At 43.5% G+C, this 72,089-nt stretch overlaps 2 protein-coding genes across 2 annotated transcripts; one reads left to right on the top strand and one right to left on the bottom strand.

Moving 5' to 3' along the window:
- Positions 1–10,231: 10,231 nt before the first annotated feature.
- Positions 10,232–22,766, top strand: STMN2 (stathmin 2; the record flags this gene model as incomplete). Its single annotated transcript, XM_084281682.1, has 5 exons — positions 10,232–10,352; positions 10,486–10,581; positions 11,228–11,400; positions 18,877–19,068; positions 22,707–22,766. 5 exons carry the CDS (start codon positions 10,232–10,234, stop codon positions 22,764–22,766), a joined length of 642 nt encoding a protein of 213 aa, XP_084137808.1.
- A 22,668-nt stretch (positions 22,767–45,434) lies between these two features.
- On the bottom strand, positions 45,435–48,909 carry HEY1 (hes related family bHLH transcription factor with YRPW motif 1). Its single transcript, XM_084281522.1, has 5 exons — positions 48,666–48,909; positions 48,477–48,552; positions 48,282–48,365; positions 48,089–48,170; positions 45,435–47,328 (listed from the first exon to the last, which is right to left on the bottom strand). Exons 1-5 carry the CDS (start codon positions 48,875–48,877, stop codon positions 46,745–46,747), a joined length of 1,038 nt encoding a protein of 345 aa, XP_084137648.1. The 5' UTR covers positions 48,878–48,909; the 3' UTR covers positions 45,435–46,744.
- Positions 48,910–72,089: the final 23,180 nt, after the last annotated feature.

Consider the following 72,089-nt stretch of genomic DNA (forward strand, 5'->3'; position numbering starts at 1 on the left):
CTGGGGGTCATCTCATCTGATACCTTTCAAGGAGTGGTGGAAGAAATAGAAAAAAATCTCTTTCATGTGAGACTTTTAATACTGAAATAATTTCTCTGAATAAATAATAATAATAATATTTAAAAAAAAAAAAAAAGTCACTCCCCCGGTATCCATTCATATATTGTGCTTAGGCTTCATCTTTCAACATTGACAGTTAGAGGTTTATATAGCCACACACTAAAACACCATCTGAAATCTCACTTGGGCATTTGTAGGATTTCTTAGGACTGTGTAGAAGACTAGCAGACAATTACCGATGCTCTTCAATGCTGTGAAAATAAATTTTCACTGTGAATATACTGATAGTTGAAATGTCTATGAGCTGCCCCAATTTCTAGACTTGGGAATCTTCCAAAAGATACTTTTCTAGTCAATCTGCTTCCCACTCATTGTAAGATAATGCCAAATGAAAAGATGAGTTTTACAGAAACTGTTTTGTATCAACAAGGTTGATCAGGGAGTTGCTGTCATCTAACTTACTCTGCACAGTATTTTCAAAGACCTTTAAAACCTCAAGACATTATTTTTGGACCAAAACATTTCTCCAGAGATTAACATACCTTAGTTATGCTTCCTATATGGAGAGACTTTCTTAACTCAGGTTTTAAATTTGTCTAAACTCAGAAATTTGTCTCTTTGGAATACCTGTAATGAAAATACAGTCCCTTGCTCCCATATATACCCAATCAAGGGAACTCTTACATTGTTATAAATACATTTAAAAGAAAAGGATTTAAGCCATATGACATAAAGCATCCATAAAACAGAGCATCAGGGTATCTGCAGCAGAGTTGTCATTATCACACCTGCATGGTTTTAAAGCAAAAATCTTCAGAATTACTTGTTTTTCACATATACAAACTCTAATGTTAAAGAATTTTATATAAAGACTTAAAACTCATTTGCTTAGAGCTCATGTTGTTCTGGTACTCAAATTTAAAATGTTATGTTAATTAACACAATTATAATATGTATGTCATCGTATTATTGCAAAGATAAGAGCCCTTCATTTTTACATAATCTACTTATAGATGCTGTATGTAATTGTGTACAGGAATAACTAATGCCTTTATTCACACAGATGAGACATCCTTATTTTAAAATGTACCACAACATTAAAATTCTATTCAAAATCCAGAAGAAAAATGGATTTTTCAGGCTGTCTCCTTTCATTGTCTTTTGCATTTTGATATTTAGCCGGTAGTCATGGCAGCTCATAAGAGTGACTGTGTAGCACAAAGATGCAGTTACATGTGTTTGGCTTTGGGTTAAGTAGATTAAACACATGCAGATTGCTCAAAATCAACCACTAAACTTATGTAAAAAAGCTTTATATAAATATGTGTAATGTATATGTATACTCATATTTGTAACCTAATGAATGCTCCTATTTGTTTCTTCCAGACTCTATAAAATAGGCTTTCTAGCCTATGGGACCAGGTTTGTTTGAGGGGTACCTTATACATCCCTCACAGCAGCATACTGTTTCTAAAATGGATTCTTCCAGTAATTATAGTGTAAAAATAATTGCAATACGTTCTGCATTCACTGAAATGACTCAGCAAGCAAGGAATACATTTAATTACTGGAATATAAAGATCAAGAGTCCATCCTAACTGCAAATTATAATTGTATTTATCCCATATAATATAAACACTAATTTCTACTTAGCTGACTTGCCTACAGTATTGTCTTTGCCTAAAACAAACAAATGCACCTTGCAATTTAATTTGCAAACCATTTTCTGGGCCTTAAGTTATCACTAATTAATATTTTCACTTTTTTTAGTTCTAAGAACAGTTTTTAAAACACTGGAAGACATCAAGGATGTCTTTGGAGTGGTACAAGATGTGTGTTAATGAGGATTGTGCTTAGAAACTCTGTATGAGTTATAAAAAAAAAAAAATGTATCTGACTTACATTTCTGAAAAAAACGCATGTATAACAGATTCCAGATAAACAGCAAGGACCATACTCTTTGTTAATGGAAAATGGCACAGAGCAATGTGGCTCTGTTCACTTGATGGAGATATTCTACTTCACAACAGCTGAATTATGAAAACAGAAAAAGATGGACTCCTTAGCCATTTTTCCTTAATTGTCTGCTTTGCAGAAGTATCTTGAGCCATCCCTTTGCTTGATGCTGTATCAATAGCTTTCTTCCAGAACCTGGGGGTAATTCTGCTAAAAGTTGCTCTACCCAGAAGCCCACTGTGACTCAGAACAATTTGATTGCAATCTGAGTCCAGAGATGTGGAGAAAGGGGGGAATATGTCATAATGTAACTGAAATAATATCAGCACATGTCCAGAAAGAATCTACTGTGTCAAGATGACAGGAAGCAGTAGCAAAACATTTATTTCAGTTGTGAGATGAAAAATACGCCAGGATTCTGTCATGATTCTCTAGCTATAATATTCACAGCCAACACAGAATAAAATGTCAGCCAAAGTTAGTGGATGATGCAAGGCCAGGTGATGAAAGACCAGGAAGAGTTTGTTGAGCCTACATAGAGGGATCACAGTGATACAAAATCCAGTCAGTGGAAGTTGCTGTAGGGATCATTATGAAAAACTGAATACATGCAGCTGTTCCAAACACACATACATGGCTGAGTCTGAGATTCAGAAAAAATCTGGTGCTGGAATCCAGCTCTACTAACCCAGTCTTATTGCTAAAATAGAACCTGCAGCACACTTCATACCTTGGGAGACGTTGTTTGATCATAGCAGGCTGATCATAACTAACTGGTTACAGCTCTGTTTCATCAATTTTGATTTACATCCTCACTCGAGAGGCTGTTTCACCAGCTGGCACCGGTACTGCTTGCACCATTCTCAGAGAGACAACCTGGGCCAACAGAGGTGTCACTCACCCAGAAATCAGACATGGGTTCTCCATGAAGCTTTCCTACAGACTAAGTCTGTGACCTGAGGCAATTTTTGTCACCTCTGGGTCATTTCATCCCTGGTGTTCTCTGCCTGGCTTTCTCACTTGCACTGTAAGGTCTTTGGCACCGGGTGTTCACATCTGACGTGTTCATACAGAAAGTAGCGCAGATCCCAGCTGGACTCCGGCATGCTCTTGCAATACAATAATGAGATGACCTTAAGAGCGTGCTGGGAGACAGCAGTCATCTCCAATAGTCTGATCCCTGACCACCGGGTGCTCCAGGGGAAAGTAATGTGTTCAAAAGGACTCAAAATTGTACATCCCACCCAGTACCTGGGTCACCAGCAAGCAGCATAACTGCTGTTATGGTGACTGGTACCTGCATGCTAGGCCTGTCAGGAAAAATAGGCTGGCTGCAGGTTCTGGGACTTGTGTCCTTCCAAGCTCTAACTCTGTCCACCCCACACCTCACTTGTTTGTTATCTAGTAGAAAGTCCCATCTCCTTTCCAAGTGGTTATCATTTTTACCTTGTGCTGTGGCCACCATTTGGACCCAGGAGTGAGTCAAGCACCACAGCTTTCACCCACGAAGCAGCACAGTTTGAGGGAAATCACTTCTGAGGGAAGGATCATAAATGTGGCGGGGTCTCCTGCTACAGGGAACTCCTGAGGCAACTCTGCTAAGCTGTTATGGCAGGTTAGTACAGGTGGCAGGCTCAGTCTCAGAAATGATGAGACAAGATAACCTGTGTACAACAGCACTGAGATAGGTATGTTGAGGCCTTCTGCTTCTCTGGCTTTTATCCTTGAACATTAGCATTCCTTAAACCATGGCTTTTAGCCTATGTGGAGACTGAGATTCTGGTTCAGTGCTACTTAGCAGGGATGATCTTCAAAGCTGTCAGTAGAAAGTTTGGGGTGAAATATCTGACTTTTTAAACCACTTTATATGTAATCTGTCAGAGAAGTGAAGGAATCTAATGTCTCTAATGTGCTGGCAAAAGTGTGTGACAACACTTCAGGCATACAAGGTGAAGGAAATACTTTAAACAGTGAGCATTAAATCATGCAAAGCAAATCCATGCATTCAAAAATTCCAGGGCTTAAGGTTTTGATCCTTAAATCATTCATGTAAGTCTCTGAGTGAGAAGTTGGTCAATAGGGATTTTCCTTGAGAACAGGAATATTAATGATAGGATCAGACTCAGGCTGATACCTGTAGTACTGTAGTACTGCTCTTACCAGTAGCCTTGAATGGAAAGTAAAATTGAAGACTTTTCTGTAAGACATGAGATAGCAAAAATTTCTACAGTACCATCAGATCTGTGGAATTTATTTATTTATTTTTATTTGCATCCTGGGAGAAGTTCTCTGCAGTGCAGTCAGGGTTCAGTAAGTGGATTTTCTTATAGTGTCACCAGTGAAAATTACATATATTGAAATAATACAAAATAGTTACTTCACTTCTTAACATTCTGACATCAGAAAATAAAGTGAACAGACATTTGAATCCAATCACACTCATTAAGTAAAAAACATAGATATGGCATCTGGAGTAGTCCACTTCAATCTGAAAATGTATAGTCATGATTGGCAATTAAGTTGTAAATTTAGGGGCAGTTTTCAACTTGACTTGTGCCACCCTGCAATCTGCATGTTGACAAGACACCTGTGTTTGCATCTATGCACCAGCATGTTCAAGAAAATCAGTACTGGGCTTTGCATAAGCAAACAGTTGCTTGTGTATTCCTTTGTGTGGGTTTTCCAGTCAGATACAGTGCTGTCAGCTGAGCTGTGCTGTAGAAAGGACATATAAATGCTTGCATTTGATGGTTGCATTCATGGTAAATTTGACACAATCATAATAAGCAGCTGAAGGGTCAGATCTGTCACTTGCATCATTTTTTGTCTTTTGAAGAACTCATGATACAACATTTTCAGTCATCGCAATGTAGATTAGATCTGTCCAAGTTCTTTCTTTCTGGACTTATGGTAGGAAAAATTAAAGTTAGTGTTCACAGAGGAATCTCAGTAATTCACAACTTGTTTTCCTTGTTCTGTTTCTTGTTTCCTTTTCATAGTACCCACTTCCTCTGTGGTATACATGTAGATACTGACATATCACAAAATTCAGGGGCAGGGGGCATGACCAAAACTTTATACTTGTCTCAATATTAAGCTGCTTCACAGTACATGAAGAATGTAACTTTAAAGACTAGTTACAAAAGAATAGACACATTTATGATCAGAAGTGATAATAACATCAATTAAATGTGGTTTTTTGTGTGTGTGTGTGTTTTTTGTTTGCTTGTTTTTAATCAATAGAGATTAATCAAAATTATAGCCTAAAAGACTAAGAAAACAACAAAGAGTGAATGAAATGCAGGCCAGATATACAAGGTTGTCTTGGCTTACTTCTGTTAAATATCAGTTACAGTTATGATCATACAACACTGTCTTATTTAACAGAAAATAACATAGTACATTAATAAAGTGGATTACCAACATAAAGTAAAATTACTGGCCAACAGTGTGCCTTCTGGCGTTAATGAATTAAAGTGTTGCTTTGACAAACCAAAAACTCTATCACCTCAAAGGGAGCATTAACAAAGTAAAATTTGTAGCAAACTGCTGTGTCAGTAACACCCTTAAGAAATCAGCACAGAAGATGGCTGTGGTAGGTCTTCTGTACCTTGCATTCCATGCTTCATCAAATCATGTTTCTTACTCTTACAGTCTCTTCCAAATCAAAAAGACAAAGGAGGACTTCAGTGACTGTAATTCATCACAGCAAGCTGACTGTCTCCCAGGCAAGGGAACAGGGCTGAGTCATGTTCTGGCTTGCACATTTTGACTATGGGCATTGTGCCAGTTCCTGCTTCCTTCCAGGTGTGCAGAACCTCAGGAATTAGTTGGCTGGTGGTACTTCAAGTTTCAAAAAGCTATAACATTTTCTTATATACAGACTGGATTCAGTAAAGTAAAATGAATCAACAGATTTGCATTCATCAGATGTTAATTATAAGTAACATTTACACTATCTCTCTGCTTTCATGTGTTAAAAATAGTCTTGATTATGAATAATGGACTCTGCTGTGACACAGCAATCTGTCCTAACTGTGCTTTGCCAAGGAACAAAATGTGACAAAAATTGCCCATGGCCCATCAGTCAGGACAGATTTTCATGTTACAGTGTAAACTGTAAAAAATTCCTTATAGCTATTTGATAACAGATAAGAGCAGACAAGGTAGTTTCACCAGCATTTTCCCTGCTTCTCTCACCAGCAGGTAACTGGTTGCTGACTTTCAATGGCAGCCATAGCACTCTCCCCTGTTAGCTTCAACAAATGGGCAAGTGAGCTGAAGGACTGGTAGTGGACAAATTTTCTGCCATTAGTGAAGGACTATGGAATGCATCTGAGTAAATGCATTGTTTGAGATCTGGAGAGCAATTTTGAAGTGAATCATTAAATATCCCAGCTGACCATGCTTTGGTCTATACCGCAGAGCAATCTCAAAGCCCACAAACTAGTTTAGTTGAGAGGTGAAGAAAACTAGAAGGTATCCTTTAGTAGTACTACTATGCTCCAGGAGCTAATGGTTGGTCAGAACATGGGATATATTCTAAAGAAAATACACACAGCATGGGGATGGTGTACTTAGAAGTATGTCCTTTCACAGATCCTATCCTGCCATATGCTTTGCTACTTGCTCATGTAGATGTAGTAGTACTTGAAAGCCACTGAGAGATCTAACTTGGATTGCAAGTAGAGAGCCCATCAAAAAAAAAAAAAAAAAAAAAAAAAAAGCATAAAGAGCATCAAAATGTTCTAAAACCAGCTGTTATATATTATGCCAGAAGTTTCAGGAGGTGGTGATATTAGCTTAAAATTGTGATATTAAGATGCACTGGGGATTCATTCAGGGGAAAAAAACATGTAATCTTGAGTTTCAAGCCAATCTGAGATTCTTCTTCTCTGAAGTTGTCAAAGGTTTTATGGGTATTTGATAATATTTTATTTCCAAGCCTTTTCAGCAGCTATGGATGTGAGGAATTCACTTCTTAAAATAATAATAATAATAATAATAATAATAATAATAATAATAATAATAATCTGAAATAATACACAACTTAGAATTTAAGAAGATCTGTAAATAATAGGATATTCATTGCAAAACCACAAGAATTGCTAATACCAAAATACCTTCTGATTTTTAGCAAAAAATAGTGTTCTGGGATCTTGCCCAACTTTAAAGCATTTAATGCATCTAAACATTTAAATCTTGCTGCCTGTAACTGAGAAGATGATGTTGCTGTCTTTTGTCAACATTGTTCTTCCCTAGTAATTTCCCTATCAAAGCTTTTGTATTATTACGATTACCATCATTTACTTTCCTTCATTTAACTTGCACAGTTAATGCTATGATATGTACCCTACATGACTGCACAAGGAGCTATATAATTAGCAAGCCAGTTGAAACACATTTGGAAAATGAGTTAGGAAAAGTTTATTTGAAAAATAAATTTTGTTGCAATCACTGATTCTCTTTAGGGGTTTTTAAATGCTCCACTATAAAACGGAGCATTTTTGTGACTACTTCATTTAACACAATAAATCCTGTGCAGAATACATAAATGTTGTGATGTTGGCTTTTTGATTTTTTAACATTAAAAAAAAAAAAAAAAGGTTTATTTTAGGGAAAATATGCTTTTATGGCTAAAACACTAGCTTTACAGGGTTTGGGAAACCAGGGTTGTCTCCCTGTTCAGCCACGAACTCCCTGTGGGACACTGGCCAATCACTCTAGTTAGATCACCATCTACAGGCACCTACGTAGTTGTCAATGGGCTAATAATACAGCTTTTTCTTTAATGCGTGGCATTTTAAGGAAAGGACAGCTGAGTAATGCATGGCTCCTGATATTTAAAGCTGCTAAGTAAAGCTGTTTTTGTCTGGTCATGGGGGAGTAATTTTCACACCGCTGATGCTGGACACCTGAAGAGGTGTGTAGGTCTTCAATTCCTTTGAGGCCCTCAGACCTCAATTCTTCAACAGGCAACACTACATGTCAGCACTGACAGTACAGGACAGGAGTGCAGTATATTACACACTCTCCCCGTAGCTGCCTGAGACAGAACAGGTCTCCTTTTCCATGCTTTCCCCATGTAACTTGTGTGTTGCTTGGTTTCCAGAGTTGCAGCAGCCTCCAGAACTTGCTGTGAGTGTTCAAGCCAGGTTCTAAGTGTGGCTGAAGGACTTTCTAGGACAAATAGAGACTGAATCAATACAATGAGGAAAAGAAATTTAATGTTTGCAAAGCATGGAAAATCATCCTAATTCTGTCAGTAGCCAGAATGAAATAAGACAGTCATTTCACCAGTGTGCTTTCAGTGCAGCTATTATGTTGAAAGGAAGGAGAGCTGAGCATTTTCTTATCTTTCTCCAGCCATGTTTTGCAGATGATAAGCTGGCAGAACAGACATCATTTTCTGATCATTTTAAATGCTGCTAGAAAACAACACATCTTCAATGTTAAACAAAGATAAAAAATAATGACAAGGACCCCCAAAAGACAAGGTTCCTAGGACACCTCTTTCCATGCCTCTATCTATAAAGATGTTTCAAGCTATGTGTTGTAGCAGTGATTCATCATACCTTTTACAAGAATGTTTAGCTGTCAGCTTGTGCCATCAATGGCCACGTCTTTGATAGGCAACTTGAAGTCTGTTTCCTGTATGTTTACTAGCCCTTTATGCAGGGCCTCATGTGCTCCCACTCCACAAACTCTCTGCTGAAAAGGATGCAGTTTTGGTGGTGTGAGCAGCTGGCTGGACAAGCCCTCCTCCAAGGACAGTCTGGACAACCACACCTGTGTGCTTAGAATTACATATGCAGTTAAAAGTTTTGTTGAACTAAGGCTTAAATGGTTAAGCATTTCATTATGTTTGACTACCAACAGATATCAGTTTGATGTCTTTGACTCTTCAGAGGATTTTTGAGTTATATCTTGTAATTTAGTACTTATGTTTCAAAAACAAACAGACAAAAAAAAAAAAAAAAAAAAAAGTCCAAGCTTCCTTGGCAACCTTAATTCAGAGAAAGCAAAGCCTTCAGTATACTCTTGGTCTGAGGTGCTGTCTTTCTCTTGTGGTATCTATAAAGCTGTATGTCCTTTGGATGGGTTATTTAGTGTCCATGATTGCCCATGCGAAGCTACATTAGCTACATTAATCATGCTCTGGCAGTTAGAAATCCATTCGTAAACTGATGTATCATTCAAATATCACCATTCTGAGCAGTACCCTAGGGTTCTTGAGCCCTCATCAACCTCAGGGGCCTTTCTGAGGAAAATAAATAAACAAATAAATAAATAAATAAAAGACTCTAAAGCAGCCACAAGAAAGACTGAATGACAATTTCATATGTATCCACTATTTGAAGATCAAAGGGCTCTCTGATTTTCCTTTTGTAACAAGGATTAATTTGGTCTATTCTGTTAAGTACAATACTTTCAGCCCAAGTTATATTTTAAGCCATATTTTCACATGCTGGCAGAAAACATGTGTCTGCCTCTGTAGATATGATTTTGATAGCAGCAGCAATATGTGTGTGTCAAGGTCAGTTTTGAAGCAGCCCCCAACATATATACTTTATGCTGTGTGTGCAATGGCTTGCGTGTTGACTAAGGAGGACTTGGGAGAGCTGGCTTTAGTCTGGGCTCTGTCATTGACCTGCCAAGCAACCAGATACAAGACTAATTTCCAATTAATAAGCTGAAATGTTAGGAAGGGCAAATGTAATGGCTAGGTATTGATATCACCATTTCTAGAACAACTCATCCTCAGTATATCACTGGGGCCTATAGTAATTACTGGGCTACAAACTAACAGTAAAGATGCACAAGCATCTTTATTGCATCAGCTGATATGCACTATACCTGAGTATGGAAGCAAAGTATTTTGGCCAGCAAGTGAGGAAGGAAAAGCTTCTTTGTCTCAAGGACTTACACATATTAAGGATATTATCCTAAGGATTTTATAAATGTATCCTCATTTCTGGATTTAATTTTAATTATCTGGATGACATTTTCATTTGTAACGGATAATGTCTTTAGCATCTGCCTATGGCAATACATGGGCAGTGTTTCAGAGCTGTTCTCAATTGCATTTGGATACATCATAGAATTTTATAAAAGCTTCATTTCTCTCCACCTGCCAGGAGATAGTGGGGTCATGGCACTCTTCCAATACTAAATACATTGCCTAGTAGCTAGACTCACCTTCTATAAACCAAAGATGACTGTATTCATTTTAGCTGAGGCTGAGGTCATGCAGGAGATCAGAAGCAGTCTCTGCAGTACTGAGCATCTCATATTTGATGTGGTAAAGGCTCCATGTCCAGAAGAAATAGCTGAAAGTAAATATTTTAGATAAATCTGCCAGGTGCATGATCAATCAGATTTGCTGGTCACTAGTCTGTCATCCCAGGTAGAGGGTCACTAAGGAGAAGTTGGGGAAATTAATTATTCTAATAAGGTCTCTCCTTTCAGCTTACAAGGAAAAGATGAAGGAGCTGTCCATGCTCTCTCTGATCTGCTCCTGTTTTTATCCTGAACCTCGCAACATGAACATCTATAAATATGATGGTGAGTAACTTTCATTGGAAATCATCCTGCAGGTCAGATAATGTGCTAATGCTAGGAAATGACTCAGATAACCATCCTGGTACCTAATGTTAGGCAGTCGATACTTTGCTGATTTAACAATTCATTTGCTGGTCTTGGCTGTTGTCTACTATTGATTGTATATTACCTGCGATGCTCGATATTGGTCCTAATAGCAACTAACTAAACTTTTAAAGCCCTTTCACAGTGAACTGTATTTTTTCCCAGTACCCTGAGAAATACTTACTATTTGAGAATTACAGATCTTCACAGCTGACATAATTTCCAAGGAAATGAAGAAAAGATGAAAGCATGCTTAAAAAATTAATCAGCTTGGGCACTGCTCGCATGGGGCGTGAAATGACACAGAACGCCAATAAGCTTCCAAAACTGCTGTAAATTTTTATTTTTATAAGATTAGGGTATAATTAAACTATTGTAGATAAAATGGGATGTGCTTCTGAGAACAGTTTTTAGCCCATAATCTGCTATTTCATTTTAAATGTCCAATGCAAAGATGCTAAATCTTTTGTCTGTACTTCTGATCCTACATTAATGTCAGTGCTGCTTCTCTCCTTGATACCACCAAAGTATTGAAAGACTTAACGTTTCTCACTTTATCGTGCAGACATGGAAGTTAAACAGATCAACAAACGTGCCTCAGGCCAGGCTTTTGAACTGATCCTAAAGCCACCATCCCCGGTCTCAGAAGCACCACGAACTTTAGCTTCTCCAAAGAAGAAAGAACTCTCTCTTGAGGAGATCCAGAAGAAGCTGGAGGCTGCAGAGGAGAGGAGAAAGGTATTTTGCCTTAATAAAATACTAGTAATTACACCAGACATTGTACAGGATAACAGCCATGTTCCCTATCCATTGCCATCATTGTTTTGCATTACCATCACTGACCCACAGTATGTTTGCATGGACAAAATCTATTAATGTTTTTAAAGGAAAAAATTAGTTTATTTTCTTTCAGCAGCTTGCAGACAAACCTGACTGATTTGGATGCTTGGGAAACACGTGTCATTAAAATACTGATAGCTTTGGACAAGAGGCCTGAGATGCAGATAGCACATGGGACAGCCTCAACAGCAAAAAGCTCTCTGCTCTCCTTTTGCTTCTGTCAGACCAGATCAGGGGTCCCTGGGAGAGTCAGTGTATCCATTACAGTGGTGTGTGGTGAAAAGTGAATCCCCTGAAGTTAGTAAATCTGGTTTGCTGACATTTGCTTAAAACCTGGCCCTTATTTTTGACTTGCAATGAAACCAGACTATTCTGAATCTCACTAATTTGAACAATTCAGTCATTTGAATGTTGCACATTAACACTATTGCTTCTGTCTTTACTTGTGTCAAAGCAGAAGGACATGTCTAAATGTGAAAGGCATACACATAAGCAGTAGCACCTGCCCAGAAGTATGAGTTTTCACACACCCAAATGATGACATGCTTCAAAGACTCAATCTGTGAAGTACCTCTGTACTGAGTACAAATGCTCAAGTAAAGATTTGGACACAGAATGAAATGGCAGCAATTAAGAAGCCTGATATTATGCATATACTTAGTAGGAAATATAGATTGAATGTCCCAGACATTTCATTTCATTGATTTCATTACTGTTCATTTCTTCCTAAAAGAGAGCTCATTATGCCATAAACTAGTAATCAGTGATGGCAGTACAGACACCTGCAGTTTCTTCCCCTTAATACTATATTCATTCTGAATGAACATATAACTAACTGAGTTATTTTAATAGATTAAATCTTCCATATTGGCAATGCAGCAGAAATTGCAAGGAAAAGAACCAAGCCTCATTACAAGTCCTTGGTGCTCACACATCCCAAGTATCACCTGCAGTTTTGGTCTAAAAAAAAAGTGTATAGTGCAGAGAAAGGTAAAAAGCAACCAGAGTATAAGAAGATAAATTAAACAGTCCACTTCTCAGCTTGGAGACAGACAACAGATGGAAGATAAAATTCTATAAAGTCATGAATAGTAATGAGAAGATGAATAGGAACAATTATGTTCTGTTTCATGCAATCCAAAGGGGAAGAAACACTCAATGAAACTAGATAACAATTTCAAAACAGAGAGAGAGAATTACCTTTGCATGTATTGCTTAATCAAGTTTTTGTGTTTGTTAACACAGGTTATTTAGATGTTATTAAAATATTAATTATTTCAAAAAGCAAATTAAAAAAAATGGTAGAGCGGTACCTTGCGGAACATGATTATATGGATGCAACATCTGGCTCAGAAAATACCTAACCTGATGGAAACTAGGAAGACAGATGTATGTAGGAAAGAATTAGGCAGATTTGCCTAGCTTTGTATACACTACCCCTAAGAATCTTCCTTCCACTCTCTGCTGCTAGACAAATCAGGCAGACATTTTCTGAGATCCAACATGGCAGTTGTTATCATACTTTTCTGTCTATGTATGGCAGCTATCTGGCATAACCGTTCCAGATCCTGTCCTTCCAGCACAGTTCTAATTAAAATCAAGTATAACTAATTGATGAGAATAGCCTTTTTTGAAACACTACTAACTGATTTCACACTTTTTAGGAATTACGCCCTGCTCTGTCAATTAGGCAGTGTTTTCTTTAATAAATTTTAAAAGTTGTGAGAATATCTACAGCAATACATGCAATCCAGCAGCCTCCTGTGTATGCTTTTTCATGTTCATCGTTCATGCTTATTTCCTTATATGTTTTTATAGGGCTCCTTCCTTTTCTCCTCCTTTTTCCTACCTCAATTGACAGTCACTGTGACCTCATACTCTCAGACCAAATTGAGATTTTCACCTGAGATATTTTTCCTTTTTACATCATACAGCAAGACCATTTGAGCTAGTGACAGACTTGTCCTTTCTGTTTATAGAACCCTCTTTGTTGTGTGTCATTATTATCCCATTACTTCTTTGGCATGTGTGCACTATATTTTCCCATCTTGGTAGATAATCAGAAAGATCTCGTCATCATTTCCTCTTAAGAAATTAGTGCACAGTGACGTTGGAAGCAGCAGAATTTAATTTCTTAAGGAACTTTTGGCATTTATCAAATTTTACCTATTGGTTTTGAATATTCAGCCACAATTGCACTGGATGTACAGACTTCAGAAGCTGTATGTTGAATCATATATCTTTATTGCCTATATTCAACTTGCATGAAAATGAAACTCTAAAGGGAGGTACATTTTTAGTAGACTTTGGAATGAGGGAGAGAAACCATATGCAATGAAAACCTCTTAATTGCTTTGTATTGGGATGAAATTAAATCATGTCAGTCCTTAGTAGTTAGCACCACAACGAATGCTAGAGAACAATCATCTTTTTTAGCTTTCATGCTGCTGATTGTAGAGTTAAAGCTATATGAGTTGTTAACACTGTTAATATAAAATCATATAATCAAAGAGTCATAGAATCATCTAGACTGGAAAAGACCATAAAGATCATCATCTAACCATCAATCTGACCTACTGAGTCCGATCATTAAACCATGTCCCTCAGTGCCACATCCACACATCTCTTACATACTTCCAGGGATGGGGACTCCGCCACTTCTCTGGGCAGCATGTTTCAATGCTTGAGCACCCTTTCCATGAAAAAATTCTTCCTATCTTCCTATTCTTCCTATCTAAATCTATCTAATCTTCCTATCTAAATGGCACGACTTGAGGCTGTTGCATCATATCCTATTACTTACACCTGAGAAAAGAAACCAACACCCTCCTGGCTGCAGCCTCACTTTGGGTAGTTGTAGGCAGTGATGAGGAATATGATGTAACAACAAAGAGATGGAGGAAGCCAGTGCTATGAGTAACGTCTAACTTGGGCTCATTCCCTTGCTTTATATGGAAGGAAAAATCCCAGTTCCAGCCCTGAAAACATCACTTCTTCAACATATGACTTCCTTCTGATTAATAACTGGGCATTTATATGCTGGCAATTGCATGGCAGTTGGAGCTTTTAATCCTGCCCTGTAGTATCTCTTAAGTACACAATACACTGAAGAATACCAAAGTTATCTCAGCTTCTGCAGAACAATTTAATTTAAAATAAAGCCATAGAGTGAATAAATGTATTAGGAAAGTGGAACTCTCATGACTGGTAGTGTGTCTCACACACTCTAATAACCAAGATTGTCAGGGAAATGCACTCAAGCTGAGTTTCCCAGTTTAAAAGTTTTCTGAGGCCATTCCTTGCTTTAAGAGTAATCCTTTATCTCTGCATAAATGATTTCAATATTTGGAGCTATGCATCAAAGAAAAATAGATAAATGAGAGAAAACAAGAGCACCTGTTATTCAGGTAAGTGGAATTTTCTTCCTGTGAGTAATAATAATAATAATAATTGGGGAGGACTTGGTAGTGTTAGGTCAGAGGTTGGACTAGGTGATCTTGGAGGTCTCTTCCAACCTAGATGATTCTGTGATTCGGTAATAATAATAATAATTAGTAATTAATAATAATAACAATTTTTAAAGCATCTCTAAATAGAATTTCTGTAAATAATTTTTCTATTAAAGTGAGCTCTAAGTTGTCTGCATCTATCTCTGGCCAGATAAGCATGAGATAAAGATTTCTTTGTGAAGCACTCATCTCTGGAAACTGAGGTTGCACATGATCCTTTAGAAAAATGGCATGAATTTCTTAAAGAGCTGGCCTACATTATCCATCTTTTTAGTACAGAAGTACATTTCTGAGAGCAAAAGTGTCTGTACCAGGAATAATCTAACTACATTTTTATTCCTCTACACCTAGCTGCAGCTGTAGCTGCACTGACTAAGCCATTTAATATTTAAGAAGTCTTCTGAATATTCCTCTCTAAGTATTCTTTTTTCCCTTCTCCACCATTTTATACTTTTCTCTCCTTATTAATCTTCATCTCCCATTCCCTTTCCAGATTTTTTTCCCTCATTTTCTCATAACTATGCAAGAAGCATTTATTGTAAACCATTTACAAGTATATTAGAAAATGGACTATCAAGGATTTGAGAATACCCTTTCCAGCACTTTAATACAATGTTGAAAATTAAACTTGGAATAAAAACTTCCTGTGTATGTTGGAATCCTATGTCAAGACTGTCCAAACACGGTGGCTAAAAGCCAACACCAACAAAGGGAGTTCATTAATCCCAGCCACACTAGGTATCAAGGGTCATTCATTTTGGCAATTTCTGGATGCATAGTAGACTTTGAACAGGCTGGGTGGCCAACTTCTTTTGCCAAATGTGTTTGAAACAGAAAATCATTCAACAATCCAGTACAAAAACACACCAACTACATTCCAAAATCATCACAACGGGATTTCAAAAGTGATCTGAATACAATCAAACAGACAGACTCACAGCTGTTGCAAATGGCATTAGGAGAACATCAGTTTAAATGAGACTCTACCCCTTGGATGGTTTGTGATGGGGAGGGGAGTCCTTTATTTTGAACCACTTCTGGGTACCCCAAACATTTTGAAGGAGGAAAAGAAGGAATGCCTTTTAAGGCACATTGTAAAGGAAAATCATATTAGGAACGTGCAGTCAGTTCCCGTGGCCTGGCTTAGCTTTCATTTGGACTCTTACCAATGTCTATGCAATTTGCTTCCAGAAAACACTGAATTACCACATAAGCATTTTCTTCCTTATCAGGCATTAGTGACTAAATTACTTTTGAATACATCATCTGCTAGTGTGGCCTCTAGAACTGTGTGTACTCTGATAGGTAACTCTAATTTTTCACAGTTCTCATGGACTTATGATAATAGGAAGTAGTTCCAGAAGGCAAAGGGCTTCAATGGAAGATAACAAATTCTGACAAACAGGCAAGTGCCCCAGAGACCCAAAGGCATTTTGACACCTCCCACTGAAAGCCAATGTTTATTTTTCAAATATACTGCTTAGAGTCATAGTCCAAAGCTTGCTTTTTATTATAGCATCTCCATGGGATACATCCATGGACATGTCTACTTACCAAATCTCAAAATGTTTGATTGTATATAAACACCTTATACCAAGGTATGTTTGAACATCTTGAAATGCTAGCCTTTCAAACTAAAACACTTCTTTAACCTTTCATGGGAATGGACATGAAGATCAGTATCATATTATCTTTTTTGATTCAAACTCCCAACAGAAAAGAAAGTATTTTTTAGATTATCAAAGGTACTTTTAAATCACTTATGTATATGTTCACGAAATTCAGATCAGCAGCCAAAATGATGATAACTTTTCTAAAAGCGAACAGAAGATTGCCATTAAAGACTAAATTAAAAAGAAAATGCAGAAAAACTTCATAAGCACTAGTCAAACTTAGCCACACAGGTTGGTCCAAAGACATTCCAACAGGATGAAGATATTAAGTTATTTATTTTTTACATTTTACAAAATCTTTCAAAAGAACTTTTTTCCATTTTGAAACGGCATATGCTTAAAGAAATGATAAACATTAAGGACATGAAAAAAGCATTTTGCTTCAAAATAAGCCTTTTATCATGCAATTATTAAAATTACTGATATTTTTGGTAAGCGTGCTTTTTAATGAATTTTGAGTCAGGCTACACCTTCTTTGCCCAGGTGCCTTTCCCTTTGGCTCATTCTCCTTCCATTCTCTGCCAGAGAAACTCCCTCAGCTCTTCTTGCCTGTGCCTGTCTGGGGACTTTCTGTTCCCATTTGCAACACCTATTAGCCTGCACAACATTAATTTTGTCTGATGGAAAGATCTAAAAAGTACTTGCTACTTGCTCTATTAGTAGCTGTTCAGCATGTGCTATAGTGGTAAAAGCAACAAAGATCTTTGAAAGGTACAATCCAGTTCAGTAGACCACTCTCATCATCGAGTGCTCCAAGAGTCGTAGACAGAAATGAGCCCGTAACTGTGACCAGGATAGAGGTGAAAGCAAATATAGTAAGTGGCCAAGATTATTAAAAACTTGCATTTATCTCTGATCTCAAGCCATTGCAGCCTTTTAAAGCTATAGATGTTTTATTCCAATGTCTTGATGCAAGGTGTTCTGGCTGGTTTCTGCACCCTTTTCTAGAATCTGCTTAATTTGCCTTGTCAGTACATTTGCCTGTATGTTTACCTTATCTTTGTTAAAATGTTTTCTCTTCCTCACTTGATCTTCTACATGTAAGAGAACTGCAGCTTTTTTCACTCCATTAAAAACCACATGATATAATTTAATAGGATTCATTACTGCTAATTGTAATTATTGGTTAAAACCCTTAATTTAGGCCTTAAACTAATTCATTTTTATGGTTAACAATGGCAACAGTGTATTGTTATCTGCACTGAAATATACACTTATCTTCCTGGAGCCTTATTTCATTCCATGATTTCTGTTTGCCTCTCATGCTCCCTCTAATTTATTTTACCCAAGAGCATACAATGTTGTTTATCATTTCCAAATAACCCCTCTGAAACATATTGTCTTTTCTACTAGACTTGCCTGGAGGATGGGCCCAGTGCTGCAAGTTCCTTGGCTTCCCTCCTAGGATTAGTGGTTCCATGTCAGTAATTTGATTTAAAAAACAATAACAAAGCTTGTGCTTCTGCGTTCACAAAGAATAGCACACTGTTGTGCATAGGATGAATGTGCTTAATTCCTTCCTCCACTTTTCATCTTCCTGGTAGAATTTAAACTTTAAATTAGCAATAGTTTTTTGTTTTGTTTTGTTTTGTTTTGTTTTGTTTATTTTCTATAAAATAAAACCCTTTTTTCTTTCATAATTACCAAGATGGAGTGAAACACAAATATCATGAGGAAAAACCATTGTCTGATTTGGTTCTGTTTGTCTTTCACAGTGGTAAACTTCAAAGCCTGTTATTAACAATTCATGCACACTGAAGGACTGTCCAGCCTGGGCAAAAAATGTGCCTCTTCTCCTTTTTAACACTGTGCACTTCAGCCTCCAATCCCAGATCTCTGCAAATAAAACTCTCTTATCTAAAAGACCACAGCTCTGAGAGGAGAAGCAACCACTGCAGTAGCTGAGGGCAGCATTTCTCATTAACAGCATTTCTCTTTAACAGAAGTACTTCAGAGGCTTCTCTGCTGCTGCATAAGTCATATTCCCCACATTTAGCCAGTGCCACTAAGCCCCTATTATTGACACTAATACTGTTTATATACAGAAGTGATCTTTCCAAACTGTGCCTGTAACAACAAAGGAACAAACTTTACACAGTTTCTAAACACTGTGAAGAGCCCTGAGGGGGTTATTTTACTCCTCGTGGGTGTGTGAGACACTAATTTCAGCCACATGTCTCTCTGTTTCCCAGTCCCAGGAGGCCCAGGTGCTGAAACATCTGGCAGAGAAGAGAGAACATGAGCGAGAAGTGCTCCAAAAGGCTTTGGAGGAGAACAACAACTTCAGCAAAATGGCAGAGGAAAAGCTGATACTGAAAATGGAACAGATCAAAGAAAACCGTGAAGCTAATTTAGCTGCTCTTATTGAACGTCTTCAAGAAAAGGTAACTGCACCATCACTCCTCACCTAGACTAGAGGAGAAAATCTAGCCAATATTTTGAAGAGAGGTTGAGGGTAGCTCTTTTCTGTTGCAAAACTTGAGTTATTTTTAAAACAGAGCCCCCTGATGCCTATCTAAACCACTTTTGAAAAATCACAGAATGGTTGAGGCTGGAAGGGACCTCTGGAGGCCATGTGGTCCAATCCCCTGCTGGAGCAGGGCCACCCAGAGCAGGCTGCCCAGGACCATGTCCAGGTAGCTTTTGAAGATCTCTAAGGAGGAGACAATCTCTGTGGGCAATCTGTGCCAGTGCTCTGTCACCCACACCATACAGAAGTGCTTCTGGTGTTCAGAGGGAATCTCATGTGCTCTAGATTGTGGCCATTGCCTCCTGTCCTGGCACTGGGCACCACTGAAAAGAGCTTGGCTCTGTCCTCTTCACATCCTCCCTTCAGGTACTGATATTCATTAATGATAAAGATAAAGCTCCCCCTGAGCTTTATCTTCTCCAGGCTTAACAGTCTCAGTTTTCTCAGTTTTTTGTTAGAGGAGAGGTGCTCTAGTCCCTTCATCATCTTAGATGTCCTTTGGTGGACTCTCTGCAGTATGACTGTGTCTCTCTGGTTCTGGGTAGCCCAGAACTGGACACGGTACTCCAGGTGTGGCCTCACCAGTGCTGAGTAGAGCAGAAGGTTCACCTCCCTCAGCCTGTTAGCAATACTCTGCCTAACGCAGCCCAGAATACTGTCAGCCTTCTTACTAGCAAGGGCACAGTGTTGTCTCATGTTCAACTCGCTGTCCACAAGGACCTCTATGTCCTTTTCTGCAAAGCTGCTATCGAGATTGTCATGGTGAAATGTGTATTAAAAACTCAGCTGTCCCCTGCTTCTGTTCTTAATCTTGGTTTGGGACCTTTGTGGTGGCCAACATTCACGTTTATTCTCACAGAGTTATGAAGACAAAGGTTCATCATGAAAAGGAGAAAGCAAGACAAAGACATGCTGATTTTCTAGCTTTTAAGAAAATGCTGTGAACAAATTAAAGGTCACTTGCATTTAGATTTTGGTCTTTAAGAAAGGTCAGTGACCAAATCAAACAGTTGTCCCGTGGATGTATAGTTCTTGACTTTCCTTTTTGACAAGGGGAAAAATAAGCAAAGAACTCTTTCCTACATATCGAAAGGGACCTATTCTTCCAGAAGCTTTGCAAAAGAAAAAAGAAAAAGAAGAAAAAAAAAAAAAAAAGACAGTAAGTTTTCTTTTGAAGATCTTTGTTAAAGGCAGAGGAATTTCCTTTTAGTAAATCCCAAACACCACAGTGACCTTCTCCAAATCAGCCCTTCTAAACAAGAAAGAAAAACATTAGAATTAAGATTTAGAAGTGTTAAAAAAATAATATGCTTTTTTCTCTCAACAATGAACTTTCTAATGTGTTAGTAAATGGTTTAACAAAAAGAAAATAGCTCTCAGACATTTCCAATGAGATCTCCAAAAGCACCTGTTTTCCTTTGGTGGTAAGAAAAGTCTCATAAAGTAAGAAATAAATAATACTTTCCCAAAGATTGATGTTATAAGTGAACCGGGTAACTCTGGAGTTTAAGAATTGTATTCAGGTTATTTGACATTTTTGTGGTAGATGAGTTTGCAGGCACATATCCCAAATTTTATGAAAACAAAGGGAAGAGCCAATTAGCTGTCTTTAAGGTCCAAAAGAAAATAGGATGGACAGCTGGATATTCTCTGTCCTATGTTATTGTTAACAGACTCCTAAGCCCCTTTTCCTCTGCAATATGATGGCAAATGTGCATGAAATCCAAAGAAGGCTGCTGAACTAAGATGTCAATAACTCATCTGGGAATATTTGTACAGACCAGAAATTAAAAATTTTATGACTATAGTTTTGCCAACACAAAAGCCAACTCTGACTATGCAGAAAAAGATGAAGTAAGATAACTTTCAAGAGTGACCAAGAATTGTGGATGACCCAAGGCTGTGGTGTTTAGAAGCTCCTACAGTGAAAGATAGCTTTGTATACTACAGTTAATACAAGTCCTGAGAAATGAGTCCCTTAGAAAATCTAGCATTCAAAATTATGGAGCTTATAAGAAACTGTGATTTACAGGTTCAGTTGACACAATAAGCAGTCTTGGCCTGTGATCCATAGTTCATTTTGACCAATCCCCATAAAAGATCCCCTAATGTACAAAAATACCTAGACGTGCCTTAAACAGAAGACAGCTAGGAATAATTTTGCTTCTGTAGCCACCTTGTGACTTGTCATTTAGTTGTCTAATGTGTTGTTTTTTTCTTCCAGTAGTCAGACATGAGAGGTAAAAGTCTGGTAGTTTGACAGTTGGAAAGACGTAGGCATAATCCAAAAACCCTAAACCCCATAAACTGCCAAAAATAATACAGTATTATAAACACCCTGAGTGGAACATTCCTAACATTTAACAGATGTTGTTCCTGACCACAGTCCCATTTCCACAGAATTATCTGAATATACAGTGGCTCTAATAAGTCCAAATTAATTGTGGCTGTTTTTGTAAAAGGCAACATGGCTGTAACTTGGCAGAAGGAGATAACATTGACTTATGGTAAAAACTCCCCTTTTCCATCACAGCAGGAGTAAGAATGGAGAGGACAGCTAACCTCATTGTTCAGTCTAAGGGGATTATAACAGAACAGAGCAAAACAGAATAGAATAACATAGTTCAGTTCAGCTCAGTTGGAAGTCACCTCCAAAGATCATTGAGTCCAAACGCCTAACCTCTTCAGAGCTAACTAAAAACAAAACAAGAACATGTTATTGAGGGCATTGTCCAAGAACCCTGACAGGCATGGGGCATCAATAACCTCTCTATGAAGCCTTTTCCAGTGTTTGATCACCCTCATGGCAAAGAAACTGTTCTTAATGTCCAATCTGAATCTCCCCAGTGTAGCTTTGTGCCTGTGTTCCTGCACATCTGTCATCTGTTACCAGGGAAAAGGGACTGGCATCTCCCTCTCTACTTCCCCTCCTCAGGAAGCTGCAGAGAGCAGTGAGGTCACCTCTTAGCCTTCTTTACTCCAAACCAGACAAACCAAGATTCCTCAGCCTCTCCTCATAGGACATGCCTTCCGCCCTTGTACCGGATGTTCAAAACACTCAGATTGACGCTTCTTAGCAGAACTACAATCTGTGAACTTTTGTTTGTGGCTTCTACATAACACAGTAGCTGTCACTTCTTCTGCATACAACATGCAAACAATTAATTCAAGCCCATTCATCCTTCCCTGTATTTAGTTCAGTATCTAGGAATTCAAAGAGGAAATGTGTGCATGTGACATATTCTAGGCCGCAAGAATCACCTCTCTATGTGGACCCTTAAAATGAACCTTTCTGAGGTGCTGAGAACTATAAGGCCATAAAAGATAAAAAACTGAACTCCAGAGCATAAAGAGAATGTAAGCAATGAATATGCCTTGGGCTGGGCAGGTAGGTGACACCCCTCCTGAGCTGCATCCTCTAAAGATGGTTGTGCTGCGAAACACGTTTTGCACAGGTATCCAATGCACAACCTAAATGTGTTAGCATCAGGAGCCTCCGAGGTAGGCAGAATGAGAAAGAGGTTTGATTTTTCCCTTCTTGATGTTTTCCAGGAGAGGCATGCTGCAGAGGTCCGTAGAAACAAGGAGCTCCAGGTGGAACTGTCTGGCTGAAAACAGCAATGGTGGATGTGACCCATCCCCACCATTAGTAAACTCCCCCTGCCTATATTATTATGGATCATGCGATATCAGTATGGGAAATGTATGACATGGTTTAAAAAAAAAAATCAAGAACTCAATAAAAAACTTTAAAAAAAGAAACAAAAAATAAAAACAAAAACAATGCGGTCTCTTTGCAGAATGATTTGCTTGATGTTTAAAAAACTTGGATCTTATTTTGTAAATACTTACATTTTTGTTAAAAAATACAAGTATTGCATTATGCAAGTTATTTCATAATCTTACATGTCCTGTAACAGGCTTCTGATGTTGTCTATTTCCACTCGGTTGAATTTGCTGGGTCTGTTCATTTGAAGCACCTCACGTCTAACTCCATTCCCTGCGACTTTCATTCCCACCCACCACGAGGTCAGTAGTAGTTCTATGGTGCTAGAGACCAGTCATTGCCTGATAACCTAGACCGCTTTGCCATTGATAAGCTTTGTTGAAACAGTGACTAGATCACAGGTATCGTGACTTCACATTCAGCTGTCCGAGACAAAAGGCTCTTAAAATGTAGTTTCTTTAAATGCAACTTGTGCTACAGGACTCTGTAGTGTGCAGTAGAATTGAGGTTAAATCACCGTGTGCAGTGCTTGTTGCTTCTGCTTCCAAGGCAAGAGGCAACAAATACAGCTTTGCAACTGAACAAAAGTAAGTGGTATCAGTTTGAGGTGAATTTGAAAGGCACATTGTAACCATCCAGCTATGACAAATTCTAAATGATGCCAAACAGCCATACAAATGCTAATTGTAAAGTGAGCTTAATTCACCACTTGAAAATTTATTAATGGAGCAGATAATAGATAGCATCAAATGGCTTTATTTGTAGGTGCCATGATCTATGATACTTCTCTGATGCTACCATAGTATGTGTGTAACAGTTAAAGAGGCTACCAAATATTTCACCAGGAACCCATGAGCCAGGTGTTACCTTTTATTTTTTGTTTTTGACACTGCTGACTTCCATTCATCATGACCTTTACTCTTCAGTGTTAGCCAACCCTACCTAGTGACGGACATCTAGGACTAAAGAGGGCTGAAGCAGCAGGAATGACTAGACAGGGTGCTCGTGCCAAGTACAGTATCACGAAACCTAACACATCATCCCCAAAATACCTGCAGTTTTGAAGTTGTCCCTATCCCCCCGGAGGTTGCTGCCTGCATATTCTACTCTTCATTAGTGCTATTTTCCTGTATGTCATTGTGAGCAAGCTGTGATTAATAAAGAATTGGGGTTCTGTGAACTGAAAAAGGGCTTGTCTCTTCTCTCGCTCCATTACTTCTGACATGTGCCCGTATGAGGTGAAAGTCTAATGAAGTCATAAAAGCATGGAAATTAAATTTAAATAAGACCTATTAATAAATCAAGCCTATTTCTTTGCTAATACAGGACTGACCCCTGCTATGTGTTTTCAGTGCTTAGGCTGGTTATTTTTAAAGATTACTGTATAAACTGAGCCTATGAATGTGACCTCTAGCACTGGGATTATTAAAAAAGAACAAGCTACACACACATGCGCATGTTCCCTTAATCCTCACTCAATACTGGGGGAAAAATACTCAGGGTAAAAGCTCAAAAGGTGATCAAGAATTACACCTGGGATCCTAGGATTAGTTTTCTGATTTAAAGTGATGAAAGTGGCATCATTTGCTCCTTCAGAGAGATGGGCCAAAAGTTCCAGATCTGCAACAGTCGGTTTCTGACCTATGCAGCCTGTTTTAATCTGGAGCCAAGTTATGTCCCTGGAAGTCCTGGCCTGCAGTCAACAAGCTGCAGAAGCTCACCCAGGCACAGGGCTGCAAGGTCAGCTCTGTGCACAATGAGCTCTGTAACGGCGTGAAAGGCACAATACAAATTTTTTATGGCAAGTTGGTTTCATTGCCTAAACTCCTTGTCTTTCTGGCAAGATTATTAGAATTAAACCTGGCAGGGGATTCATAGAGCAAACTCTGAAACTGGATGACACAAGCCTCAGTGCTGCCAAGTCTTCAAAGTTTGCATTTTGCTATAAGCCCCAGTGAAAAGAGTCATTCAGTCAAGCTTTTATCTCTATTTAAGGTCCCGAATTTTGGGTTGAGGTCTCCTGGATTTGGGTTTCATTTCCAAATGACAAGTCACTTACAGAGTTCTCCCTGTCCATTGACTTAACAAGACCTGGTTGTGTTTCAGGCCCTTTTCTTGTTTGTCCTGCTGGCTGCACTTGCTAGGACAACAGGCCGAGGACAAACCTCTGGTGCTGGGCCCTTTCAGCCTCCACAAACAAGGGTGTCCACATCCAGCGTGTCTGCTGGAAGGCTCCATGGCACGTGCCCTCCACAGAACCAGACCTGGGCATTGCCTGGGAGATGCTTCTCCATGGCTACCAAATCTGCACCAGAGAAATCAATGAAGAAAAAGGCCATGTGGCCTCAGTAGCTCAGTGTCGGAGCTGATGTTTTGCTCCTGTTGGGTTTATTTGGATATTTTAATAGTTTGTGGGTGTAGAATTCATTTTATTAAAGTATAAATATATTCTAAAAGCCTCTGACTAATACCCTGCATTACCATTTGGCTACTTGAAGTATCTCAGATTGTTTTTTTTAATTCAGTGGCCAGTAGCATTCTCCGGACTTAAAAATAAAAATAAAAATAGCCTGCTTCTTGGATTAACTGCAGAGTTGGATTAACTGTGAGTTTAGAGCAGCTGGTGCTGTTGTGGGGAGCATTTTCTGCAGGCTGTCTGAAACCTCCCTGTGGACAGGAGGGAGCCTGGAGCGCCAGTGCTGCGCAGAGCAGATGCTCCCTCCTCCCTCTGAGGTTTGGGAAGGCTCAGCTGCTGGGCAGAGCTGGCAACCCAGTGAGAAAGGCAGTTTTGACCTATGTCCCAGGACTGTCTCCAAAATGGGGTAAGGGCTCTGTTTTCTGTTAACCCATCAGTCAGATCGAGGCTGGCTGAGTACTCAGACAGGAATGCTGCAAATCTGTGAAAAGTTCATGTGGTCTACTGAAGCCACAAAACTGGTGCTCATACAGACTCAAATATTTCCAAAGTCAGGAGGTTTGGATGTAGGGTGCACACGTACACAGAGCTGATCGCTTTTTAGCAGGCCTTTCAGAAGTGTGAGCAGTGTAGGAAAGAGCTTTATTCATGACACCTTAAGCCATACCGAGAAGTGCTTCTCTCTCTTCTCCCAGAAGAGGGATATGTCTTAAAACCTATGCTTGGGTCAGCATGAACACCTACCTTATCCAACTGTTTTCAGATACCATCACGTCAAATGAAATTCTCTCATCAGGTTTTTGGTGGAGAGGAGCTAAGACTGCATGGGGAGCAGCAGGACCTCCCTGCACCTTGCAGCACATGCCCTGTGCTGAGCACGTCTCAGCGGTGGATGGAGCCAGCACTTCACACCGCCGAAGGGCTCCCGCCGGGCAGTGGGAGAATTACAGATAAACTTCCCTATGCATCAGGGGTGGTGCCGCAGTGATAATAGTGCAACAGTGCCATGCAGTGGTGGGTTTTAAGAAGTGAGATAATCTCTAAATACACGGGGTTGCAAGGCTTGCCTCTGAAGGATAGCCATTACATCCTGCTGCACAGTTCACACTAGGTCTTTATATAGGGTAAATGATGGCTCTGAAATCTGGAGACTGAGCCCAGATATTTTCAGCTTTAATTCCAGTGTAACATGAGTGACATGGCCACGGGTTGCTGTAAAACAATATTTTTTTTGTGTGAATTACAATACCATCATCAGAAACTTGTGATGACTGTTAAGAGTATCTACATTTCTGCAGCTTCGAATATGTCTAAAAAGCAACAGGCAATATTCAGAAGCCCACGAAATCGATACTGGGGAGGTGATTTAAAAAAAAAAAAAAAAAAAAAAAAAAAAAAAAGCAACTTCAGAAATGTATGGAACAGCAAGAAAGAAAAGCTAGCATCAAAAAACCACCATCAAATCAGAGGCTAAACAACCCATGAAACAGCTCAGAGAGAAGAAAGAGGATGGTCATCCTTAGATCTGCCACCCTTCAAAAACAACACTGAACTCTTTTTTTCCCTCTCCAAACACTGGCACGAGACAGGGGACCCTCGAACCCAGCCTGCAGAAAGCATGCAAATATACCCAAAGCTCTGTGAGCTGCAGAAGCAAGAGTCTGCTATAGACTCCCCATGGATCTTGTACATTTCTCTGACGTACAAGAAAACGCCTGTACTTTGAGCTTTCACAACTTCAGTGTTATGCTGATAGCAACTGAGCTTTAAATCTTCCTCTGGGAAAATTAAGGGAGGTTCTTTTTTCTATTCAAAGGTCCACAGAGACTGTAAGCATGTGTATATTTGATAATTTACTTAGGAAAACATCCACTTCCATCAAGTCTACAGTGGGATGTCAGCTTCCCTTTCTTTTGGGTACCAGTAAATGGATGCTGGAAAATGTCTTCCTGCTGTAACAGGTTTGCTTTGGTCAAATGGGTCCTGGGAAAGGAAGCTCTTGGGCAGCTCCTGAAGAAGAAGGACGTGAAAGACTTTATCCAAGATACATCCCAGGAAATTATGACCTAAGGAGATAATGATGTAAGGAAACAGCCAAGCTACAACTTAAATTTCTCTTACCTATTATATGTGCAACAGGTTGTTAAACAAACTCAAAGTTGTATGAAATACAACTATTCCATAATAAAATCTGTTTTTGAAACATTACCTCTTCAAACATGTAATTTGCCAAAGAGTCTTTTAGATGATGATTTCCGTAGGTTCACAAGTTCGTAAAAATCGTCATGTACAACTTCTTGTGACCAGAAGAGGGCAAACTCTGATTATTTAACATACAGCTGTGGGCAGTGAGTTTTATTTTGAAAAACCCGTCAGGCTGTGCATTATTGTGCTTTAGGACATCACGAAGATTGATGCTCTATTATTTGCCCTAAAATCTCAATTTGAGTTTATATGTACAGTAGAATATGTACAGAGTAGAATGGGACAATATAAATATAGGAGATGTATATGTCGTGTTGTATATATTGTGTTTTATGTATAACCTAACTCCTTTAAAGTTGAATTTAGAGCAGCTTAGGAAAGGATGATGAAGAAGCGACCAGACTCAACATCTGCACTGTATTTTACACTTCCCCCTTTGTAAATGATGAAAAACTGGTGGAGTACAATGCCATATAAACAGCTTTCAATCAACCATGAATGTATTATTCAGATTGCAGATTATCCCTGCCATAGGTATTATTTTGGGAGCAGCGCCAGATAAATGCATGTCTTCTGCCTCCAGAGACAGGTTTAGGAGCGGCAGAGCTGCTTGCTCACAAAACACAGCCTGTGCCTGAATTAACAGTTCCTGCTAGACCTTAGACATCCCTATGAGGGGCCAGCTCAGATTTCCTTCTCTTGTGCTCCTTACCAGTGCTGGAAGGAGCCTGACTCAGCACAGGTTGGAGTGTCATCTGGGGTTCCTGAACTTGACCACAGCCTGCAGCAGAGCTGGAGGGGAAGGAGAAGACATGCCTCGGGTGCTGCAGGGGGTGCTGCAGCACCCCCTCTTATCTCTATCTTGAGATAATTTTGGAAGACAGGCAGGCATCTCTGTTCTCTCAGGAGGATACCTCCATGGCTTTGATACATCTCATCAGCAAACCGAGCTGGACATTTCAATATGAAAAAAAAAAGGGGGGGGGGGGGGGGTGATTCTCCCTTATTATTTTCCATTATTTTTATCATTATCCATCATGGATCCATCATGGTCAGTCTCTCCACACCAAGACCACATACTTTTTTTTTTTTTACTTTTTTTTTTTTTTCTTTCAAAACTATGTATCTGTGGATGAGTAAGAGAAAAGAGTTAAATATAAAGGAGCCACACAAAATCAGTCTTCCCTACCTGGTCATTTTAACAAGGAGCTGATAAGTTGGACATCTTCACTCTGAGCTCTGGAATATGCAGAGCAGTACAGTGCTGCTGGGCACCTTTTGGCCAGTGCAGGGTGCTGCTCTGCCTGGCAGGTCACAGGCAGGGCCCCACACTCCCACCTGCACACAGCCGTGTTGTTTGGTCCCTGCGAGAGTTCACTAAGAGACTGTTTGCTCCATTTGGCCTCCGTGCCGAGGCATGTTTAATGCTCACAGATGTAGCAAGCAGTCTTGGCTAAGGAAAGGCCTTTGCATTGCCCAAGGCAGCTGCTGGCTCTTGCAGCACATGTGTGAGGATGCATCCAAAGAGCCCCAAGCTCCCTGGCCTGGGCTCAGAGCTGGCTGAGCTCAGCTTGCACACAGGAGCTCCCCCACCAAGCAGTGCCGTGCTGGGAGTCCCAGGACATGCCAGTGCAAGCACTTGGCTGCCATAGCACAACTCATGGGCTCCAGCTCACAGCTGGCTCTGCTCAGCCGCTGCGGAGGGGAGGCAGGGACACCACGGCTGCACGGATGGAGCCTAAGCAGGGTTGGCACTTTATCTTGCACCAAGCTCTGTTGTTGTTGTTTGGTTTTGTTTTTGTCTTTGTTTTTTTCCCCAGAGCAGAAGAGAGGGTGTCCTTCTGGTCAAGACCTACTCGGTCTTGTCTGGTGGGTGGTGGCAGATGCTCACAGGCAAGTATAAGAACAAGACAGGCTCATGGCAGTTCTTCTCCAGCTTCCAACAACATGCACCTCTGAAGCTGCCCAAGCAAGAATTATGCAGTACATTTAACATCCCTGATGGGATATTTTCTTTTATTAATATGACTGATCACTTTTTGAGGCCTATGGAAACTCATAGTGTGAACTCACGTTCACGGGTGTGTGGGCCCCACAGGTTTGATTTCACCTGGTAGTGGTGTCTGCCACCTGACACATCTTTGAGAATCTCAGCAGTTTTTTCAAGAGAGAGCAAAAGAGAGAGACAGAGACAGAGACAGAAGCAGACAGAAAACTTCGAAATTGTTGTCACAGAAGGGGAGTATCCTGGACAAAATTCTTCCTCCAGACCAGCAGCACCCCCATCTCTCTGCACCCAGCTCACCCACCCCCTGCTCAAACACCCGTACGAAGGCAGAGTCGTTCCTCAAAAGTACAGCTTGGCTGCCTGTATGCTACCAAATCATCCTATTTCCTCCCAGCGTAAGCGCTCCTGGGTGTCGGTTTGTTTTAACAGATGTGCTCCACAGCACTCCACAACAGCCGTGCAGATGTGCCTTGCTGGCTTGCACAAGCCAGCTCCTGTTCTTGGCAAACACCAGCCCAGAGTAATCCTGCCCCCGAGGAGCAGGCCTCTCTCCACCTGGGGTTTCAGAAATGGAGTGGCTCTTCTCCTTGCTCACTGAAAATGAATACCCACGTGCACTGTCTGTTTTCCAAGTGTCTGGCCTAGGGTGAAGACCTAGGAACCCTCGCGGGAGCCCTCCTGGCTGGCACAGGCCACCCAGACATGCTACTGCTTGCTACTGAAAGCTCAGAGCACTGTCCCAGATTACAGGGAAAACTGGATTCTTTTTTTCTTTTTTTTTTTCCTCTAAGTTTTAATACTGGAAAAAAATCATCTTTTTTTATTTGTACCCATAAAATATACAGAACATTTTGTCTTTTTCCCATTTTACTCCTTTCACATAGAAACTAGATTTTTCTTCTTTCAGAGAAAAATTATTCCCTACACTGTAAAGGGATTCCTGCTTGCCTCTTGTCCTTTAATACACGGTGACAAACATGCAATCAGATACTATTTTACCTGTAGCCTTCTTCTGATTCTCCAGGCAAAGAGAACAAGGCAAGAGGTTTCTAAAGCACGGATAATTGATTCCTAAGGGAATAAAGCACATAGGCATAGCCTGTATCTCTCCTTTTTTCCCACCACATTTCAGACCATTTTCCAATGGCTTAAAGGTGGGACAAAAGCAAGACCTCAGCTAAGTATTTCAGCTTGGTGGTTAAGAGCTCTGTACGCATTCTGTAGCTCTAAAGTCCTGTGACCAGCACACCCAGTTAGCAGTAACTGAATGATGTATGGATCTGGAGTGTAAATAAAATGAATCATTAAAAAAGAAACACACTGTGTTTCCAAGCAGTATATGGATTTATGCTGAATGTAGTATTGAGTTTTGCTGCCTTGCAGTGGAAATCAAACACAAATACTCTGATACTGAATCCCGGAATAGCGATACACATAAACTTAATCTTTCTTTGTGTAACATGGGAAAACATTATCTTTCTCCTTATTCTGCTCAGATTTATTCATTATTCTGGTGTTAAAAAGGCCTTATTTTCTTTCCACTAGCCTTTTATTAGAAGCTATAGTTGACTGAAAGCACAGAAAATCTTTTGCACCATGCATGTTATCTCATTAGGAAAAGGGCTTAAAAATGCTTTCACATCTTTGCATTACTGTGAAGACAGTAATATTCTTCAAATGAAAGAAAAAAGAAAGCAAACAGAAATGAAATATAAAATAATCTCCATTACACTTGGCTAGACAAGGACTGGCTGAAAATACGGTTACAAGTAGCTAGAGCAGTTGTAGTTTTATTCAGCTGCTTGCCTCAGAGAAAGACTGTGAATGTGAGGTACCAAAATGCCTAGAGGAGAGTCAGAACCACTCCATAACTTTCACAGAATCAGGTAAGACTCATGAATCTTACCGTCTTGATGGCTGATTCTGAGAAAATGCCTGGAGATGGAGATAAATCACACCAAAGAAGCAATAGACTTTGGGAGTACGAAAGCAAATGTGTATGTGGGTGATACCATGAATATTCATGTTATTCATTGCATCGTATGAGGTAGCTGCTACCTGTCAACAAAGGTAACCACGTCAGTAACTACAGTTATTTTATTACATCTAAATATAAGAAATGACCCTACTATGAAATTACAAACGTGGCATGTTTAATAGCAAGTGTTGCAATCAGCCTGCTACTAGACAAAGCATTAACTACATAACTTCAAAGACTTTGGGTATCATAAGTCACTGAAAAAAACTGTGAAGCATTAACAACTCCATACAGGGTCATAAAATTATTTTAACATAATTATCAAAAACAACACACAAAAAAACACCCTCTGACAAGGGACCCATCAGGAGGATTCTTCACGCAGTAGAGGAGAAACAGCCTCTAGTCCTACACAGAAGCAACCTGCTCATGAACAGGAAGCCACCTACAAGACACAGAATGGCCACTGCTGCAAACAGGAGGCCAGATGGATAGCAGTTTGGGTGGAAATGTCCTGTGTTCAAGTTTCTGCCATCACACAGGTCACCAATAACATTTTAAACTGCCCTTGGAAATTCAAAGGAAGCACAGGTGCTGTTCCTATAAAGAGTATTAGATTCTAGGCAATTTAAAGCAGAAAATAAAGCTTCACTAATTTTGTCTTTTCACCCACACTTTGGGTGACTCACATACTCCCTACCTTAGTTAGGTAGGCTTCTCTCATGACCCAAGTCCTACAGACAACTCTGACTTGCCCACATAAGCTACTCACCCTCTGACTAAGCCCGTGAATGGCACTGTGCTTCATTTTGTACAGCAGTCAAAAGAGAATGAGAACCTACGAAATTCTTAAGGGCTAATGAATGTCTTAAAAAGGACCCCCTCTTACTACAACCCGCTTAACGTCTTCTGGAATAAGAGTTCTCCTGAGGCAATGGTAGAGAAAGACATGCAAAGGAAAAGACAGTTTCTAAAATATGCCTGTTTCACCCCATCTTAGATATTTTGTCCATCATACCATAAAATAAGACAATACTTACAAGCCCTGACAAAAACATTGTGTGGCAAACATAGGTCATTCTTTGGGATTTGTATGAGCGGATAAAGCAACATAAATAACAGGGCAACACATCATTTTGAGTGTTTGGACCTCATAAATTCATGTGCACCTCTTGAAACAGTGCAGTGCTTACCCTGTGAAAACCTGTTTAAGTCACACACAAGGAATTGCACAGAATGCAGCACTTGTCAAACTGGAGAAGTGTTTTACTTTTTGAAGAATTGACTTTGCCTCTAAAAAAAAAAAAAAAAAAAAAAAAAAAAAAAGATGTGGATCTGCAAAATTACTGAAGGAAAAGTTTCTTTCCTTTTCTTTACCATTAATCACAATCTGATTACAGAGCAATAATTTTATTTAAACCTGAACCTTTTTCATGGATGCTTCAAAGAAGAATGTATGGATTATAGTGAAATGGCTGTGGCTTCATGAACATGTAAGGAATATTTTAATTGGACGTTGTTAATAACTGCTGCAAATGTTTTGTATTATGTTAGCATTATTTGGTTTTGATCATTCATGTTTTCATCCCAAAGAGAATACTGAATTAATTTTTGGTGTTGAAACATTATCTCATTTTTTATTATTCCAAGAAAAACCGGTAGTGTTTTAACACCCACAAATAAATATGTCCTCAGAGGAAAATATTTTTAGTTATAGGTTTAAACCTTTGTATTCTTACAGAAACTTAAAACAAAGAAACAAACATTGTTTAAAATTAACTGGCAACATCATAGAAAAGGACAAAGTAATATTTAAGAGGTGTTTTTCGCTCATTTGATCTTTGCACAGCTAGTAAAGGATCTGACCTTAATATTCACTAATATCAACAGGAATTTGTTCCTTAATGTTAGTAAATGATGAATCAAGCTCCAAATATGTCATTCAGGATCTCACAGTTGAAAGGCTTAGTCACTGTGAAAGGGAAACATTTAGAGTCTCTAGAGTAAATAAAATAGGGCACATGCTATGGCATTGCAGATAACATCTTTTCATCTAGATGCCACCTCATAACATGCCCTAAAATAGGAAGTACATTGCTGCTAATTTGGAACTGTGCTAAACCTAAAGTCAAGGAGATGATATATAGGTTGTATTTAGGAACCTGTGGAGATGACAGAAAAGATTACTTATCATTATTTTAATCTATCCACAAAAAAACTTGATGTTTAGCAGAGTTTCTTTATCTGCAGATAGAGATTTGCAAATGATTCACCTGAAGAACCTTGATGAGGACTTGTTTTGTGATGTATGTTTTCAAACGTGCCCTCAGTGACCCAGCACTCAGAGCATTTGATGGAACCAGAAGAAAGTGCTGGGAGCAGCGGAGCTCAGCAGCGATCCCACGTCGCTTGGGATTACTTCGGATTCTGGCAGAATAACCCAAGGGAGGGTAGGAGCTGAAAGAGAGAAGAACCCGATTTGTGCCAGTGCTAAAAAACGACTGACCTTTGAACAGTAAATCCACTGGTAGTTGTATGTACCAGCACAGGCCCAAAGTAAGGATAACAATAAATGATGACTGGTGATGACAGCTAAAGCCAGAGCCCTAAAGCATGTATCTCCTGAACAGAGCCAAGCAAATCATGAGCCTGTGCCTCTGATCAAAGGCCACCAAGAAAGTGCTGCAGCATTCCTTGGCAAGTTCGGAAGATCCCATGGCTATTTTTGACCACTACCATGTGGTGGCCAGCCAATATAATTTGCGGATGGACAGATGATCACCTCTTGTTGCCAAAAAGCCTTAAGAGACTTGCAAACCTTCTCTTAAAGAGAACCACAGCATTTCTAAGCTCTCTCCCAAGCAGTCACATCTCAGTGCAGGTTGAGCTGTAAAACAGTGTCCAGCGGGTGATGGGGCAAAGCCATCCATACACCCAGAAGGAGGGTCATGTCAAGGCCATGAAGGTGCATTTAGCATGGGTGAAGTCTGGTTCTGAGCACAGACATGCTGTTTTGCAGTGTCTCAGGCAACCACGAAAACATAAATCTGTTGAAATTTGAGGGATGCTTTAGGGAGAGCTGAAGCCCCTTTGAATAACACTCTTCTGTCAGCAGAAAATCAATTGTGTGGAAATTGTGCCAGCTGAGCAACCCTCTTAGCATTCTGAAACATAATGTCACGTAGGAGGATGCCAGAGAAGTAGTGAGAAAACAAAAGAAACTGCAAGACAGGGCCTTGCAAGTCTCCAGTGGAAATGGTTTTCATATCGAATGACATAAGTGTCAAACATGAGTCACTGCTGCCATTTCTGACTGCCCAAAAGAGGAAAATGTATACTCTGTGGTCAAGGCAGAGCGTGATAGGATGAAAGATATTGTGCAGTTGGACACCAGTGCAAATGAGCTGCTGAGGGTTGATATTACTGAGATAAAGGTGTCCCTCTATAAGGCACATCACATTTCCATAGCACTCCATGAAGAACTGGAAACAGACTCTCCTAGCCCGTGTGAGTTTACCAATGTTTCAGGGACAGAAAGCAATACTCAAGGAAAGCTCTCCTGAAGCACTGCCCACACTCGGTAGCTGTGGTGATTAATACTAGTCTGTTGTTTTAAAAAACAGGATTGGAACAAGAAAAATGTAGTTCTGCTTCATTTTCCTTTTTAATTCATTGCCAAGTGCAGGTTATGATTGACAGTTAGATGCAAAGAAAAATTTAGATTGGGGTGTTATTATCTAGACATAAAAAAGATGAAGGAGAAGCGCCTGCAGAAGTGTGTACATGTAATACGTGCCTTTTCTTTTTGGGAGCATGGTCTTATAAAAAGTTGGCTGCTTAAACTACAAGCACAGTGGTCCGGTCCTCAGCCATTACAATATCTTTAGCCAGACTCCACCAGTTTACAAACACCAAGAATCTGGCTGATTTTCTGCCTTTGAATCCCACTTTGTTGTCTGTGAGATTTGCCTTCGGTTTACCCACGTTTAGTGTACTTCAGTAACTCAGTCAACAGAGGGAAGTAGATGGCAAACATTCCCTCCCAGGATGAGGCCTTACTTTCTGTCTGTTTGGCAATACGAGAGCCAAAATCCTCCGGCCAGCACTTCTGCGCTTTGCCATCATGCTTCCTCTCTAGACAAGGCATCTCTGCCTCTTAAAATTCAAAGTAGCATGACTCTTTCTATGCTTTCTCCACACCACTAGTGTACATAGTTCAAATTAGCCTCACTTCTTCAATAATTCATTCAGAACGAAGCATCTGTTAGGAAAAAAAAAATAATAATAATGTTATACAGATCCTTCCCTGCTCCTCCGGACACCTTAGAAGCATACATGTCTTTAAACTTTAAGGTCACACGGTGTCATTCCCTGTGTGTCGTGCACAGGCTGTGTTATCTCTGAGATTATAAGAGAAAGTTCAGGGGCCAGGAGGGAGGATTTGCAGTGACGCCTACAACTGCTGTTACTTTTTATGTATGCTTGCTCGTAAGCCAGGAGGCTCTGATAATTCAGTGTGTCCACCGTGACTTACTTTTCAGACTGGCCTTTGCAGAACAATATCCCCATTTTTAGTTAATTCAAACCTGATAACAGTGACTATTTCACCAGCAGAAACATAGCCCCTCGTTTGGAAAAAAGCATTTGCAGGAGCACAGCATTCTTGCTCCACAGAGTTGCCAGTACAGCTCTGGGACAAAAGATGCTTTCCGACACTAGATTACTTTCTGGAAGGGAAATTTCCCTGCTTGGTTATATAATAATTGTTTTGCAGTTTTGACCACGTAACACTTGATCTCACAGGTCTTAGGAAGAAAAGGCATTCTTGGACTGCTACAAGAATCTTGCCTCCATGAAAACAGCAGGGCAAAAATTTCAATTATTATGTGTTGTGCCAAGACTATGCACCGATTTTTTTTTTTTGGTTTGTTTTGGGTTTTTAAGGAAATCCTCTTTCCCTGGTGCCCTATGTGTTAGAACTGAGCCCAGCCACAGTTGCTGGCCTTAGAGAGGGACAGGAAGGAAAACCAAACAGAGCCAGCCCCTGTGCCTCAACCTGCAGAATGCCACTGAGACTTCAGGAGACAATGCATGCTATAAAGTCCTTTTTTGGAACAAAAGCACTCTCATTGCACTCTCCTTCTCTGTTAAATCAACAGAGTTGTAAAAGTTATTTCTATAGAAGCCTATTTTTTTCTCTCTCTCATAAAATTGTATGCAAGTGTTACCCAAACAGCTCCACTGCTATTGTAGAGCCAACACCCCCGCCCCCAAATGGCGCTGCTTCGCTCCCATGGGCCACCCAAATAAACACAGCAATTGCTCTGCTGCCTCACAGGCTTCCTCCTCCAGTCTTGTGAAAGCCAGAGCATAAACCAAAACTGTTCCAGAGACACTAATCTGTACTGTGTTTTCTGCATGCTCCCTAAGGAAAGTCATAATTGACATAGTTTTGTATCTCCTCCAGAAAAGAGTTTTCCTTCCTACCGAAAAGAGATTCAGCCTTTCTCTCTTTACTGAGAATCCCTAAACAGGTCTCCCGTATAAATTACATCTTTTGTCCTGACACTATCATGAGGGGCCATTTGCCCAAGGTTATAAGGACTCTTTGTTCACTTCTTGAATAGGTTCTTGCCATCACTGCAAGATACAGATTTGCCATTTGAGGCAACTGAGCCATGTGTAGGCATAAATGCTTTGCCAAAGCATGTAGTTGTTTATCTAGTGCTACATATTTGTGATTATTGCTGGTATCTGGCAGTAGAACTAGAGAGGCAGCAGAAGGGAAACAAGCAATTAGTCAGGAAAAATAAAATCTAAAACAGTACTGCTTATGTCCAGGGAAGATTGTAAGAGCACAGACATGTCTGCAGCAGGTCAGGCTTCAGGCCACCTTGTCCAAAAGGAGAGCTATTTTACTCACAGCTTCTCATCTGGATAATTATGTTCATTTTGTAAATAGAGGCAACCCCAATCTTAATAAGGGTACAGTCCAAGTTATCCTACCTCACTCATCCCCCACCTCTCATGTCCAAGTTTCTGATAAATCACATAGGATTGCTAACCACCATTTCTAGCAATGAGAAGTATTGGGGGGAGCCTCCTCTCCCTTCAATCACGAACTTTTCCTCAGCCCTATCCTCTCTCCACAGTCCCACCAAGTTTTCTTTCATCTCTTTAAATCCTTCCCAAAGCTGCGCTATACCGGTGGACTCCACCTCCTTGACATTTTTGTCACTGCAAGGTTTCCCATTGCGATCCCACCTTGCACCTCATGTTCCTACCACAACCCAGTCCCACACTGGCAATCTGTGCCATCCTAACAGAGCCTTCAGCTGTGCATCCTGCACCACCACCCCCACACAGAAATCCTTAGACAGATAATTTTCCTTCCCTGTACACTCGCTTTGCTCTAGGTCTGGTCCACATGAAGATAACCCTCACGTGTCACCAATTATCCCTTCCAGCTGAAGGGGTCTAAGTAGAAAATCTGAAACCTTCAGCCCTACCAATGAATTGTATGCATGATGATCTGAAACCTCATATGGGAAGCTGTGCCTTCAAATTTTTTTTTTTAAGACCTAGTACATAATACACAAAAGAGTATGTTAAAAACACGATGTTGAATTGTGAAGTCAAATACTCAAAAATGCATCTAAGGGGAGCATTAATTTTGCCTAAGAACTCTGTTTCATTCCAACTACAGGCTGGATTTTCTTTCATCAGGGAGTAGTGAAGGGATCTAGTTGTTGCTGAAGTAGATGAAGGTGTTTGGAGACTTTGGAGTGTGCAATACAGAAATACAGCCCTACTGCTAAGGGGATTGAAGCGTGCTGGGGGAACTGGGTTCTTTTATTCCTTCCATTTGCATAAGTGCTTTGGGATACTAGGAAAAGGCTTTCTAAGGGTTGCCAGTGTTCCTCATTGCCTAGAACTCTGACATGGGAACTAACTCTGTCTGATGTGAAGAAGTACTCATCATCCATGGCTTCCAGAAAGTCAAGAGCCATTGTGCTTTGAGTCCAGGAAATCTTGCTTAAGTGCTGAAAGAGGGGAAAAAAAAAAAAAAAGAAAAAAGAAAGAAAAAAAAAAAGACAACAGGTCCATACACCTCAGCCAAGCACCTCAACCAGCTGTTTTGTTTTCACCTTTCTGAGTCCCAGGTCCCTACCTAGAACTACACCTCCATGGGACATTGCAAAGATCACCTAACTCTGGAGGAGCAAACAAAACACTGCTGAAACTGAAAAGCCCTGGTGATTGGGAGAAGGAGGATTAATAAGAAAAATCCCCTCTTTAGTCAGATTTAAATATAAAAAAGTGTCTGAAATTTTCTGCTGTGCCCTACCAACTCCCCTTGAATACAATTCATTCTGCAACTTCTGCAGTGTTTCAACAAAGATGCTGAGTATGGGTTGCATATACAAATTTGTCTTCATTATCTCTCACTGTTCCCTAGGATTAACAGCATTGTTGCAACAGTTTGTCTGCTGCAAATGAGTGAGGAGCAGATAGTGTCACCAGAAAATTAAATACGAGGTGGCACTAGCCCCTGGCAAAGTCTTCTTTAGCCTTTTGCAGTCAGAAGCTTCAGACATAGTTATTAAAGGAACCTTGTTTGGGGTGTGTCAAATGCAATCTCATAAAAATCTCCTTTCTGATGGGAGTTTTGGGGATATAAAAGTTAATGCAATGCAGATAGCTGAGCTGAACAGGCTGCGTCCCAATACACTTTGGTATAAAAGTATTTCATTATATAAAGCTTGAATCACAGCTTTCTCAGCAACTGTTTGATACAGACTGGGTTTCTATTTCATGCAAGGCAATGAAAATAATATGGAGGGAAGGCTGCACTTCCTAGCATAGGAGCTGGCAATAAGAGGGGATTCTTTTTCTTTTTTCTTTTTTTTTTTCACTTGAAAGCATACAGCCAAAATGAAAGCTAATGAACAATTTCATTACGGCTCCCTTTTTGCTTAAAAAATGCATAAAGTCAGACTGTCTGGCTAGCACATTATGAGGATATTAATGCTGTGTAAAACAGAAAAAAAGAAAAGCAGGGATTTTTCTAACCGGAAACCTGATGCGTCACTCCTTCAGCTTTGTCCCTGGGGGCAGACCATGGGAATTCCCAGTATTGGGCCCCTATGGCTCTCGGCCAGCTCTGTCACTGAAGCTGTGCTTGGGATGCTGCTGTGCTGCCGGGGCGGAAAATGAGGCCTCAGTTTGTTAACAGGCAGGATGAGGGCATTCCTGAGGGGCTATGCAGGGAGTCACACAGACCTCTGTCAGCACTGTGGAAAAGCAGGGAGCCTTCTTCCTTCCCAGAGAGGAGATAAAAATTGGACAAACGTTGCCTAAACCAACAACAACCCACAGATTTTTATAGCTCTGTAACAGATTTTGCTTGAACTTCTTTCAGTGCATGTCTGGCTTGTGGCTGGCTGGGCCGAGAGGAGTATGTGGGGTTTCAAGCCTCTCTTTTGCAACAGGCAAGGGAGTGACAGCAACTTGGCCTCGGATCTGCAATCACGCCTGTCGGTGCGCTTGTTTGATTTGGTGCCCCGAGTCTTGGGACACTGCAGTCCAGCCCCTGGCTTCAGGTTGGGGCTGCACCTGCCTCTTGCTCAACTTGTACGGATTGATGTGGTGGAAAAAAAACACACTGTGTAGTCATAACTGCAGTACCTCAGAACCAAAATATAAGGGAAGGGTCTGTTTTCTAATGAGCTGCTGTTCTGCATGTCCTTTATAACACTGCTGACTGGTGCATCTTGCCCCCTTCCCCACCAAATGTGAAGGGTATTTGGTTTTGTCCAGCAGGTACGCGCACCCTTCACATCCCCACCCATGCAAATTCTTAAGAGGGTAAAGTTTAATCATTCTTATTCCTCGTGATGCTTTTGGGAAGAAAAAGAGTACTTTTGTCATTGTGTGCTCCAAAAAACAAGTCTCTAAGGAGCCCAAACTTCCTGTTACCAATGCCTTAAACTTTGCCCCACCTTTGTGAAGCACAAGCAACTCATGGAAGAATGTCATCCACTCTAACAATTGATTTTCTTCTGTACGATAACGTCAGACCTTTTAAATAAAAGGCTGACCCGTCTCCTTCTAAAATAATTCGTCTGTTTTATGGAGTGTTGTTCTGATTATATACAATTCCCACAAGAAGGGAAGTACCTTTAAAATAAGGACTATTCAGTACTAGTACAGGATTTCCTCTTGTTGTTGATAATTTCCTCTTAACAGAAGACGCAATGAATCCCAGAGAAATTCAAAGGGGCAATCTACAGACAGTTAGGCATCGACATTATACAGGGAACATTGTTCAATCAAATTGATGTTTCCCTTACGAAGTAAAAAATAGATCTGCCTGCTGTGTAGCATGTGAAAGAGTTCCTACAGCACCCACTTCAGTTCCCTTCGCTACTTTTTCAAATCAGCATAAAATCCCACAAGTTTTTACATAACCATCACTGAACAACAATAGATGACAATTATTTTCATTTCATCTTTTGATATTGAAATTCAGTCTCTGAAATGGCCTCTCTGATAAAGAAGACAGGCTTGGTGGTAATAGGAACCAGTATTACAAAGTTGTTATCTGCACTATAAATAGCCTACATATAATGCAAAGCAAGTCAGGTGCTCTTGGCGCTCTCTGCTAGAAGTAGAGAAGTGGCTCCATACTCACTTTCACTAGGTCTAGCTTCTCTCTACCAGAACACGCACCTGCCCTCTTCACTTCATGGTGAAGGAGACCTCACACCTATGTCGATGACTAACACATACCGAAAATCAAATGTACCAAAATTTGGGAGCTAAGCAGGTGAGAAACTGAGAAATTCGTGGAAATGGCTGCCAGTCATTTGGAGCTTATATCAGTTATCCCGATATATCAAATTCTCCATCATGTCAGGCTACAAGCCCCGTCTCATTCACAGGCCACACTTAATTCCTTCACTCTCTTACGGTCATTTGACCAGACTGTACAAACACAACCAGCAAATCATGCTGTGATGCATTCTTGCAGTAGGTCCCCCAAGCCCTGTTTCCTCCCCAGCTGGGGAGATGACCCACCAGAGTAGACAAAGATATCCACACACATTTCTTCCAGCACCTTACTGTTTTTAAATTATTTGCCTCAATTCTTGTGTGTTGCTCATTTGATTCTGGCTGACTGAGCAAAACTGTGATTTACTAAGATTATTCCTTTCCCCTTTCCAAATCACTTATGTACTTGCATGCAGCTTATTTTGTCATCTGACGACAGTTATTTCCGTATCTTTGCAACAGGCAATGCAAACAATGCAACTCTTCATTCATCTGCTCACAGCCTTAGCTTTCCTCTGATCCACATTAGCCTTCCTTCCTGCTCTCTACCATTCTCTTCTCAGAGCTGTTCCACCAACTTTTCTGCTCCAACATCCTTGCTTCTGTGAAACAGGGCAAGATGGAGAAACGCACACATCACCAGGATTTAACCCATTACTACTGTCTGCTCCTGGATATTACAGCTTACCTTGGAGACCATGCAAGCTGCTTGGAATACTCCATGAAGATCTTCCAATGCAGAGAGAAGAGAGTGGTCTGCAGGGGTTTCCCTGTGCTGAGGCTGCCCTGACAAGCAGAAGCACGAAAGATATGCAGAACTGGCTCCAGCTATCTCCTCTTCCTTTCCAGGAGGCTTCTCCTGAAGAAAGAAGCCTGATAAAAGCCTCTGAAAAGGTCCAAGCAATGGAACGTGGTTAAGGGCTTTATAAGCAGGGCACGATGCTCCAAGTGGTCAGCTGTTTTGAGCACTGCATCATACAGCTGTGTTACAGGATATGTTGAAGAACAAGACACAGCTGGAAGAGAACCTCTGTCTGTGAACTCTGGGGTCCTGGGAAGGCTTGGGCAGGCTGCAGACAGTATGGGTCAAAACAAGGCAGTTTGGTCAACTCCTTCATACTATATGAATAATAAGTAGAATTTGCTAAAAAAAAAAAAATACATGGGATGAGGTGGAATAAGAGAGAACAACATGAAATACCCAAGTACTTCTTTAATAAAGGCTTCATCCAGATGAATTCTTCAGACTCCCAAAAGACACCTTCAAATTTCAGTATCTTGCTTTGCACTGGCATTTCAACATTTATTACTGCAGTCAAGCTACTATATTGCAAGCATGAGTCAGTGCCTGCATCTTCTGGCTCCAGAAGAAAGGGCCTGTTCTCATTTTTATTTATAAGCTGGGCAAGTGGAAGGAGAGGCATTCGGTTACTGGCAAAGCACGGGCTGCTCTACGGGGCCAGGTAGACCGGTTAATACATGGGCACGCTCACACCTTGTGTGCTGAGTCACCTGGCAAGCACCACAGCCCGTCTCTACAACCTTTCATGTGAGGCCTCAGAAAAGGGCTTTGTAAATCGTTTTTGTTGCCTTCCAGCACAAAGCCAGTGGCCTGCACATTATTCACTGCAGGCTTCAGCTCAGTATGGAGTATATTGTGATCCAAACTGGGAGTTTCTGGCAAGAAATGCCTGTGAATAGGCACACAATATGAAACAGGAAGAAGGGTTTCAGTTTATCTGTGCTCGCTTGGGCTTGTTTGTTTCTCGGAAAAACGTGGGCTTCCCACCACTATGTAATAGCCTGGAAAGGCTCCTGTCACCTGGGGACTCACACGCTGATGTGTGAGTGAAGAGGGCAACAGTCAGGATTCATGTATTTTAGCGTGATCCTAATAAACCGTGTCACGCTGCAAGTGTAAGGCAAGAGCGCTGAACAGAAACAGGCCTAAGAACTAGTGACAGCTTCTTTCCAAAAGCAAAAAATATCACTTTGATGAGCTATTCCTTTATGCCAAATCGGAGTGGATTTCCAAAGGTTTGTATCTGATTATATGCAGTATTTCCAGCTTCTTAAATTCATCCTGCACTTGAATCCAGCTTCCTCAAGAAAGGAAGACAATATTTGCTTGTATAAAATACCACGTCGTCTTACATCCCACACAAAATGCTAGCCTGAGGATTTCCGGACAGACAGGGTTCATCCAAAGAGATTTAAGGTAGTTGGGGGTCATGGGATCAAGTCACATCTGCATTTCCTTTCTTCTCCACTACCTCTCTGGCTAAGCTTTTGCTCCTGAATTGCTTTTTTTACACTAGGGTAAACAAGTAAATATTTTGGGCTCAGGAGCTATCTGCTGCCTATGGGAGCAAGCTTATCTTGCCTTTCTCAGTCTGTCTGCAGAAACCTTGTATTCTACAGGAAATAAAAATAGCAGAATGTCTCAGAACTGCAGTTTTTAAGAAACAACAGCATTTGTCACTTACACAGAAAATTTCCAGCTACCACTGTCTCCTGAAGAAAGGAGAACAAACAATGCCATTCCTTTTTCCCTGCTGACAAAACGGATATCGTTAAGTGATTGCCAGGCATGAAATACTGAGTTAGCAGCACAAGTCGCTGTATAGCCCTGGACTTGTTTCTTCAGTCTCTAGAAGTTAACATAGCTTTACTGAACTAGTTGAGTAAGATTGGTACTTGTCTTTAATACTTTTGCCATTGGGAATGGAAAGAGAAGACTGCATATAGATAAACACCAGCAGCTAAATATTTATTGTGAAATACTTCTCAATTTTGCTTAAGATTAGGACAGTGGGACAGAAATAGTTATAGGGGTCTTTCTAAATAAAAGAGACAGCTATTTAGAGGCAGGCAAAGTCATCTGAATGTCAATGAAATAACCATTAAAAGGCTGAGAAGCATTGTCATTGATTAGAAGATCTAAAGTATAGTTGCATGCACTATAGCAATCTTCTACGTTGGAGTTGCTAATTTAATATAAAAGCCTATTAGGGACAGGGCAGAGCATAATTAAACAGGAGACAATACACACTGTGACGAGGAAACTAGATTTGGAATTTTACAGCCTCCTGTTTCATGTTTATACATGAAATACTATACACTTTAATCTCTCCTCAATAACACCTGTGTAGTTCTAGCTGCCCACAGTGTTCTGCGTTTCATATCTAGCAGTGGTCCCGGGCAGCCTGGGACGGAAGGTAGAACAAGGTTACACACTCAAATAACCTCCCACTCTTTCCAGCCTCATGGCAATCCTTCCGAGAAAGCCTAGCCCTCTCTCAGCCTCTCGTCAACGCCACTCCTTAATTGGCCCGAAAGCCCCTCTTCAAACAAAGCAGTCTTCTCCCACAGGACCGAGCTCTTTCTGCTATTTTCTGGCAGAGCTAAATCCACAGGGATACAGCATGTACCAAGGCAAGTGTACTACAAACTCAAATGCACAGGGAAGAAGTGAGGTACTTCCAGAAGTTGTCGATGTTCTCCAGGTAGAGATTTGCAGGTAGGATGGATCCATCCGCTCACAACTCTTTCAAGGAGAAAACCTTCCTTCTGTGTTTAAGGCTGTCAGGCTGGTGCTTCCAAAAAGCAGCACACTGTGATGATAACACTGCTCAGTGACAAATACAGAACCTGTCAGAGACTGTGGGTACATCTGAACACAACTAGGCTGCCAAGTACGGACCTGTGTTAGAGCTACAGAACAGTTACAGATTTCATGAGTGACCAGAAAGGCCTCCGCGTTGGTAAAGATGATCGCTTTTTAATATTAAGATGAAGCAGTAATATTTAGTTGCTGTGCAGCTTCAACCTCCTCTTTAGCAGCAACCCAGGTCTCCTCACCCTCTGCCCACACGCTGCCAGGCAGGTAGCAGTAACACACAAAATGCATCCTTAACTTTCACTGCCTTGGTTGTTACTCTGAGGCACAGCAGCTCTTTATGCTACACTCAGCTAGCATAGGTAATACACGAGCAAGGAAAAAATAAACACATATACCCACAGACACACTCAATAGCAATTCTTCAACAGTGTATATGATAGCAGAGGCACAGAATTGTCCACTGATATATAATATATATCAGACAAACATGTCATTTAAAATACTTTGTTCTTTCTCCTTTATTTAGCCACAACACAAATACAAGAGCAGTCAAACTCAGTCCAGTGGAACTCACTAGATAAACCTGTTCAGATTAAGATTCTCAGGAAAACAAACAAAATGCACACACACACACACACACTCACACACACAAAAATGCAGCAGCGCCCTTACAAAATGAGGAGTGGCACTGAACTGCACCTAAAAGTAAAACACAACCAAAAAAAAAAAAAAAAAAAAGAATCCACCAGTTAGGATACATTTGTTAAGCAATAAGGTTGGGCACTGAACAGGTTCCCACTGTACCATCCCATTGGCTATTTAAATACCAGCATAACTTTTTTCAGGTGCAAATTTGGAGCTCACAGAGGGAAAGAGCCTGATTTCAGTTCCCCGAGCACACAGGGTAACAGAACAATCGTTCCACTGTAACTCAGAGCAGAATCTGGCCCTGTGAAATGAATATGCATATGACCTGCTCTGTCTGGAAGACTACTGTGGGTGACAATTCTTTTTTTTCCCCTTCACATCTCCCGCAACAAAACTCACCACCAGTGTAGTTTGTAATTTCACTTTTGCACCCTCCACATTTCAGAGTCTGCTCTAAAGCACATGCTGCTCTTTTGGGCGGAAGAAATAATGTAGTGATTCTGTAATGCGAATAAATGTCCACTAGGGACTAGAATACGACCACCAAATATACCAAGTCACTGCAGAAGAAATAGAAATCGGGCTCTGAGATAAAGCTGGTCAAGCTGGTCCATCTGATTTGTCAACGCTTTGTTCAGAAATATAAGACTCCAATATAGTTTACAAAAAGAGTAATTCGTTACAGAACATCTCAATGTCAAAATACTAACAAAAACACAGCTTGTTAAGGCTGAGAAGAGTGGTTTTGGAAAAATTAATAGCTAAACTAAGCTGTTGCTAACAATAACAGGTGATATTTCTTCATAAAAAGGCGGTCTGATGTACTCAGGAAAAATGGAACATTGGAAACAAGCTGTTTACAAAAGTGATTTAAATGCTCAGAACAGATCTAACACAAGTGTTAACATCCACTATTGTAATTTTATTTTCGGACAACTTCAGCAACTATTTAAAAAAAAAAAAAAAAAGCTAATACAAAAATGTAGAAAAGAAATGAACAAAAAAAAAATCCAAAGAGATAGTTTTTAGACAAACTTAGTTAAGTTGAAGCTGTACCTTTGTCCCAGTTATTAAAAACTTCAATTTTAAGCGTGGCACAACCCAGCTCAGCTAGGTTTGCAGGCTTCCCCACCCTTACTAAAGGGTTAGTCCTTAGAAGGCTCCAATCTCAGTCCCCCACGGTCTGTACGGTTTGCCGAGGTTCACTGACTGCGTTGGTGCAGACGGGCTCAGCATGTTGGGAGACAGCAGATGGAAGGAGCCAAACGAAAAGGGGAACGCAGACAGAGATGCCATGGAGGAGAGAAGAGGAGGAGACAGTTTGGTCGTGGATGTGACCACGGGGAGCACTGGTCCGACGCTGCCATTTGGGGGCACTCTGAGTGAGGAAGTTTCAGCGTGTGGGGCGGCGATTCTGCTCTGGTGATGCGGTTCTGTGGAAGACGCCGTAGTAGTGGTGTTACCATGCCCGTTTTGAGGCAGCAGCAACGGGTGAGATATGTGAGGGTGATGTCCAAAGGCACTGCCCCAAGGAATGTGTCCAATGCCAGTGTGCGCGCTGCTCGCCGCTTCCCGCTGAGAGGCGTAGTTATTGAGATGAGACACGAGTCGAACCCGCAGAGGGTCAGAGGCATCCAGACCCTCTATAATACTAAGGTATCGAGCTACTTCAGCCAGGCACTCTCGAAACCCTAAACTCCGGTAGTCCATAGCCAAAGCATGAGCATCAAAATAACCTATGAGAAAAGAATAGAGTCTTAAGATGCTGTTTTCTAGTCCTTGTCTACACATTGCCTCCTCACTCCACCCTGCCCTATAAAGCATATTTCACTTGGATGTGGTTAGTATTCCCAACCATAGATTAGCTGCCAAACTCCTTTCTATTTCTTTTTGTTGTTGCTGTTGTTTTTAGGTTTTTTAGGCTAACAAGGTTTTCTTTTATTTCTGTGCTGTGATGCTGCAAGTCCCAAGACCGGTCACAGACTGCTGTTTTTAAACTGAAATTGCACGCTACCACTGGGAGGAAAGTACTTTTGTTCTTTTCACGTCTCCCAGTGCAAGCAAAACCACAGCACAGTGAAATTCGTTTGAAACACAAGTCCTGACTTAGAGAGGCAACTTGTTTATTCGCTGCACAGCACATTTCACCATTTTTGCTCATTCTCTGCACTACTCGCTGAAAGCTGTATTTTTTTCTAGCTTCTGCTCTGAAATTTCAGAATGCCAGAGAAACAAACATTCGACAACAGCAAGAAATATGTGTTTTCCAACTTGCCAGTTCGCCTCAGAGGGCTGACACAGTGCTAGACTTGCAGCTCTTCTCCCCTACAACAAGCCGAAGCTAGTGCTGTAAAACGTTTGGGCTGTAAATCATCCCCAAGAAGAAGAAAGCCCTAAAGAGCTGGCAAAACCCAGCAGGCTTTCCATCCACTTTCCCCAGCAGCTCCCGCACGCTGGGGGTGGCCACGCTCCTCCTGTGCGGCACGGACACCGTACCTTTCCCTCCCGCCGTGTGCAGCATTTTCAGGTGGTCGACGGTCATCTGCAGGATCTCTGCCTTCTCCAGCTTGGCCGATCCCTAGGAGGGAAGGGGGAGCGGGAAACTTTCCAGGCAGGGCCGGGGACGCCCGAGCCCTTCCCGGAGCGGCTCGGGGAGGGCAAACCCGGTGCCGGGCTGGGAACCACCGACCTGCTTCTCGAAGGCGCTGGGCACCAGCCTCCTCAGCTCCGACAGGCTGTTGTTGATGCGGTCGCGGCGGCGCTTCTCGATGATCTGCGGGGCAGAGCGGGGTGAGGGGCTGCGGGGAGGGGGCAGCCCGTCCCGTCGGGCAGGCACTGCCCCCCTCCATCCCTCCATCCATCCCTCCATCCATCCCTCACTCACCCCTCGGCGCCTCTTCCTGGCCAGGATCTGCGAGGTGGCAGACGGCGACACGGAGCCCGGCGGCGAGCCCAGCGTCCTGCGGGGAGGAGCGGGGCTGAGCAGGGGGGCAGAGCGCAGCAGACGGGACACCCCCCACACCCCCATACCCACACCCACACACCCCATAACCCCCCCGCTCCTTGCTCTCACCCGTTCTCATCCGCGCTCTCCTTCTCCACCTCGACGGCCTCGTCCAGCTCCTCGCTGTCCGACGAGCTGGACTCGGGGTGCGCCCGCTTCATGGCGGCGGCGGCGGCGGCTGCGGGGCGAGGGCGGCCGCTGGGCAGGCGGCGGGCGGCGCGCGGCACGAGGGCGCGCGGCAGCAGGGGGCCCGGCGCACGCCCCGCGCCCGTCTCCCCCATGGCGGCCCCGCGCCGCGCCCCTCGAGCCGCCGCGGGCGGGTCGCGGCCAGCAGCAGCAGCAGCAGTAGGAGCAGTAACAGCAGTAACAGCAGTAGGAGCAGTAGCAGCAGTAGGAGCAGCACCAGCAGCAGCTGCAGCCGCCGCCCGCCGCCACGCGCGGCCCCCGCCTCGCCCATTGGCCGCCGCCGCGCGGCGCTCGGCCAATCGCCGCCCGGCACAGCCGCCGCGGCGCCGCCCCCGCGGCGCGCGGCCGTGGGAAAGCTGCGGTGTAGGGTTGGTGGTGTCATGTCGTGGTGTCGTGGTGCCGTGTCGTGGTGGCAGGGTGTGTGTGGAGCCCGTACATGAAGGCCCGCCGGGCCTGGGTGTGTTCCCCGCACACAGCCGCTGCCTCCTGTTGTGTGAAGCTGAGGTGCGGGCAGGAAGGGAAAAAATGATAAAAATAATAACAAGAATAATAAAATATAGTACTAAATAATAAAAATAAATAATAAAAATAAATAAGAAAAATAAATAATAAAAATAAATAATAAAAAATAATAAAGGGGTACTAAATAATAAAAATAAATAATAAAAATTATTAAAAATAAAAATAGTACTAAATAATAAAAAATAACAATATTACTAACAAGCACAGGTGAAATGAGGCTGTGCTGTTTGAGACGGTTTCGTCACGATTCAGTTTTCATGCACACAAAGCCTTTCCAGCAGGGCTCCCTTTCAAAGCTGATCCCCTAGAGTGTTGCAGCCGAAGGGCAGGAGGGTGACAGGCACGTGCCCGGTGTCACAGCAGAGAGCGACGAGCCCCTGGAACAGCATCCTTCAGCCTCCCAGCTGTTGAGGTAGAAATCAGCATGCACTTGCTGCACATTTCAGTCAGCTGCCTGTATTTTCACCAAGCACCCCTTCTGGGAAAGGAGCAGGGAGAAGGGACCAGACTACAGGCAGTAGGAGCTGCAGCTGAGAAACCCAGAGCAGTGCTGCAGCTGCCTGTAAGCAGCTAACAGGAGGTGGTAGAAATATTCTGTTCCCACACTGCATTTTTCATAAGTCTGTCTGTTCTGCGGTGCTGTGTAATTAAGCTTGTGTCAGCACTTGCAGTGCATCCACCTTTCCAGCCTGTGTGTTTTTGCTGGAAAACAGCTGTCTGCAGCACTCACTCACTTTTGCAGGACCAGAAGCAGGTCCCTGGCAGGCGCCGTGACGTTTCTGCCTGTTTGGCTTGCAGATGCTGCACCTGACATCTCCCGTCCAGGTACATGTAACCCCTTCCTAACATGGGGAAAAAATGTGGTAGGAGAAATTACCTGGCAGCAAGCACGCACTGCATGTGCGTGGGGTCTGACCTCCAGGTCCCAGCAGTCGCCTCCTGCAGCTCAGCCCACCCATAGCTCCCAAAGCACTGGGGCCAGGCCCACCAGGGATGCTCTGGGAGCTCTTTGCAGGCGCTGCCTTCTCCAGGTGACCTGCAGAAGCCATCAGGCAGAGCGTGGCTGGGGCTCGGAGGCAATAACTGCAGTTGGTTGTCAGCTGCAGGGGGAAGATAAGAAATGTTTGCCTGTCTGTTTGTTTCGACCTTTCCGTCCGGCACGAGGAGGAACAGCAGCACGAACAGCTTTAAATTACCTTGTGCCTCTGTGATACTGGGCAGGGCCCAGTGCTCAGAGTCGGTCTAATTGTTAACCATGGCCCAAAGGGCAGTTTTATTAGCCAGAAATTGCTAACGTGTAGAGACAGCGCCGTCATGCACCTCTCACACCTCTGCCTGCAGCGGTCAGGAGGGCAGACAGGAGAGCAGACTTTTGCATGCCCAAGGCCGAGGGAATTAAAAGGAGAGTGTGCACGAGAAGGGCACGTCTGAAAGAGCTTCATCTCGCACCTCACCAATGCCTCCGCAGCACTGGGGCCATGGGCCTCAGAAGGCAGCAGCCTTCCCTCTCAGAGACCCCCACCATTTTGTGCCGTGCCATGCCATGCCAGACCATGCCATACTATGCCATACTGTGCCATGCCGCAGTTGGTCTGCTACCTCCCTGTACACTGCGCCCCACAGCTGTACCCCACACCCTTCCTCTCACACACACTGAGGCCCTTGGCTCCCCTCACACCTCCTCACCAGGGCCAGGCACTGCAGCCTCCCTTTGGGTAGTTGTAGGCAGTGATGAAGTCTGCCCTCAGCCTCCTCTTCTCCACACTGAACAACCCCATTCCCCCAGTCACTCCTCATAAGTCTTGTTTTTTAGTGCCTTCACCAGCTTTGTTGCCCTTCTCTCCACATTCTTGTAGTAAGGGCCCCAACCTGACCAAGATACTCGAGGTGCAGCCTCAGCAGTGCGGCGCACAGCACCTGTTGGTCATGACCGTTACTCAGAAGGGGGTGGCCTTATTTTTTTGTGTGCACCCCCCCATTCTTCATCACTGTGTGCCTCCTAGGTTGATTTCAGGACTAGCCCAAGTCATGGTGAACAGGAGCCGCTTGTCACTGCTGCAGGCTTCACTCCAGCAGGGACCTGCCGCTGCTGCCCCCCGCTCTGCTGCGTGCGCTAAATTAACTCTGGTCCCCTCCCTCCTGGCCTGCTCTCCCAAGGCAGCAAGTGCTTTGAAGAGTAATCCCATCAACCTGTCATCCCCGCCCGGAAACTTGCCGTTTCTATGGTTACGGTGCCCAATTCAAGCAGTGGCTCTGGCACTCTCATTGCAGCCCTGCAAAAACATCAACGCCCCCCCCTGCCCCCCAGCACATACCAAGCTGCGGTGTCAGCCCTGCAAGCAAGAAGTTGCTGCTCCAGCTCCTGTGATTTTCCTTGCTGGCTTCTTGCTGAACTTGTGTGGCTTGTCCATGCCACCGACACGGCTCAGGGCTGTGTCACAGGTCGTGTGGAAGTGCCTGCAAAGTTGCTGGAAACAGCAGAAGAGCTTTTCAGGCTTTTTGTGTGGTCTGCGAGCAGCACTCTGAGTGCGAGGGTGTTTTCGCAGGAGCTGGCTGCCGACATTCACACCTGCACATCTCTGAGGCCAAGGCACCCACACAGAGGCTCGTTGGGGAGCTCTCGCTGTGCTGGGTGCTGGGAATGCATTTCTGCCTTCAGACTGGCCAAGGACAGGGATGACTGCCACACTAAAGTCCCTACCGTAAGCTGAGTGCCTCAGCTGCACCACTTGTGCTGCAGCACTGGTCTCAGCTCCCACTTTAGGGGAGCTGTGTATAGTGATGAGTGAGCAAGTCTGTCACTTGTCACACTGTCAGCATCTTGGCAACAGCAGAGCTTCATTCCTCTTCTGGACAGCCCTGAATAATGCAGGTAGTCTTTGCTTTCACCTGAGGAGGCTTCAGCTCATCTCCAGAACCAGACCTGGGATGTAACTGTACACAAGGCCAATCTGCGAGCACACACTGAAGCCACCCAGGCAGAGCTACCTTTCACTCAGTCAGCCCTCTGACTGAGGTGGGGGCAGGCAGATTGGCTATTTTACCGCTTGGTTTCCTTTCCAATCAGGCCAACCCCTTTTTTCTTTCCATGCAAGCTCTGAGTCAAGGTGCTTCCAGGCAGCAGCTGTTTCCACGAGACCTCCCTTCTCCCACTCACAAGGCACAGCCTGCAGTGTGTGCTGCAGGAAGCCAAGCTCCTCCACGAGGAACAACACCAGGTTGCAGAAGATGCTGAAGGGGGCAGAGTACATTGGGGGGGAGGAGAAAATGCTGGTTTGATTTGCAGCCACCTTCTTAATTACAGGAAAATGCCATAGTGTCCATGTGTATAAGAGTGTATGTAAAATAGCAAAAGGAATTCAGTAATGTGCTGTTGGCAGGACAGCTTCTATCAGCTTTGTCAAATTGTAGAGGGGTCAATGGCCACAGATAATGGCAGCTACAGACACCTTCCCAAGAGGGGGAAAATTCACCATAGCTGGGCAGCTTATTTAACCCTGTCTTCATTCCTCAAAATCACACAGTATGGCTTCCACACAGTAAAACCGTGTTTTTCTTCTGGCTGAACTTTTTCAACCAAGTCACCTGTAGTTTGCCAAAACAGTTTTCTTCTGCTCCTGCAGTACTTTTCCTGTGATTGGACCAAGAAATAATAATACAGAAACTTGTTCTTATTTTCTGCTGTCAAAATCCTAGCAGTCCACCAAGGAACAATCTAACTAGCCAGGTTTTCCTGTGCAGTTTTGCAACTTTAATGTTGTAAGAGTCATGACCAAAACATGCTTCATGTGGTACACTGATGGTTGGAGAGGGAGGCCCTGCTCCAAAGAGAGAGTCTAAGTCCTGCTTTCAGTCTTCTTTGTCAGTAAGATGCAGCTTTGAGAAAAATGTGTGTGCTATTTGTTCTTGCTAGGAAGAATAGGATGGAAAACAACTCCCAGACCTTCTGTTTCACCGTGCAAACGGTTATGTAAAAGTATGTTCTTTAAAAGGGGAAATGTGACTTCTTGGCAAATAGAAGCAACCATTTTTCTTAACAATTTTTCTTGAACTAAATTTCATCATGGAAAAAGAAAAATGAAAGTTGAGCATGCCCCGTAGCTGTCCATAAATACAGTTTGGAATAAAGCAAATCAAAGCAACAATTTATTGCTTTTGAAGGTACCAGCTATTAAAAGCTTTGATGACCACTGCACAGACAGGTTAAATGAATGCTGCACATTACCTATCTGACGTAGCGAGCACTGGCTCCTGGTAAAGCATCTTTGTTTTCTCTCAGGGGATATCTTACATTCACTTCACACCTTTCTGCTGCAGCATTTCCCTGCTGTCCTGCAGCCACCAGCCACCTGAGCACAAGTTCGACATGGAGAAGCAGCCACCACATAGGGCACCCCCAGGCCCCAGTGTAATGAGCTGCGGAGGGATGTTTAGCATGTGTGAGCAGAGTGAGAAAATGCCAGGGAGTTTTAATTGCCACGGAGCAGTCAGGACTTTGGCTGAGGTTTTACCTGGGAGATTCTGGCAAAGCAACCTCATTTGTCTACTTCAGATAAGTTAAAGACTAAGCCTGACTGGTTTGGATGTGAAACCTTATTCCATATAGGCTGCATATTTGAATGTTGCTGCCTAAACCACTAAACCCTCTCCTCTGGAGAGGAGATCAAAATCAAATCCCATCAGTTGTCTCATCCATTGCATTATGGAATACCAGGATAAAAATAAGCAACAGAAGAAAAGTGCCGCCTTGGTTTTGCCAGAACAAGGTTAGACACTGAACCTACTTTCTGCTAAGGAAACTTATTTCTTAAATGATCTAAATGTGTATCAGCATCTGTTTTTTTTTAATCCAAACTGAGGGATGATAAAGCAGTTAATTCTGAGATTCAAGCACATTTTGAAAATGCTATTTTGAAGTAACAAAATAGCAGTGGCCTGCATAGGCACTGAGGGTATTTTCCTGTGAGATGCCTTCTTTCAGTCTTGCTCACAGTGCTTTGAAACTGCAGCATTCCTATGGGCTTCAGAGGATTCAGGACTTGGGGATGCTGCAGAGCTGACCAGCATATCTGTGCAGAATGAATGCCCTGTGCAGATCCACTGTTCTCAGTGACCTTCATTTCATCTGCTCCTAAGGAAGAAAAATTATTCTGGGAGAAATAGTTTTTATTCCACAGTAGCACTCATCTGAAAGATTTATTCCAGAAAAACTCAGTTGTGCTGGAACAGGAGCTATCAAAGCAGCATTGCTGAATAGCTCTGACAGTAATTTCCCATGCATACCCAGGCCTTTCTTTTGATTCATGCTGATGTAGCTGCGATAAAACTCCCTTGTGTTTACTTGTTACAAAACAAAATCACCAGCACATGGCTCTCGGTGCATAACAGCCCCAGCACCGCGACGCCGCGCTGATGACCTCCGCATGAACACCTCCAGAGCCGTGTTCATAAGGGTGCTCTGAAGCAAGTGCAAACAGTCACACACTCTTAATGCTTAAACCACAGCAAATGTGTTTAATCCCACACAATAGCTCCGTTATAATACGTCTTAAAGCTGTGGTCTGTGGGGGAAGTGGTGACCACTTCTCACATATATAACGTATACCAAGCATATTCAGCTTGGCACGAAGACAAGAAGCTGGAAGTGTCACGCTGGAGCCGAGCCCCCTGACAGCATGAGACATGTGCTTGTAAGCTGTCTCAAGGAGGATATTTGATTGCCCTCTTTCTTCTTCTGCCTCTCTCCCAACAAAAGCGCCGTGACCTCCCCCATGACCTGGCAAGTGCTGAAATTCCCCAAACACATTTTTCTGTTGTGCCCCAACGCTGAACAAAAGGGAGAGAAGCGGCCTCGATATACTTGAAGTATGGAATGAAAATAATAGAGGGCTGCGGCCGGGCCAGCCAGCGCCGAGCCTCACCTCTCGCCCAGCGTGGTCTGCGTTGCCTCCCACGCTTATCTGCTGCATTGTCAGCGGCGCTTTCTTATTTATGCGCTCATTTATTTATTTATTCGTTTATTTATTTACTCGGGGAAGGCCAGAGCGAGGGGCGGCCGGGGGGGGGCTGTGTAATTGCCGTTTACACTGCGTTCCCACGCTACTATTGTTTGTGACTTTGTTTCCTATTCCCATCACGTGTGCTAATTAGTTGGAGCTGCTGGCTAGCTGGGAGGCGTGTGTCTGGAGTAAAAGCAGAAAAGATCACTTCCTGGAGGGATCCGGGCAATCTGAACAATTCTCCGCTTTACTTTCAGCCCTCTCCCTCCCCCCGGTTTTGCCCACTCAGGGAAGAGAGAAGAAGTGCTGATTGTCGACTGCTAGCCACCGGAGAGAGAGGCACAGATTTTCTCTTCTTAAAAGGAGCAACTGAGAGGGTCAAAGAAAATTGGGCTGAAAAGGACCTCTCATCTGCGCTTAAGAAACCTGATTGTATTGTATTGTGCCGTGTTGTATTTTCAGAAATCCCCGATGTATTTCTGTTGTGTCTAAGGAGGTAAAAAGCAGCATTAAAAAAAAAAAAAAAATCCTCAGGTTATTTTAGACTGCCCTTAGGAAGTGAGTCAGATTTTTATGGCAAGGCTGAAGCTAGCTCATGCCATGGCTTGCAAAACAAAATGAGGCAGAGAGAGACAGAGAGGGAGAATTACCTGAGTCATGGCATTTGCTTATTAAAGCAAGCATCGGACAGCGAGTCCAAATCACATGGCAAGACCAAGTACCTGTGCAGGTATCAAGTTTTAGACTCAGTACTTGGTGTTGTTTTTTGCTTTGTTTTCTTTTTTAATGTAGATCTCCAGTTAAATCCCCCTACCCATTGCCCCGATGCTTTTCAAATGCTGACCCTCCCCAGATCATGCATGCTGCATGCAGCCCACGTGGGCACCAGGCTGGAGCCCCTCTGGCTTGGAGCTGCCAGGGTCCCACTGCCCCTGATGCCACCACTGGCCTTCCCCAGAACCCACCTTTCTCTTTCAAGCAACAAGCCTTGGGGCCGGGCTCCTCTGGCTTTAACCCCCTTGTCCCACCTGTCCCCAGAAGCCCACCGTGCTCTCCAGTTTCAACCACCAGGCAGGGATGGGGATGCTTGCAGTCCGAGGCCCCATCTAGAGATAATCGTAGCTGGGGCTCTTTTCTTCTATGGCAATAGCCATAGCCAGGCTCAGTGTGAGTATGCTCTGCACTTTCCTACACGGCTCTCCCAGTGCCCAATGAAAAGCCCAAAGTAGCGCCCATCAGGCTGCCCTGCCATCGTGGGGTTGCAGCTAGGTGAAAATCAAAATTTCCATCCTATGGGAAACTTCAATATTTCTACACTTTTGTTTTGTTTTTGCTTGGGTAAGGAAGAATTGAAGCATATTAAGTCTGTTTGGTTTGGGGTTTTCCTGTCCTTTCTGTGGGGAAAACAAGTCCTAGGTTTTGGAAACAGTGAAACTCTTCCCTGTGAGTCAGCTCAGCTTTAAAGGGCATCTTTTTCAGTGTCACATTACTTGGAGGCTGTCATTTATGTCCTTTCCCAACCTAGCTGTTTCTTAGAGACTGCCCCCCCTTTCTGGGTTACCCATCTCATGATTCCCTCCTCAGCTCTGGAAAATACGTTGAGTTACAGAAGATATAGGCTGGCTTGCTGGTCCAGAACAAGGCCGGGTAATTTTCCTGCAGTGGAAAGAGCAGGTTTCAAGAGTCACTGTGCAAGGCTACAGAGCTGGAATCCCACAGGTCTCAGACCACCATGCACACCTTGATTCCCGTTCAATACCTGCTCCAGGTGGCCTTGCCTGCACAGGGGGCTGGAGCAGATATCTCCAGAGGTCCCTTCTGACCTAAACCATTCAGTGACTCCATGCTAACCACCTTTGGCATTCACAAACACTTCGCATCCTTGCGGTAGCTCCAATTGCTTTGGCAGGTAAATTGGGGAAATACTTGAAATGTAGTTTTCGATGAGATAAGGGGCTAGAATTTCGGGACAGATGTGGCCAAGTAGCTGGTGACCCAGAGGGGTGACCCCCTCTGAAAACCAGCAAGTGCTTCTGGTGCATCAGTGGGTCACAAAGCATGGTCTGCCTTGGGGTCAGGGTCACCTGCTACAAACGTGGAGAGGTTTTAAGGAGGCAAGGTCCCACTGAGTGCATCCTACATAGCAGCCTGTTTTACTCAGGAAGGAGTTGTTCAGTTAGGAAAGCACCCTGTAGAAGCAAGGACAGCATTCTCATGTGCATTTTTAACTTCAGTACTTCCACTAAATAACCACTATCCAGTCTGCAGTATTTTGCACCTGTGGTCTTCCACCAGCATTAAATATTATCATTTATTCTTATTTATTTCTCTTATAATACAATTCACAAACTGTTCCAGTCACTGACCTCCCAGAGAGATTGCTAATCAGGCAAAATTGCACTGCAGGGAGTGGTGAGTGCTGTGTTCAGATACCTTTTAAGGATTTCTTAGGACCACCAACATCTTTGCACAAGTAACCTGAACCAAAGGAAAAATAACCCAGCAAACCAACTCTGTGCACTACCGACTTTGTAACAATCACAAAACTTCACCAGGATTTAATCCAGTTAATGATTTTTTTAGTTCTTTCAACTCATTATTTATATAGAGAGATGAAAAAGCTCCAGAAAAGACAGAAAGACAGAAAGACAGAAAGACAGAAAGAAAGAAAGAAAGAAAGAAAGAAAAGTCCAGTGAGTCACTTCAAAGCTCTGTTGTTGTTTTTTGTTTTTTTTTTTTTTTGTTGTTTGTTTTTTTTGTTTTGTTTTGTTTTTTGTTGTTGTTGTTGTTGTTTTTTGTTGTTGTTGTTGTTTTGTTTGTTTGGTTTGTTTTGTTTTTTCCTGTTTTCTCACTGAATATGGAGAGAGGCTCATGATTTCTGTCCTGATATGCAAATCCTATTTGAGACTGGTTTAGCTGCCTGAGGGAGTTAAACTCAGACTTTTTGGCCACAGTTGCCTTCCAGAGCCACTACAATGGAATGACATATCACCAGCTAAAAGAAAGACTTTGGGGTGTGTTGGTCAGAGTACTGCAAAATGCTCTGTGGAAGATGTCCACCCCTTCTGGAATGACAAATTAAGGGAATGGCCTCATTTCTATTTTCCTTCTGTGTGTGCTGGTGCAGCATACTTAGTTACACACTGCTTACAAGCTGATGCTTCTCCACAGACAGCAGAATGAATAATCAAACCTTTTTTCCTGTGGAGTGGTGCTCTGCCTCCTGAGAGTAGCCCAACATCTGCACCCACCAGTTCACTTCATGTTGCTGCCCGTGCCCATGGGCTTGCACACAGGCAGGAGGCAGACTACGCTGCAATGGGCACAAAGGCTCGGCCATGCTGACTGTCCTCTGGCATGCCAATGGAAGCCTAATCCAAGCCTCTCTTCCTCTACCAATTCATGATTTTTTTCAGAAAACCCACAGAATTGTCATTAATTTGAGTCTGCCGTTTGTCAAAGGTGCTACATGTTGGCCACCAGGCTTATTGGGTGGGGAGTGACTGATGAACCAAAGGAGACACATTTAAAAAGAGCCTTTTGAGTACTAAAATGTTTCCCCGTGGACTGGGAAGGAGAAATTATTTATCTCCTTATAGGTAGTAGCAACAACAATATTGCTGTAGACCTGATGGTCTAAACTAATGAGAGACTCAGGTGTCTTAGGAAGAGTCAGTATCTTCAGATCTAGGGCTTGTGTGCCCACCTTATCCACTTTCACAACTATTTCGCCTGGCCAAGTAAAGGATATTCCCTTTCTTTGCAAACTTTGCCTCTCTTAAGGGTTTGGAAGGCTTTTAGACACTGGAGAAATGGGCCTCAGAGTAGGTACACAGATTAGATAGTTAATCAGTCACTCGCAGATTGTTTCCGAGATAGGCAAGCTTTCATAGCGTACATGGTGACATTTGTGACATTGGAGAGCTCTCAGTTTTGTGATGACTAAAAATACGGGGGATGGTTCCAATACTGCGTCTACAGTGGTAAGAATGTGGAGCCCACCTTTACGCTGGAAATATTTGCATGCATTCAGGTAATATAAAGGAAACCGATTACTTTATACCAGCTGGATTACAGCAAGCCAATATTGACTTCAGGTTTAGGTTGTCATCATGATCTATTTTGCTTGAGGTAAATATTGACTGTGGCACAGCCAAGGCCAGTATTTACTTTGGAGGAATATCAATCTTGTAGCTCAGAACTGGAAGTCAATATCTTCATTGCTATACTTTTTCATAAATATTGGAGAGGGGTGATATTGGCTAATGAGAAATACACATATATATGTGTATAATTTAAGAGAGCAGTTCTGATGCAGCGAAACGACAACAACAAATTAAAATATGGAAAGAAGGTTATTACTTTGGACCAGTAAAAGATGGAAGCTGCTGAAAGGAACAACACAGCTGGATTATTATAACTCCAAGGCAAACTCTCCCTGCAGACACTGGTTGTTGACTTCTTGGAGAGTAAACAGCAAGAATGTAAGGGGTAGCTGCCATCAGGGATTGTATAATGTATGGAGTAAAAATTTCTGTTCCCAGCCTCCTTTGAACTGTCCATTGATTTTGTCTTAATACTCTGTAAAACCCGACAAAATACAACACGCCTGCTTGGTTATGGGATATGTTTAGAAAGCCATTGAAACTGTGCTTACTGGAGCCTTTGTCACTTGTGTTTCTGTAAAGAGGCACAGCATCTAAACTTAAGTCAGGAGAAAGACAGGGAGTCTGTTCGGATTTGCAGGCACTAACGTGGAAAATGCTCTGTGCTGCTTTTCACTGTTGGTGAAACCTTGGAGGAGTGCATTAAAATCCATAACTATTACGTTATCCACAAAATCTCTTGGCACACATGCATACCATCTTCCTTGGGGCAATCTACAATACTTGCCTAGTTAAAATACTGTAAGAAAATAAATCCAAGCGTTACCCCGCTAATGTCAGAGAACGTCCTATTAACTGCAGAGACAGACAAATAGCCTGCAGGATCCCATGGAGCTAGGAAAGGCCATGGCATGCTCCCCAGGATGCAGACTGGGTGGAGCAGCGTGCAAAGAGGTGCTCACCACATCTGATCCAGACTGTGCAGGTAACCTCAGCTGGGAAGAACCAGCTGCCATTTGGACAAGTCTACCAAACACCATGGCTTTTTTCCCAGAAGCCTCGTCCATGTCACACCATTGCTGTTGGCAGCCGGACCGGGTAACGTGTGCCTTCCCAGGCAGCAAACCTGCCAGCCGATTCCCAGCCAGGTGTAGCTCACCCTCTCTAAACAACACGAGTGTTAATGGAGCCAGAATCAGGTCTCTGATCTGGAAACCCAGCCTCAACCCAGACCCTTCATCCACGTGGTGCCAGAGAAACCTGTGGAGGCCGTGTGCCAGGCAAGGAGAGCGGCGTGCTGCCCTCACCAGCTGGCCACACCAGAAAGCACGAGCGGCAGCGGGGGACACAGACGTGACAGAAGTCAGGCCTCGCAGCAGGCCGCTTGCTATCTCAAGAAAATCCTCAGCTGGTGGTTTACAGCTGGATTTGCCATCATCTTTGCATTAACATTTGCCTTTTAAAAGCTCTACGCACTTAACAGCTGTTGCGGCAATTGCTGGGAAGAGCCAAGCTGAGCTTCCTAGAAACACAGGCCTACTTGCTTCATGTGCTACTTGTTTTTGTATACTGCAGCCCCTCCGAAATGCAGACAGTCAGAGCTAGAGAACTAACACTGGCCTCCCTGCATCTGCCCTCTCCTCGCTTTACTAAGCTCGTGGGAGCACTAAATATTGAGCTGTGGCAGGGTTGGATCTTGCTGGCTCCAGTCATGTGTGTGTGTGCAACGATGGCCCCTAAAACAGCTTTCACTCAAACACCACAGAGGGGTTGCCCAAATTATCCAGCAGCAATGTTAGCTTAGGTCCATTCTCTCTCCCAATAAGTGACTCTATATATTGGGAATGAATAAATGTCACCTTCTTATAAAATGATGTAATGGGATTGAGTTACTTTACATTAACAAGATAACACTGGGGCGATGTGGTCGTCTATAGCCTTTGGCCAGGCAGCAATTTTCTATTTTATTGTTGTTACTTCTTCCTGTGCTTTTATGCTTTGGTTTGGAAGGTGAAAGAAATTTTGGCCAAGAAATTTCACTACTGTATCCCCCATCACATTTTTGAGGTAATAGATGTTAATTTTGTCCCTCAATTCACGTGAAAATAACTCACTCCTGACTGATGCAAATGCCGAGAGAACCACAATGGGTTTGCAATAAGATCTTCCACTGCATGACTGCTTCAGAATATCGTAGGAGGGAACTCTAGGAAGTAACAGACAGCCATCATTTCATTGCAGTGTCTACAATACATAGGTTTGTTCAAGAAAAGATGGGTTGTGGGACTCAAAATGAGAAATTGCCACATGTCAAAAATCCACATGAGAAAAGCTTATCCTACGTAAAAAATTACCTCTTCCAGAGTAAGAGGCTCCATTTCTGTCTGATTTCTGATAATTGTTTGTGTGCGTGTTCTCCTCGATCAGCTGTAATGTACGTATCTCACCTTTTTTCAACGTGAACTTTTACCTTTCAGGCAAAGTGCTGTTTTCAAGGGTGGGACACATCCAAACCTTTCCCACAGATCAGGGCTTCGGCTTGAGTCCCAAAATAAACAAAGGTTTTCCCAGTGGAAAGAAAATGGGCTCACGTGAGGGGTAACTGGGCTGTAATTGGGTCTCCCGGGAAGTTTTTACATGAAGTGGAGATGAGGTTTGTGGCTTCACCCATGCCAAGGAGTCGAGGGAGGAAATGAAGGGGGACCCAGAAGGGACTTTCCCTCACTCTCACCTCCAGTGCCAAGAAAGGCATAATTACGCTTTTTGAAATGAATATGCGTCTTCAGTTCCTGCCGTTTGAAAACATTTAATTCTCAGTGTTTGTGTAGTTTTAAGGCTCCTTTGGCTTCAGTGAAATCCCTTCCCTCTCTCAGATTCATAACATTTTTTTTATAACTGGCCGTGCTCAAGATCTGGAACGCTGACCGCTTCTTTGGGAAATAATTACAGTTTGTGTGGTCTAATAACCAGTCCCAGAGGGTTCGACGTGGAATAGCCAGGGTCTACAGGAAAGAAAACTATGTGGAAATTAGCGCGGTCCCACTAATCTGCAAGGAACAAAACAAAGTTGTACCCTAGGGTAAGAACCAGTAGCAACTAGCTTAATTGCTACCATGTCGTTGTGTGAAACTACTACCTCCACGCAAGCTAATGTGAACCTGATGCGGCTAGATTTCTGATTAAGACCAGCTAAATTTCACTTCAAACGAGCAGATAATCCCCGCGACAGATCGGTTGTGCAGCCAGGGCTGTGTTTGTTATGTGAGCCCCGGGAGCTGGCCGGTGGGGGGGGGACAACGACACCCCGTCGGGGTTACCTTTAATGTGTGGCATGTATAAATGGGGCAGCCAGTGCCTCCAAATCCATCTTCCTCTCTCACCCACCTCACTTGTCCTGCCCACAGAGGAGAAGCTCATCAAAAGTGTAATGAGAGCAGAAGACATAGCCCTTTTGATTAGACCACAAATGACCCCCTTCATTTCAATCCTTTTATTTATTTATTTATTTATTTATTTTCCTTAAAGTGGCATGCTTAAGTAAGGGCAGCTTTATGAGGTCTCCTAAGTCCAGTAGTCTCCACCGTGACCGCACAAGGAGGGACTGAGTGTGCAGAGGAGGAGGCTGCACGCTGCTGGGCTGCCCTTGAGCAGCACAGATTTGGGCTAAGAAAGTCGTAATTCAAAGCCCTGCTTTGTTCCAGCTGCAGGAGCCGTGCCATGGGCTCCCACCCAGCAGGGCCAGCCAAACCTCCTAGAGGTGGTGTGACCACAGCCAAGGTGATGCCCATCTCCCCTCCAGCACGGGAGGACCTTTCCCTGCAGGTTCTTCCCTGGGTCCTGCCCCAGCCCAGGCCGTGCAATGCCTTCATACTCCTGCCTGGGCTTGGATTTCAACAGCAGTTTATAAGCTTCACAAAGCAAAGCCCTGACCCCACAAACACCCTGGCCATAGTCCCAGGGCATGGCTCCCGGTGTGCGCTGGGACATGCTTACACTGTCAGGCCCTTCAGCTCGTGCCCAGTCACACAGGAAGTCTGCGGTAGCGCCAGGAATAGCCCTTCTGCCAGAAGGACCTCCTGGCAATCCTGTTCCTGCCTTAATCACTAGATTGCACTTCCTTTGCTTCGCCCATTACACAAGATTTCTTATTTATTTGGTATTTTCAGTGGGACATTCTTCTGTTTCCAGTGGCTTTCAGGCATTGTAAATAACAAGGACACTGTTTGTTTCTTTTAGGTGTACGTGAACGCTTTCAGACACAAATCCCTGTAGTATTTTCTTTGAACTAAATCAAAATTCCAAAAAAAAAAAAAAAAAAAAAAAAAAAAAAAAGTTTGGAAAACTTTTCTTACATGGCTTTCCATGCTCCTGTAAATCTTTCATTTTTTTAAATTAACCCCACAGGAGAGTGTACATAAGAGTGATGTGGTAGCTCCCACGTTACAAACTACAGTCCCCGAAGGAGAGGTGCCATGGGTGCCAGGGGGTGCATCAGGAGACTTTTAGTAAGTGGCAGAGGCATCCACATTCATTGCATGTGTAGATGAGATGGAGATGTCGGGTAGGTGCAACAAGGAGGAAGCAGTCCCCAGCCTGACATCGCCCAACTCTGCGCTCACCGTGTTTTTTAAAGGAAACAGGATTTGATTTATCTGAGAGTACTGAGACGTTTCATTACTAGCTTTTGCAAAAAGAGCCCTGTCTTTGAAGGAAGGCCTTTCCAGCTGGGTTGTTATGAGGGGAGGGACAATACAAGAGGAAATGGCGGCTGTGTGAAGATGCTCAGAGGAGCTTTGTGGAGGTGACAGCAGCAGTACTTGACTGCTCTTTCAGGTCCTTCAAGTTCCTGTGTCCACACCTCTTCACGAGACCTCTTGTTTGGGTGGCATGTGCAGACAGGAGAAGAGCACTTACCTCCTTCCTGTGTCTCCAGACAACTTCCTGAACAAGCCCTGGAGGAGCTAGTGTTGAGTAGCACAGGCTGGAGCTGCTGCAGGAATGCTGGCTGGCCCACACTTTCAGCTCACCCATAGACAGCTTCTGAAGACCCAGGTAGGTTAAACAGCTCATGGAGCATGCATTTGTGGATGCCCACCTTCATAAACTGCCTCGCTGGTGGCCTCCCCACCACCTCCACGACCCACTTTCCTCCACGGGCTGTGACGGGCAGAGCCCACCAGCGCCAGCCTCTGCTCCACGCACACCGGGCCACTTCTGCAGCACCTTCTTGCCCACCGAGGAAACGGCGACCTGCTCTGCAGTTAATCTCACACACCCGGCCGGCCTGATAACACGGTTGACATCAAAGGGCGGAATGCCATGTCTGATTTGAGCCGCTCAGCCATAAATTCGGTGAACTCTACCCCCGGCACCCCATCCCTGTGACCTCTGAAGTGCTGCATGTACTGGGGCATCCTGTGTGCTAAGTAAATGTGGAAATTAGGTTAGTCATACTTTCCTGGAAGCATGATCTTGCCCTGGTTGGCTGCAACCCATGAGCTTCCCCAGTGCCGTGAGCGCTTTCAAAACCAAGTGCTTTTCCAGTGGAAGGCTTTCCTGCTCCATTGTGAGCCAGGGCTGAAGCGATTTGCATTGAGCGCCTGCAGGAATTCAGGTCCAAAAAAATAATAATAAAAGAAAAGAAAGGGGTGTGCTGAGGTGACTGAATCAATGCGTTTCACACGGAGGTTTGCTTTCAGCTGCAAAAGGGATCAATGGTTATGTGAGACGGGAGAGTCCTGCACGGAAGCCACAGGACAGGGCTGTTCCCTAGCTGAATTGCTGCATCTGTCATGAAAACCAGAGAAGCCCCCAACACAAAACATAATTGCTAATCCTCAATGTATCAGAATGAAAAGAAAAATCATATTGCAACCACAAAGCAAATGAGGAGAAAAGTTACCCATTCCAGGTAAACGAGTAGCCAAAATCCCAACAACCTGTGAAAAATTCAAGTTGCCTGAAGGACCACATCATCCTGTTCTGTGCTATTCTTATTTGGTGGCTCTTCTTTGAAGTTATGGGATAATCTTTTGGAGGACCCCATTCTGAGCATTCAGGCTCCAAACCAAATTCTCAGAAATGTAGACAAGTCAATAACAAAGGAAAGATTCACAGCAATTTATTTAACAGTAATTTTATTTAAATGATGTTCTAGTGTAAATTAACTAAAATATCAAAACTAAATTCTGCTGGATCACAGCATCTTAATTTCAAGCTTTGAATAAATTGAAGTACTTTTCTCCAAAATCCTGCTCTGGGAAGAGTTCTGCTTTGAGGAATTTTTGCTTGCTGGTGCAAAACCCTCCACAGAAAGGTCCTGACAGCCAGTCTCTGTGGATTTACACCGGTTCAGCACTGACAACACTGGAAAATCGAAGAAGGTGAGTTATTTGTGCTGCACGCCTCGGCCATCCTCCACAGAGACGTGCATGGGCCCCATGCTGACTCCTGCCCTGCCACACAGCGCTGGCACGTTCTCTCCCGAAGGCCAAAACCTGTCAAAATGTCTGAGGCTTAAATGCATCTGCAGCTCCAACCTCCCACCTCCCACCTGACGGTTGCTTCTCATAGCGGCCATGAAGAAGGCTCATAAAGGCATGAAAAGTTTTCTGACTGTAAAACTTACACAGTAAAGAACTCTTTTTTTTTTTTTATGGCCTTTGTTGTTTTGTACAAGAAAATCTCTTCCATAACGAGCTGCTTACAACCACCAGGTTCTCCTGAAGAATTATCCTCTGCCTTTTCGCGACAGCAAACTGCTCAGCTACACCTGTGAGGAGGTGGAAGCAACCCCGCCTCACCCTGCAGCCCTCTCGAGGTGGTGGGATTGCCCAAATGCAGGTTACCTCCAAGTGACAGCAGGGGCACAGACAGTGAGTTTTCCCACAAGCAAGCTGTGGCAAACCCCACATCAGTCGGCAGGCTGGAGAAGGCACCTCCTCTCCTCCTTGCACAAAAAAAGGCCTTATAGAAGAAGTTTATAGGTCTTACAGAAGTAAGTGGGTCTTCAGCTGTTCCCTCTCCCTATAAACCTTCTATCAGACCATCAGATAGCTGAGGCATGAGAGAAAAGGCAGGCACACTTCTGGTGGAGGTCCATGGTCCTGTGGAACCCATGGGCAGTGGGGCTGGACCAGCTGCCAGCCCCACTGAGATTTCACTTCACCCAGACATCAGCAGTTCAGGGTACCCCAACTTCCCTTCTCCAGCCATGGTCCATGGTCTCCTGGTCCATGTCTTCGCTGCTCAGGGTTGACCATCCCCACTGAAGGTGCTCCCTACCACCCCTACCACCACAACCTGAGTTGCTGGAATGACAAGGGAGGACTCTTACAGTTTGATTTTATCTTACTAAGCAGATTGTTTGTTTTATCATCATATTGCTTTGCTCCATTATGGCACATCCCGTTTTCTACATAAACATTTTTCTAAGTAAACACTTTTCTTCCCATATCCTCTCTGGTGGTGGAGCAGATTTTGAGTAATGTAGCACTGAACAAGGTTTTCTAGTCCTATGAAGGACAAATAGTTCCAGGGAGTCCTGGAAGGTCCAGGCTAACCTGAAGGAGTAAGAGCTCCTGGGAGTCCTCAGCTGACCTGAGAGGCTGTCTGTGCATATGTAAGAAGAAATACCTTCTGGTGGTTAGCACCAGCTGGAGGAGGCCTGGCCGAAAACCTGGGTGTCAAGACCTTGTTGTTCTCCCACAAGGCTGCAACAGCTTCACCAGAAAGTGGCACTGATCTGCCCCAGCAAGATCAGGCCCTGCAAAATGACAAGATCAGGCAGTGATTTATCCGTGAGAGCACAGCTCTGCCTATAGCAGCTACTGGAGCTTGCAGGCAGAGAGCTGGGTAATGCTGTCCCGTGCACCTTTTGAGCTCTCATTTTATAAGCATAACAGGGCATGAATAGCAAAGCTAAACCATAAATTTAGGGATTTCTGTTCAGTAACGATTTCTGGAACAATTCTCACACTCTTTTTGAAAGTAAACAAACTATAAACAGCCATGAAATTAAAAGTATCCCCATCCCCAGATGGTGTAGCAGACAACACTATAAGGAGCCCTGGATGAAGCGAAAGACACCCCATGTGGATGAGGCTTGCAGCAGCTGGGGGTCAGAGCTCCCCTCTCAGAGAAGGAGACAGAAAGTCCTGTTTCTCCCCGTGTACCTTTGCCTGACCTTGGCTGGCCTATGAGCAAGGGGACTGAGCAAAGGATGCACTGCAGGGGACACTTTCCTTGCAGAGTCTGCCAGGCTCTGCCTTGAGATTTAATTTCCTGTGACCCAGAGCAATGTCAGGGGGTCTGTCATGAGGCAGGTTGCCTGTGAATGTGAACGAGGAGTAGCAACCCCCTGCTGCACAGCATCCAGCTCTGGATTTACTTGTCCCTGGACTATGTCTGTGCTAGTAAATAAACAGGTCAGGGCTCATGAGGCCAAGTGCCACAACACAGATTAAATCCATACAGCTGAGCTTCCGTCCCCTTCAGAAGAGGGTGGCTCCATCCTTTCTGCACGTTGGAGACTGGATGAAAGCCCTGCTGGTGAGCAACCAGACAGCCTGGATGATTGAGTGGCCAAACCCAATCTGCAGCTCAGCATGACCAACCATGAAGGTGCCGGCAGTCTGCCTTCATTGAGAGCATCCTGGCAGTGGAGGGGGTACAGCTCCAGTCTGGGCTGCACATCACTGGGAAGAGAAAGAGGAAAATGCCTCCGGTTTAGGCATTGCACGGCCACTCACTGCAAACTGCACGCTCCACAGTAAGGCGCTGAGACTGCAAGAGCTGCAAAGCGTTGGTCTGGTCCTGCCCTGTGGCTGGGAGCAAGCTGCCCTCTGCGTCTGCAGAGTCTGTGGAGCCCCGGCTCCACTGTCAGGCATTGTGTCTCTCTCTGGCTTGCGCTTTATTTATGAGAATTAGCCTGGAGGTTGAGAAATTACAGGCGGGCTGGCCAATGTTTGTTAGCAGAGTTCACTGGAGAGGGGATTATGCAAAGCAGGAGACACTGGAAAATCAAATTAGAGAAAAATAACTGTCCTGAAAAGCGAGTTGCATAATGATAATTAAGAATAAAAATAATAATAATAATAAAAAAAATACTGGTTGGGAGCCTTCATGGTCGTTTTCTGGCCCCTGCTCAGCCAGCCCTCGGGGAGAAGAGAGGCATGCGGAGGAGAGGAGGGCGAGGGTGAGGAGGGCATGGGGCCGGCGGGGCACCCAGCGCCTTCCTCCCGCTGCTTGCTGGAAGAAGTGCTTCCCCACGCCTGCTGGGGAGCGCGCTTCCAAGCCAGCTGACTTTTTGCCCTTTCTAATAGAGCTTAAAATGGGTCTGTTTTCAAGTAAGCCCCCCCACCCCACCCCGACCCACAACTCGGAGGCATTAATACTGCAGGTTTGTGAAATGCCATCAGAGTATATGGCAAATCAAGAGGATTAGGAGGGCGATTGGTATCTGAGGGGGCCGTTGGGGTATTAAGATTCCTCCCCACAGCGCTAGCGAAACGCCGTAAAACCACAAATCTTAAAAGGCATCGGTTAAAGCCAGCAAAATCCCCTTTGGAGTCCGACCCCTGCAGCTGCGGGGCGAAAATCCTGCCATGCCAGCCTTTCCCATCCCAGTCCTTTTTTTTTTTTTTTTTTTTTTTAATTGTCCCCTTTGTCTTTTGCCCTCCTTTCCAGCCGCTCACTGCAGCCACCAGGCTCTGGGCTCTGGGGCTGGGAGCCCTTGAGGGATGCTCCCCCGGCCCTGGCGCGCTGCTGCCCGCCGCCCGGCCCCCGGGGAGGCTGCGTGTGTGTTTAGGAGGTGCCGTTTCCCACAGCTCTGATCTAATTCAGCTGTAATTCAATCTCCGTGTGACCAACGCTCCGCCAGCGCTCTCCCACCCGCCGGCAGGCTCCTCTCTCACAGGCTGTGTGTGTGTTACACATTTACACTGTCAATCTGGCAGGCTCCCCTCAAACAACCCCTCTGTATAGGTTTACCGTGTCAATCAGCCGGGCTTCGGGGGCTTGTCTGCAGCCAGAAATCCCGCCGCCCCCTCCCCGGAGCAGCGCAGTTACCCTATACCTGCCACTCAGCCCCTGCCAAAGGACCTCTGCTGAATGGCGTTTGTGTGCAGCCACAAAGGGTGAAGGCAGCTGAAGCAGATAAGGCTGAGAACCTGGGACAGATGTAAAAGAGATCAGACCTGGGGTTTCCGTGGATGCTCGGCTCCCGTAAAGATTTATGACCCCTTTTAACCCCATTTTAAATAGGTTAAACTAAAAATAGGATGAAACGAGGCTGGCGCTTGTATAGGACTTTACACAGAGGGATGGAGAGACCCCCTCCGTTTTGTTCCGCTCCCTGCTGCCAAGCCGACCCGTTCGGCCGCTGCTGCGCTGCCTGCCGTCTGAGCGCTTTTCTCTGATCTCATTATAACTCACATCCTCCCAAATATCGCCAAGCTGCCGGCTGACCTTTAGCCCCTGAAGAGTCCTAATTTGGGGCTGGCAACTTGCAGCGCAACGAGTGAGGCCAGGCGGCCGGACAATAGGGGAGGCTGAGGCCGGGGAGCTCGGCACAACAATGAGCCGTCCTTGGAAGTGCCGGGCTGTCATTGTCATCCCAGACACAATCCTGGGAGACTCGGCCGGGATCGTTTTCTTTTGGCAGACGGCTTTGAACTCCGCTTTTCGCTTCCTGCTTCTCCGTTAATTATAAGTTTCTGCCCCTTCCCACTGACAGACAAATCCGCCGGGGCCGGGGGGGGGGAAAGAAAAATCAAGGTGACAAATTCTGCTCGGTTAGTGCTGCCTGCACCATATCACTCTTGACTTACACCACAGAGCTGGACCTGAGAGAAGAATATAGCCCGGTAGCTTGGCCAGTGGTTTGAGCAAAAGGCACAACCCAACCCCGCTCCCAGAAGCTTGGCAAAGCACCGCGATGTCCCCTGCAGAGAGCACGAAGCTTTCCAGCTCGCTCACTGCTGCAGATCTGCCCTCCTCACCAGCAGCACCAATTCCTGGAGGACCCCGGGGTGGTTTCTGGAGGGATATGCCATGCCTGGAGCCCCACGCTTCGTGTCGGATCCAGGGGCTGCATTTTGGGAGCCTCCATCCAGCACTGCTGGGCTGAGCCCGCTGCCGGAGCCCCCAGTCCCGGCACTGCCCAAATGCCCCACAGCCCGCTTGCACTTCCAGGGGCTTTGCCGTACTTACCTGTGAAGTGGCTTAATGACTTTTTTAAACAAAGGTCACGGTGTCACTGGTATCAAGAGGGAGCTTTTTAAAAAGTGCTTTTCCTGCCCTTCTCCTAAAACGGAGGCTCAGAACAAACCAGACCTGGAAACGCTGTCATGAGAAGAAAGGACCGTGCCATTTATTTTCTTTCATGGGTATTACTGACTCATTAAATTTTTCTAGCGCACTGCGCCTTTGAAGCCAGCTGTAAGAGGTGAAACACGTTTTATTTCTGTCATGCAGGGCTTTTTCTGAACCTCCGGGTTTTCTCTGGTTGCAGATGGTTGGGGACAGAGGTAAAAGAGGAAAGTCCTCCCACAGTGAGACAAAGGCTGGTCAGCTTGTGGCCGCGCCTCCACACTCCCACACGTGCACCTGTGTCCCGAAGCCTCCAACAGCAGCATCAGAGGTTAAAAAAAAAACTTCGCTGTGCTCAAGGAAGAATAAGAAATGTGACCATCCAGCCTGGGAGGGACAGAGAAAAATTATAACTGCGGGTCATGTCTTAAATCAGTGCTAACAGGGCCTGGGCTACTGGAAAGAGCTCCAGAGAGGAACACACACATATATAAAAAAAGAAGCACCATAAAATAGAAACGGAGGCCTTTAAATCTTCCAACTTTTGGGAACACCTCTGCTGAACATTGTCTGCCTAGCACCTGACTCATAGCCGTGCAAATGACCACAGGTGCCAGTATTTTTCCCTGCGTTCTGCACAGACATCGGAGATTTCGTCTAGTGCCGAGGGGGCAGGAAACCAAGTGTTTGCCACAGCTGCCAGTGCTGCGGGTTTGTGTCCATCAGCAAACACGCAGGCATGGGAGAAGAGGGCAGCTGCTCCCCGGAGGGCAGCATACCCCACCACGAAGCCCCACATTTGGCAGCTGCTGTTGAGCCAGAGCTCATCCCATCCTGTCCCCGTGTTGCTGGGGGCACTAAGGTCCCTCTGGGTGTGTGCAGAGAGCATCTCAGGGCGAAGTACAGGAGGATGGAAGGAGATCTTCTTGCTTCTTCAGCAGGAGCCTAGTGGAGCTTAACCTAACCCCCCACTCCAGTCATCTCTGCCCCGGCCTGCACATTAACACCACCACCCTAAATCCACAGGCTAAGCAGGGGGAGTTGTTTTTATTTAAAGGCAACATAAAAAGCCTATAAAAAAGGTTAAAAGCCCCATATAATTATCTTATTTTATTTTATTTTAAGTCCCGTGGTATTAATTAAAAAAACATTACCCAGCTTGAGAATTTGATTCCTTCTGCATGATATGGGGAAGGAAAGGAATCTCTCCTGAGAAAGGTCTCCAGAGTCCTTAATCACCATTTAGGGGCCCTGCTCTTTGAAGGGCCATAGAGGAACAAAGTGGTTTGGGGATTAGTGAATGGCTTTTATTTCTTCCCTAATGATGAGAAAAGTGCAACGAATGCCTAGGGCAGATGATAAATTGAGTC

This window comes from Netta rufina, assembly GCF_964035555.1.
Source record: "Netta rufina genome assembly, chromosome: 2".
NCBI classification, from domain to species: domain Eukaryota; kingdom Metazoa; phylum Chordata; class Aves; order Anseriformes; family Anatidae; genus Netta; species Netta rufina.

Coding starts and splice junctions, on each gene's coding strand:
- HEY1 (XM_084281522.1), bottom strand. CDS start 48,877: ATGGGGGAGACGGGCGCGGGGCGTGCGCCGGGCCCCCTGCTGCCGCGC. Junction 48,366..48,476: donor CCAGGAAGAGGCGCCGAGGG/GTGAGTGAGGGA, acceptor TCTGCCCCGCAG/ATCATCGAGAAGCGCCGCCG. Junction 48,171..48,281: donor CCAGCGCCTTCGAGAAGCAG/GTCGGTGGTTCC, acceptor CTTCCCTCCTAG/GGATCGGCCAAGCTGGAGAA.